General features: G+C 40.2%; 6 protein-coding genes and 1 long non-coding RNA gene across 19 annotated transcripts in view; 4 read left to right on the forward strand and 3 right to left on the reverse strand.

The window, feature by feature from the left end:
- The window catches only part of LOC130136065 (uncharacterized), a 250-nt gene extending 204 nt beyond the window's left edge, over positions 1-46 (reverse strand). The window contains exon 1 of the long non-coding RNA XR_008815132.1: positions 1-46. This exon is cut by the window's left edge and continues 71 nt beyond it. This is a non-coding gene — a long non-coding RNA (uncharacterized LOC130136065).
- LOC115692896 (axial regulator YABBY 5) overlaps positions 1-4,350 on the forward strand; it is a 4,443-nt gene extending 93 nt beyond the window's left edge. The window contains exons 1-8 of one of the 2 annotated variants that reach the window (XM_056306087.1): positions 1-30; positions 124-203; positions 1,198-1,323; positions 2,386-2,497; positions 2,991-3,039; positions 3,194-3,269; positions 3,384-3,452; positions 4,209-4,350. The exon at positions 1-30 is cut by the window's left edge and continues 93 nt beyond it. In XM_056306087.1, the coding sequence (XP_056162062.1) occupies positions 126-203; positions 1,198-1,323; positions 2,386-2,497; positions 2,991-3,039; positions 3,194-3,269; positions 3,384-3,452; positions 4,209-4,256 (558 nt within the window). In that variant the 5' untranslated portion in view covers positions 1-30; positions 124-125 and the 3' untranslated portion in view covers positions 4,257-4,350. Of the gene's footprint in view, positions 204-1,197; positions 1,324-2,385; positions 2,498-2,990; positions 3,040-3,193; positions 3,270-3,383; positions 3,453-4,208 lie in introns of both variants that reach the window. The other variant, XM_030619868.2, reaches the window with a different exon arrangement.
- A 10,619-nt stretch (positions 4,351-14,969) lies between these two features.
- On the reverse strand, positions 14,970-23,529 carry LOC115692912 (nuclear pore complex protein NUP1). Of its 5 annotated transcripts, XM_056306074.1 has the most exons (8): positions 23,134-23,529; positions 21,139-21,200; positions 20,335-20,516; positions 19,543-19,756; positions 17,494-17,799; positions 16,425-16,845; positions 16,153-16,334; positions 14,970-15,706 (listed from the first exon to the last, which is right to left on the reverse strand). In XM_056306074.1, the coding sequence occupies exons 1-8, from the start codon at positions 23,462-23,464 to the stop codon at positions 15,275-15,277; spliced, it is 2,130 nt and encodes a 709-aa protein (XP_056162049.1). In that variant the 5' UTR covers positions 23,465-23,529; the 3' UTR covers positions 14,970-15,274. The 5 variants fall into 5 exon arrangements, with proteins under 5 accessions (XP_056162049.1, XP_030475751.2, XP_030475750.2 ...); XM_030619891.2 differs by having other exon boundaries at positions 16,153-16,845; positions 20,335-20,510; positions 23,152-23,528; XM_030619890.2 differs by having other exon boundaries at positions 16,153-16,845; positions 23,152-23,528.
- A 4,256-nt stretch (positions 23,530-27,785) lies between these two features.
- On the forward strand, positions 27,786-29,486 carry LOC115692898 (equilibrative nucleotide transporter 8). The gene is made up of 2 exons (XM_030619871.2): positions 27,786-28,430; positions 28,676-29,486. The coding sequence occupies exons 1-2, from the start codon at positions 27,929-27,931 to the stop codon at positions 29,368-29,370; spliced, it is 1,197 nt and encodes a 398-aa protein (XP_030475731.1). The 5' UTR covers positions 27,786-27,928; the 3' UTR covers positions 29,371-29,486.
- A 17,040-nt stretch (positions 29,487-46,526) lies between these two features.
- LOC130136063 (peptidyl-tRNA hydrolase, mitochondrial-like) lies at positions 46,527-51,965 on the forward strand. 3 transcript variants are annotated; one of them, XM_056306086.1, is made up of 9 exons: positions 46,527-46,659; positions 46,791-46,875; positions 46,963-47,030; positions 48,045-48,095; positions 48,184-48,257; positions 49,608-49,666; positions 49,749-49,825; positions 50,244-50,385; positions 51,786-51,965. In XM_056306086.1, the coding sequence occupies exons 1-8, from the start codon at positions 46,552-46,554 to the stop codon at positions 50,373-50,375; spliced, it is 654 nt and encodes a 217-aa protein (XP_056162061.1). In that variant the 5' UTR covers positions 46,527-46,551; the 3' UTR covers positions 50,376-50,385; positions 51,786-51,965. The 3 variants fall into 3 exon arrangements, with proteins under 3 accessions (XP_056162061.1, XP_056162060.1, XP_056162059.1); XM_056306085.1 differs by lacking the exon at positions 51,786-51,965 and adding an exon at positions 50,462-50,688; XM_056306084.1 differs by lacking the exon at positions 51,786-51,965 and having other exon boundaries at positions 50,244-50,688.
- A 4,361-nt stretch (positions 51,966-56,326) lies between these two features.
- On the forward strand, positions 56,327-62,495 carry LOC130134334 (CBL-interacting serine/threonine-protein kinase 24-like). Of its 6 annotated transcripts, none has more exons than XM_056306076.1 (15): positions 56,327-56,652; positions 57,110-57,344; positions 57,546-57,608; positions 57,746-57,817; positions 58,130-58,237; positions 58,328-58,402; positions 58,480-58,539; positions 58,976-59,101; positions 59,693-59,782; positions 60,029-60,151; positions 60,324-60,443; positions 61,202-61,318; positions 61,703-61,759; positions 61,850-61,924; positions 62,097-62,495. In XM_056306076.1, the coding sequence occupies exons 1-15, from the start codon at positions 56,357-56,359 to the stop codon at positions 62,196-62,198; spliced, it is 1,719 nt and encodes a 572-aa protein (XP_056162051.1). In that variant the 5' UTR covers positions 56,327-56,356; the 3' UTR covers positions 62,199-62,495. The 6 variants fall into 6 exon arrangements, with proteins under 6 accessions (XP_056162051.1, XP_056162052.1, XP_056162053.1 ...); XM_056306077.1 differs by having other exon boundaries at positions 58,486-58,539; XM_056306078.1 differs by having other exon boundaries at positions 56,327-56,634.
- A 1,265-nt stretch (positions 62,496-63,760) lies between these two features.
- LOC130136060 (EIN3-binding F-box protein 1-like) lies at positions 63,761-66,964 on the reverse strand. Its single transcript, XM_056306075.1, has 2 exons — positions 66,726-66,964; positions 63,761-66,173 (listed from the first exon to the last, which is right to left on the reverse strand). The coding sequence occupies exons 1-2, from the start codon at positions 66,748-66,750 to the stop codon at positions 64,225-64,227; spliced, it is 1,974 nt and encodes a 657-aa protein (XP_056162050.1). The 5' UTR covers positions 66,751-66,964; the 3' UTR covers positions 63,761-64,224.
- Between the last annotated feature and the right edge of the window lie 2,931 nt (positions 66,965-69,895).

Genomic DNA, 69,895 nt, shown 5'->3' on the forward strand with positions numbered 1-69,895 from the left:
GTTGTGATACATCTCAACACCTCTCAGAAAGCAAGTCCTAACTCATCTTTCTTCTTCTTCTTCCTCTTCTTCTTCTTCTTCTTGTGCAATTGAGGAGCTTTCTTAACATTTTTGTGAGTGTAGAAATGGCAAGCTGCGTAGATATCGCATCCACTGAACAGCTCTGCTACATCCCTTGCAACTTTTGCAATATTGTGCTTGCGGTATTATCATCATCTCATCTCATCTCTCTCTGGGCTTATTGGTGGGGTTTCTGCTTTTTCACTTCTTTTTAAGTCTCACCCGAGCTCTGATTCATCCATTGCTTTGCAGTTTTTATTGCTTCTGTGTGTGTATGCAATGAGTCTAAGCACTAGCAGCTGGAAAAGGAAAAAGAAGCACAAGTTATTAGGTCCTGCAAAAATATTGAAGGGGAAAGAAAAAGGAAAAAAACATTGCACCTGTGTTATTTTATTTTGTCTATTTTTTAGATGAAAACCCCATCGATTTCGTCTTTGAGTCTTCCTTGTTTTTTGGTGCAGTCACGTCTCCATCGTCCGACTGTACCTTTCTTTTCTCAGTCAAATGGAAGTCATTTCTTAAGGTCCTATAGAGAGGGAGGGCTTGTTGGCTTGAGCTGTGTGTTGCTCCTGCAGTTAAACGGTTTTATTTTTAACGAAAAAAAAGATTTATGTGCGAAAATATTCAAGCGCACAGTGACAAACTGACGAAGACAACTCCTCCAACATCTTAATTTCTTAGCTCTGTGACTTGTCTTTCCTTTGCCAACACAGATCTGATGCACTCTTATTGAAGGCAGCTTCACACAGTTTGTTTTAGTATATGTTTTAGGTCACCGGAGGAAATTAAAAAAACAAAGGCTATTTCTCAAATCTTCCATCTACTTATTCCATGCCCATCAAAGCACCCTTTTCAAACAAAGCACCAAGCACCATGACCTAATTTTTTTAGGGTTTTCTCTGAACTGAACTCACCAAAACCAAATCGAGAAGAGAAGGGTTTCGGTCCACCTAGCCCCCTTTTATTGTCATTAAAAAAAGAAAAAACAGTATCTAATCAAACAGATCGCAACCAAAAAATAGTTATTCGTTTCCTGATCTGGGTTTTCTTCCTTAGTTCTTCTCTTTTTGGCAGTGATTAAGTTTCACTAGATAACATAGGTATTGATTGATCTTGTGATTTGCGGATATTATACAGGTGAGTGTTCCATGCAGTAGCATGCTCGACATAGTGACCATCCGGTGCGGCCACTGCTCTAATCTTTGGTCTGTCAACATGGCTGCTGCTGCTTTACAGTCATTCACCAATTGGCAAGATTTTCAGGTGTGCTGACAATAACTTCTCCTCCTCCTTTTTTTTTGGGTTGCTTTAGAGAAAAAAAAAGAACATTTCTAATATGGTGTGTCCAAATTTATGACGATGTAAGGTTTTCAATTCTTTATGGTCTCCGAAATGCGACTATAGCAGCCGTCATAGGACCAAAGCCTATGTGTTTTTTTGCTTTTGTGTAGGAGAGCTGGATTTTGCGGCTGAAGTTGTTATTTTGAGTCAGTTTCTGTCCACTCTCTTCAAGGCAAAAGCATCATTTTTCCCTTCCCTAGGGTTATTTTTAGCTACTGTTTCTCTTTAATATTTTGAATCTTGATTTGATTGAGGATGGATTTGAGTCAAAAGAATCGGTTCTTTCCCATGAGATCTGCGTCCTCTGTTGTGGAAACAAGTCTCAAGAAATGGAGTTTTTTCCTTCTTTTTTTGTGTTTTTTAAGATCCCAAAGAAAGAGAGAGGGCTTGGCCTTGGTTTGAAAGGACTGTCAATCTGGGCTTTATGTGCAATTATTATAATTATTATTGTTTTCTTTCCTCTCAATGTTAGCCACCATTCTATGACTGATCCAGTCACTTCAATGCCGGTTTTTTCTCTCTCCCCTAGCTCCATCCCAGAAAACATCACTTCACCTCTCTCTCTCTCTCTCTCTCTCTCTCTCTCTCTCTCTCTAAAAAGACATTGCCCACATGAAAAATGTATAAAGTATTGTCAACGCCATCCTATATGTGCTAACCTAAGACCTCTTCTTTTTGCCCCCACTTCTTTTTTCTCATTTTTCCTCAATTAGTACATATTAAGGTACCTTTTTTCTTTAGGGAAACGCCTTTTTACTTCCTCACTTGCATAACTCTATAGTGTGAAAATAATTACCCTTCTTCACCGGAGGAGTTCTTAAAGGACTCGTTAAGCTCAACTTCCAAGTTAACAATATTGCTGAAGAAATTTGTGGAAAAGAGATGTAATAGCTAAAGCAATGAGCTTTTTTTCTTTGATCTTGCACTACTAATCACAGCTAACTTATGCAATCTCTCTTCTCTCTGGAAATTTTTCTCATATAGGCTCCTAGGCAGGATTACAAGATTGACATGGGTTCATCTTCAAAAGGCAATAACAAGATCACAATGCGAGCACCATCGGCGAATGTCACCGAGCAAAGGGTTGTTAATCGACGTGAGTCTGGAATCTTTCTCCTTAGACAACCTAAACTTGGTGCTTTTCTACCAAAATTACAGACATTTCATAAAATCTCTGGATGCGAGCAATGAGGAAAAACCTGCATACTTATACAGTGTTTCTCATGAAACTTCTACTTTGAGAAATGACATTTTCATATTTCCATTTATAATGTATTTACGTTCTTTCGACCATAAGAGAAAAATTCAATTTACATAAAAAAGAAGAAGAAGAAAATGACCTCCTCTGATTATAAAACAACTACTTCGCATGTTGTGAATAATTTGTTAATAAATTTCGTTATGTGCTTGATAAATGATATAATGAAGTTATTTTTCAAAAAAAAAGAAAGATATAAAAAGTTTTGACTGGATAAAATTACAATATATATATATATATATATATATATATATATATATATATATTTATTTATTTATTTATATTTATAATGTGTGATAACTCATGAGTTGTAGCTTTCTTGGATTTGCAGCTCCCGAGAAGAGGCAGCGTGTACCTTCAGCCTATAACCAGTTCATAAAGTAATGAAACAGAAATCGCTGCACAGCATGCGCTTAAAACAATGTCCTTTTTTTTATTTTTCTTTTTCCATGATAAAAGAAGAAAGAAAGCTCTCAGCAATTATTGACATATTTGGTTATTGTCCTCTGGTCAAAATCATGGTGATGTTTTTAGAGAGGAGATTCAGAGGATCAAGGCAAGTAATCCGGACATTAGTCACAGGGAAGCATTCAGTACTGCTGCCAAAAACGTGAGTTGATTCTGATAGATTGAGTAATTCTATTTAATTTTTGTTGGGTGAAATGCTAATGCCCATATCTTTTCATTTAATTTGTTTCCTAATGATTTTTGCTATCTATACTAGTGGGCACACTTTCCCCATATTCATTTCGGGCTGATGTTAGACAACAACAATCAGGCCAAAATGGATAACGTAAGTTCCTCTCTATCATACACGAATTACTCAGTTCTTTCTACTAGCTGGCTTCACAATACATATTCAGACGTTCTTGCATTTTTTTGAAAGTTTTTGGTAGAAACTCCGTAAACAGACTGTTTCTTAGATTCTGTTTCAGTAGTATGCTGTTCAATATGATATCTATAGAGCATTATCTGCAATAGTCTGTGCCCCTCCTAAGTGCCTGTAATCTAAAAGGAGATGTTCCTTGAGCTTTGGTGCAGAAACCTTTCTGAACTTGTTTGACGTTTAATTGTTTCATTGTTGCCGCTAATTTAGTCTGGTCATAAAAATAATGTACGAAATTATTGCCTAGAATATAGATTCTAAATAGACTCGACAAATGATACCTCAAGAAACATGTGATGCCTGCGTTAGAACCCCGCAGATAGAATGCACGGACCATGTATGTTTCCAGAACTGTATTGGCTGAGCTTACACCAAACTAGTTTCAATGTATCAAACTGCATATTGTGACAGTCCAATTCATTCGAGCATGTATTTCGCCTGAAATGGCCCGTGATTGGTGCGAGTACTTTGAGGTTGCTTAACATTTAATCTTGCAATGGATATTATCATCTTGTCCATGTTAGTAACTACTAATCATCACGGTATGAATATGTGTAAAGTTTTTATTAGGAGACTTGATCATTCTATGTCCTTAATCGGCCCAATTTCTTCTCTGCAATCTCATTCATTCCTCATTTTCTTTATTTTTCAACTTCCATGCAGCATTCCGATAAGCATTTGATGTCAAGGTCGGCACTGCTAAACAAGTGAACCTGTGCTTGATTGCTCAAAGCTACCTCGTATTTCATTTGAAGATGCGAAGACTCTCTATGAAACCTTTGCTTATTATTATTATTATGTAAGAAAGGAAGGGATTATATTCCCTGACTGCAATCCTCTCAAATGCCCTTTTCTATCTTTCATGTTTATTTCACGACTGGAAGTAAAATTCAATTTCACCTCAGAAATTTGTTAGCTAAATCTTTCTCTTTTATAGTGAATGTGATTGTATGAGTGAAAAATAAGTACATTTAAGGGTTTTTTTTTACGTGAAAGAATTTTTCGCGAATTAGTTTTGACTTTCACAAGTTTGGTTTGTTGAAAATATCAAACAATGCAAAACCATTGGCGGTCAAAGAAAATGTACTTACTTAAAGTTAGGAATATCAATTCCATAACCTAAAAAGAGGATAAATTTGCCTGAAAAATGATTTCCCAAAAAGCATTTTCCTTTGTCATGAAGTTTCCCCCAAAACAAACACGCCCTAATATACGGGTTCTCTTTAGCATTACATAATTTACATTGAATGAACCCAAAAGTATTTTTTTTCTTGCAAGTATTTCTTCATGTGGGAAGAATACATTGGAAGTTCTCAATCTTTTGTACGACGCTTATAAGTTTATTGCTGTAACTTTTAATTGTTCATTTGGATACTATAACTTTCAAATTTCATTCATTTAAGTCACTCCAGTGACTTAGATCGCCTAAAATGCTAGCATGGCATTTTTTAACGATAAAGTTGTTTTTACCTAGCTTTTTGAACGTTAGCTTTTGGCAAGGAATGAATACATTTTGAAAAGCTAAGAAAATTGGATGAGCATCGTACAAAAAAATTTGAAACTTCTAATGTACTTGTCCCTAAATCCTCAGAACTGTTTAACGAAAAAGTTGTGCCAAAGTTCCCTTTTAACCAAGTTATACACCTCCTTGGCTCAAGATGATAAAAAAAGATAGATATATCACTGTATAAAATGGAAGTGATCATCAAAATGACTTTTTTTCAACTGATCGATCATAGCACAACATGCAGTTTACTTGGGCATGATTTCCAAATTAAATTGCAATCCCAAAAAGTTTAAATTGTTAAATAGAATCATTATCTAATATATTTAAATGTGCAAACCCTTGCTAACACGTTTACTGGCATGGACATTGTATTTGATAGAAGCAACTTGAAAACGAAGAGCCTGTTTGTTGCAATTTATCAGCTACTTTTGACTTTTGCTTATGACTTTCTCTCCAAATTTTGAACAAAAATATCTATGTAATTTTTAAAAATTATGAAAATATTTTTATAGTTGACAATATTTGAATATATTGAAAGGCTTTAAGTGTGTTGGATTATAAACAAATCAAAGTGTGAGTTCCGTAAAATTTTCCAAAAAGTCAAAAGTTAAATGCAGAAATCAACCAAGGTGGTATATTATTAACCGGGTAAAAGAGTTGAATTCATCCTCAATCATTTTACAGTTAGGCTCAGTTTGTTTCGCGAAAAATGAATGATTTGAAAAATATTTCCTAAAAATAATTGTTTATATCACTTGAAATAATTAGTCAATTAAAAAAGCTTTCCTTATCAACAATAATTTATGTCTAAAAATTTTCGTGAGCGATGGAAGTATTTTCCGTTCATTCATATGATACAAACGATCATTTTTTGAATTTTCCAAATCATTCATTTTTTTCTAAACAAATCGCACACTTCAGTGTAAAAGATTAAAACTAGATGAAATGAATAGCATTTGTCATTTTGGCAATTTGATCTCCAACAACGGAATGGACATCATATTTGATAACTCTGAATTTCTAGGTAAACTAGTACACTCGTATGAGTAAGTGAAAAAAAAAATAGATGTGTAAATAAAGAAAGTTATGAATCGTTTATGTTGAAGATTCACCTTCTCTCTTCTCCAATTAATCCTAGATGTTTTTAGGGGAAGTAAGCCACTAATCTCTAAAACATTATAAGGGGGGTTACTAATCTCTAGAGCGATCTAGGGTGAGTGAAACACCCTCTTGTAAAGTTATAAATAAACAAGTGCTCTCATTTGTGTATATGGAAGACGTTCTCCCAACCGATATTGCCTCAAAGAGAAGAGTGTGTTCCCAATCTTTCTCAAAAATGGTATCAGAGCTTTTGCTGTGCGCACCCAACAAGCGGTATCAGAGCTTCCGTTAAGCGCCCCCAACATATGTTTGGATGGGGGAAATAGCAATGTAAAAGAAGAGGCATGGTTAATTGAAAAGGAAAAACAAATTGACTGACTGTTTTTTTGTTATTGGGATGAAAATGAGGGGAACATAATGAAATAAAGAGAAAAGAAGGAAAAGCCACTTAAACCATGACAAACTCTCAAGTCTCTCCAAATTTGCCCCCATTTTGGAGGACCTTGATATTAACATTGACTTTGTTCTCCTTCTTCCACTCAAATCAAAGATTGTTTTCTAAGCTCTTTCCTAGAATCTCTTCTCTTCCCTCCAAATCTCCCCGTTAAAACTGGCAATAGGTTGAAAGGATATCAACGAAATCTTTGCGAAAGATATATGGAATTACACATTAATCACTTACATTATTTATTTATTTGCAAGTATTTAACAAGATTGAAGTGTGTCAACACTGTGACACATACATAGTTTTTAGTGTGGTAGCCAACTACATTCGTTGATCAGATAATATTCCCATTCCAAGACTTCCAATAACAGAATTTTTAAAGCTCATCTTTCAATTACATGTGACACTGGCTTGATCTAAAAGTAATCAGATTGGCTACATAGATTATTAGGTAAATATCACAATACATAAATGAAACATGACCATTTCCATCATCTCATTATACGGAGAGAGACTCTTAGGTACATCGAGAGCACGTCATCCATTCACCCAATGCATCATTAACTTTCGGTTTTTGTAGGCCCATGTGGGATACACACGATCCAAGAACAGGGAGGTAAATCGAAACAATGGAACTTTCCTCCAGATTGGCTACAAGAAAAAAAGGTTCGCGTTTTCCTCTGGCCACAATTGGTGGGTTATAACCATTAATATCACCTACATTTATCTTTAGCTAATTTTGCGTGCCCACCGATATACATTAGAAGACATTATAGCTCGGAAAAAGATATGGATCTTTTTTCTGTATAGTATCAATGAATGTAAGATAAGGCTGCATTTAGGTAATAATTAAGTATAGGGAAAATTACCAATTCAGTCATCAACCTATTGCATTTGTGCCAATTCAGTCCTCAACCTTTCAATTTGGCCAATTCAGTCCTAAACCTTTTGCAAACCAGCCAATTCAGTCCTTTTGGCCGGCCGGCGCTGACGTGGCCGCGGGCCGGCGCCACGTGGCAATATTTTAATATTTTTTTTTTATTATTTTCGATTTTTTTTTCTTTTCCGTCTCCCCCCTGGCCTGTTCGGCCAGGGGGGAGGCTCGCCGGCGAGGGCCCAGCTCCGGCGAGGCGAGCTGGGCCCTCACCGCCGCCGCTGGGCGAGGGCGGAGCTCGCCCAGCCAAGGCGAGCTCCGCCTCGCCGGAGCTGGGCGAGCTCGCCCAGCGAGCTGGCGAGGACCATGGCGAGCTCCGCCTCGCTAGATCTGGGCGAGGGCGGAGCTCGCCCATCCATGGCGAGCTGGGCCCTCGCCGCTCGCCCGGCTCCGACGAGGCGGAGCTCGCCCGGCCCAGGCGAGCTCCGCCCCTCGCCCGGCGACGGCGAGGCCCGGCTACGCCTCGCCGGAGCTGGGCCCTCGCCGGCGAGCCTCCCCCCTGGCCGGACAGGCCAGGGGGGAGAAGGAAAAGAAAAAAAAAGAAAAAAGAAAAAAATTATAAAATAATAATAAAAAATATTAAAATATTGCCACGTGGACGCCGGTCGACCAAAAGGACTGAATTGGCTAGTTTGCAAAAGGTTTAGGACTGAATTGGCCAAATTAAAAGGTTGAGGACTGAATTGGCACAAATGCAATAGGTTGAAGACTGAATTGCAAAAGATATGGATCTTTTTTCTGTATAGTATCAATGAATGTAAGATAAGGCTGCATTTAGGTAATAATTAAGTATATTGCCATCAATCAGAAGTATGGTTCAAGGAACCTTCGAGGAAAACATCACCAAAAGAAAAAGTACTTCGTTGTGATAGTTAAAACTTTGTTTGTTATATATAATGCAAGATTAGGTTGATTTGATGATATGAATGTCCTGTTTATTGTCTCTCTATGGTTTAGTATGGATTTTGAGTTAATTTTGCATGGAATAGAAGTTATTGTCTAAAATTTAATCAAAGCGATAACAATTAACTTTGGATTTCGATGTACGTTTTCATTACAAACCGACTAAGTTTGATTTTGACAGAAAAATAGGTCAAACCGAACTGAATCAAACCATGATGACCCTAATAGAACCCAACAATTACTTCCATTAGTTTCAGTAGCATTGGTGAATTACGTATACCACATCCAAAAGAACTTATCGATGAGGTTCAAACACGATTCTTTTTTCTCAAATAACACAGGTATCTAACTTTTAGCTCGACTCATTCTTACGGACGATCTTAAACGGAACCATCCACATGCATTAGGTAAGGTTCCACTTACAAGGTTCGAAGTGGGGGAATTATTACGTATCAACGCAGCTTTTGTTGCGCATATTATTGGCATGTGCACATGTGTGAGTACAGAAAACAAATTGAGAGAATCCTGGCCGCTTCTCAAAAGTGAAATGTAACACATGATTCTCCATATAATGAAACTGAATAAGGTTCGCAGCAAGGCTTATTCGGCTGGAGGAGTTGTCGTAGTAGGCTTATTCTCCTTCTCATGTCGTTAACACATGGAGTCGTAGGTTCTTCTTCCTTTATTCTCGCTGTCTACAAGGATTCTTGAAAAATTTGTTCACTACATATTGAATAGCGTGTACATGGATTCTGGTAAAATTACTAAGGCATGAGAAAATTAAATGATGTGAGAAAAGGGCCATGAGGTTTGTTATGCTTTTTTCTCCTCAAAGATCTCAATTGAACTTTTATTCTATCTATTTAATATATAAAAGACTTTTAAAATGGTATTTGAGGACAGAAGAGAGGTTCATCCCTTGAAAAGATAAGGATTCTAGATAGTTATCTCGAATTTGAATTTTGAAATAATTCATGGGTCTGATTCATGGTGATTACAGAGTTATGGAAATCACCCATATGGAAACTGAACTAAATACAAATATAAGTGATGTTCGTGTTTGTAAACCTAGAAGACTAGTTGAAGGATCTCCCACTAAAGATGGAGGAAAATATGGCCCAATACTAAATAAAGGGAATTGCTCGATTTAATTATCTATATTGCATACTGGGTGTGTGGTGGGCAGTCCTAACGGGTGAACACAATGACAAGGAGTTCAAAGATACCAACTCATGTGCCATCTGAAGAAAACATTGTCTTCCTTGACATAGCATACTGTTTGAGCACGCAAGCATGCAACATAAGCATCAAGATGCACACAATACAGGTCAAGTTTCATAAATCAAGAAAAAAGGGAAAGCTGCATATCTAAGAAAACCTAAAAGTTGCTTCTCCCTATCCATAAAAAAATTATGTCTTTTTTTTTGCTAAAAAAAAACTATGTTATTTTTATTTCTTTTCGGAATCATCTCTCTCTAACACAAACCTAGATATGTACGTACATGACTCAGCCCGTTTCACATGGGCCAAATTTTTAAAAGGAGTATCCAAGTAACCACACAAGTTGATGATCATTTGAAGTTGGATCTTACTTATGAATTTTTTCGCAGGCCATCTCCATTCAATGGAATATTGTAGGACGTCACAAACTTCCCAACTTAAAGAACTAACATGCTCATCAAGTAATACTCTCCTTAATCGATGAGTGATCTGGTATGTTCCTACCTCCTCCACCATCTTAGAAGCCTTTGAAAAATCGCAATTTATCCGAGCCATGTTGCCTCGGTGAGCACTTTTTGATCTCGTTAGACTAGGTATGGGCCTAATTCGTCCATGAACTACACATCTACTTATGGAGTCCGGCTCCAATATCATCTATATCGATCCGACTTGTTCCATATGGACCAGAGACCCCAAAAAGAATAATCAAGTAATCAAACAAAGTGGCGATCATTTAAGGGCAAGTCTTAATTATGAATCACTCAACATAGACTCTCCTGTGGGACTTTGGGGTGTTACTATTATTGTTTGTGATTTGAATTCCTCAATGATGGTCCTATTTTAACCTAATCCAATAAATTTTGTGGCATCCTCTTATTGAGAAATTTTCATGAGGCTGTAGCATCGACCATTATAACTTTTTTTTTCTAGAGCTTTCATATAACTCTTCAACTTTGATATTTCAGAATGTGTGGAAAATATCCAATTTATTCAGGGGCTTGAGGTTTTGAGAGTTTTATTTATTTATTGCAATACTCCAAATTCTGAGCTCTATCCAGAGGCCATTGGCCAGGCCATATCAATTTCTTGTATCGCTTCTACTCTCTCAATTTCATTTCTGCTTCATTATCGCCTTATGCTTAACAATTAGACACTCCTAAAAAATCGAGGCAAAGTTATCTATGCCCCCTATACTTCAATAATTATTATATCGGATATGACATGGCTCCTAAACCATTTTTTGTGGGGGAAAATCATCTAATAATATTATCGAAAATATAAAATACCCGATACTAATTAATGGGACTAGGGTTTATGGTGAGTAAACCATTCTTAAATCACGATAGGGAAGTCATGGATAGCGACACCATCACGTTCTTCTCACGAATAATGCCTTATACTTAAGAGATGCTATTCCTTTTTTCTGTTCTTATTTCTTTTCCCTTTTTCTTGCTTCTTTTGTTGTTTATGAAAGTAGATGTCTAGAAAAAGGGATCTAAGTGCCCGAGCATAGGCTGCAAATGGCAGGCTTCTGATATTTTTTGATAAAGTGATTGGACCACATATCTGGCATCCAATCTCAGTGTCCAAAGATCCTCCTGAAAAGCAATAGCTAGGGAGAAAAGCTTTCTGGTATAGCTTCGTTCAAACTTGGCCTTATGCTGTTCTTGACTAATAATTGCAATTAGGGTTCACATTTCACTGCTCATCCACTTTGTTCTCAAGAGAGAAGTGGCTCAGCTTAATGTGAATCTCAAGCAACATGGAACCCAAGAAAACGCCGCAACCTTTCTTCATTCAAACAGCTCTTCAGTAAGCAAAGCTACCAAAAGGCTAGCGCAAAACGGGGAACATTGGTCACTAAAATCACTTTTTCAACGGATGAATTCGACTCTTCGAGTTGTTATGTTAAAGTTGTATCGATCGCTATGAGGTTTAGAGCTTGATTACTTACATTTCACTTTAAGGTTAGGAATTCTTATGAGAAACCAGGTTTGTCCAGCATAGGTACTTTCTATTATTGCAAAGTTTCAGATTCAGTTCAATGGCTTTCGCTGCATGTCAGGTTCATGCTTTTAAAGCTCAAAGCCGCATCCAATTTTCTCACTAAGCGACTGTAATATCTAGTTCACATATCAAATTAAAAACCTGATGTAATTCGAGTCATTGAGTCTCGAGTGAATCACGAGCTAATTGGTCCAGTCAGAAACGTATTTGCCCGAAAGAGGCAAAGCTAAGGACATCAATAGTTAATTTGGCAAAGTAAATCGTGGAAAGATATGAAGAACTAAGTCTCACAGAGCCTGTCAAGCGGAAAGAACAAACTTTGAACTTTGGTATAGTACTTGTAAGATATTCTCTGTTAGCCTTCTTTTGTATGGCCATTTTGTCGACACTACAAAAAACTAAGAGAAACTTTCAATTATCAGATCGTAGATGATATAATAAAGGATATACACCAGTCTTGCCGCGTAGGTTAAGCGGTTGGACTTGAGGATTTTAGTATAATTCGAGTACATCAAGTAATACTCGATTTTTCCCCATATTTATCCGGTGAAAGAAGTTTCAAATGATCTCATTCTCTATGCTAGATTCCATAGAAAGACACAAATAAAAGCACAATTGTGAATTATAAAGCACAAAACATGTCCCTCCTATCAATTATTGCTGAAAATTTACTAATGCTGGAGATATACAATGTTTATCAAGATTGTCTTGTCATGTCATAATGGGCCATATATTATTCGTAGTTCTGTGTGAAATATTTATGACTCAATTGCAACGATAGATGGTGGGTAACGACAGTTCCATTTTGTTCCAGAAAACTTATTATCTCTGGCTAATACCTCTTAGGAAGGTCTTATAAAACTTCCAATTCATGTTGGCCCTTTACCAAAATTGTATAAGCTGTCACTTATTGACTTTTTGGTCCTAAAAACCTCAAAATCGGCGAGCCAAATAAGACTAATTGTGGAGAGAGAAAATATCACTGAGATTGAGGGCATTTCAAGCCACCAAAATGCCTTAAAAAAGAGAGTCCACCCCTGAGTAGATCTTGTATTAATTTATTGCTTGGCTTTATCGACTTGATATTAGTAGCTACTGAAATATTCTTCTTTATTTCCCATTTTTTTCGTAATAATAAACACAATTTTTGAAATTGAGAATACTTAATAAAGTGGTTTGATACTTACAAAAAAAAAATAAAGTGGTTTGATGATACTACATCATCATGCCATATGATTCAAGTTATGAAAGTTACATGAAATTACCATATATGGGAGGCAGGAAAAAAAATATTGAGTTTTCCTAATTTTTATGAAGCAGAAATAATGCATTTTCCTGTTAATGTATTTGGCAGTAAACTCACAAACTCGTACCTCAAAGCAAGTAAACCTTGACCACTTTGTGGACCAGCCTTACATAAACAGAAAACAAAAGCAAAAGGAATGGAGAAAGAAAGAAAAACCCTCTCTCACTTGAAGGGTTTTTATGATCTCTCAAAGGACCAATCCATCGTCTTAAAAATGTTGTATTCAAGTTCATTTTACTGCACTTCCTACATAAAATGTTGTTCTGCACAAACACTTTAAAAAATTTCAATGAACGGCTGAGAAAATCAAAATGTTGCAAGGTTAGTTCCCAACAAACCAGAATATGGGTGATGATATATGCAGGTGTTTGTGGATGTGTGTGTACAGCTTTTAAGTGGGAGATAGAGAAAAAGGGTGGGGTGGGGTTAGCAGGGGAGGAAGAAGGTGGGAGAGAATAAAAACAATTGGGGCACCTCGGGATCAGCAAAGTGGGATAATATTGCAGATTACAAGCTGGCATATGCTGCTTTTATCAGAATTCAGAAGGCACCCTGAACATGTTTTTATCCTCCTCCTTTTTCTTTGAAAGAAAAGAAGAAGCTATATATCATTTAACAAAAATAATAAATAAATAGAATAGACATTTTGTTAACGAGTGGTTACAAGTAATTATTAACCATACCCCATTCATAAAATATTACATTTTCAACGCACCGGTTACATGTAATACATGACAAACATTGAATTGATAATAATAAATTTTCCTTAAGAGTTCAATTTTAATTGTAATGTAGTGGATCTATGGGCCTATAGCCTTAAGGATGAGACATTTTCAGATTTACCGGTACATATAAGCACAATGCATCCCGATCTTTAATCATGTGAGTCTCATGTGAGAATTATCAATTTTAAAGGTTTATATGCACTGAACACACACACCGCACATGGATCAACTAAAAAAAATTTAGGTTGGAAGGGCTGCTCTCTCTCTCTCTCTCTGCATTGCACTGACACCTATTTCTGACACTTAGAATCTGAAACGTCAAGCTCAATGTCTGATCACGCATTCAATTTCAATTCTGATGTCTTCTCTCTCTCTCCCTCTCTGACTTCTCCCCCTTCTCTCACGCACTTGCTTGCTCTTTGGAATCTTATATGCTTTGATCCTAGTGTTCCCACACGAGGACACACAGTACCATTTTAATTGGGACCCATCACACGAAAACTTGCTTCTGACTGATTTGCAAATTTCTGGTGCGGGACCCAATTGCTCTCTCTCTCACCACATGGGATTGGGTTTTCTAGCAGAGGCGCAAGGGGATAAGTTCTTCCTCCCTCTTCCGTGAGTCATTTGGATGGGAACATGTGACTCCCATTTGGCACCATGTTCCGTGAACGACAGCATGTTCGTTGTTCCCGAGTGGTCAGAATCCACGCCACGTGTCGCTCCCGGAATGCTCCTGAACCTCCTCATGCACAGGCAAGTGGAAACTCTTCCTATTATTTTCAAGGAGATATGATACACGTCGATTGGATCCTGCAAAAAGTACTGACTGATTCCTCAATGTAAAAGTCAGATTTTACATTGCTCTAGACCTCGGGCGGGCAAAATTTGTTCAAGTATCTCATAACGCAACCTACGAGTTGACTCTCCACTCTATATGAGTAACATGGGGAACCGGAGTTGCGAACCCAGGAAATCGACCTTGTAATTAAAAACCTTCATGAGACAACTTTCCTAGAAATATCCTTTCACATACATGAGAGCCACGATGCTAGATAACAGCGATTGATAACAACCGGACCAATCCGAGTACTTCACATGTAACTTCCAGGCTACTAGTGTCAATACCCACTAACACCATGGGGCACTGAATGAACACAAACCGTCATGAGACGACTTTCGTAGAACATAGCCAAAAAAATCGATTCGCTTCGCATACTTCCAGAGATGAAATGGAGAGGGTGAAAAAGAGCTTCCACATTTTCCCAAAAGGTGTGCCTGAAATCGGAATGCTTAGAATGATATTCAAAACCACAGACAGTCTGATTAATAATATCTACAGTTCCCCGTGAAAATGCCATATTTGCTTCAATCGAGCATCGATGCCCCACAAGACTAACATTTACTATACATCAAGGCCGATCCCGTGGCTCTGAAATGCACCCGCGTGGCCTGTTCAATCAAAGTCCTATGACTCCAAACTAAGTAGAAAATAGATTCAAATGACCGGGTAAACTCTATCTTTGAAAAGGAGAATAATAAAGAAATTTCATGAAAGTAACCCAAATATATGTCTACACTTAACAGCAAATGCTATCATTTCCTATTGAACTAAAAGAAATCCTCTTCTTATCAGATCCGAACGTAAATTTTAGATCTGAGGCATCACTGGGAATTGAGGCATTGCTTGTTGAAGGGAAAGAAAAGACCAGGGCAGGTGAAGAGCTCCTCAGACCAAATGTGTAAGAGGGAATGGCGGAATCCTCTTGTGGCTGATGCAGACTATTGACAAAAGATGGAGGCGTGATGGACGGTGTTGGTGGCTCAGGAAACATCCCACGTGAAGCAGAAATGGGAAACGTAAACCCGGAGTTATCAGAAGAAACCGTAGCCCGTACTTGAGGCTTATCGATGGAAATAGATGGAAGAAGTGCTTTAGACCCCGAAGCCGGTTTCTTTGGTATCATGTGTCCACGAGAGTCAGCAAAACTTGGAAGTTCCTTGGAGACATCCTGCGTATGACCCAATCAGAAAGACATCTATATGAGAATCTTTCAGTATATATCTGTAAATACAAGCCGGTGTTCATATACTGGGTGGAATCTACTTCTACATCACGAAATGACTGAAAGAGGACATCTAATCTCCTAACATCTGTATAGTTTTAAAGAAGCTATTAGATACGAAATTTTCCTACTATCAATTTCCCCATTGTAAGAAATAGCTAATCGCTTAAGAAATTCACCAAATATTATACTATAGGCAATCAGTTCTAAATCAGTGCGAGCATCTACTGTTAAACAACTCATGTCTTAACTGCCGCTAAAGGTTTTTGACCCCAAAAAAAAAAAAAACTGCCGCTAAAGGTCTAAATTGCTGATAAAAGTTGGAAGGAAACCCATTCGCACATAACTTAATTGTCTCTGTGGTAGAAAAGCATTGCCAAATTGGGCTGTACCTTATCTGTACTCTTGAAGACAAACTTGTCAGCCACACCAGAATCTAGTGAAGCAGTGTTATTAACTCCAGGAATCGGGATACCATTGCAAATATCTTCATCAGAACCGGAAAAGCGTCCTTTTGCAGCATTAGCAGTTTTGTTAACATTCTCTTCTGCTGGAACTCTAAAAAATGAAGTTCCTGTACCTCCATTTGGAAGAGCAGCATTCATCTGGTTAGTCTTGTCTGCTTTGCCATATTTAACAGAAGCAGACAGATACGATAAATTACCACTACTCGACATCGAATGAGCAACATCAGAAGACTCAGATTTTTTCCTCAAAGAGGCTTCCTTCAACTCCACAGCCTTATCCTTGGGACTTGGAAGGCTTCTATCAAGATGCTCCAGTATCTTTCTAGCCATCTGACTAGAATGTGTGGGAACGGTTGGGACACCTACCTCAAAATTCAGTGACTTGTTTTCTAATGATTGAGATTTTGAACTGCTACTTGTTCCTCCAGCCTCCATATTCTTGTTGAAGGCAGGCAAAGAAGGCATGCGAAAGTTAATTGTTTCTCTCTGGGAAGAACCAACTAAAGAAGGAAAACTACTAAATTTTTGGGCACTTCCAGTGACGAACTTTTGCCTTGAACTACGAATGGGTCCTATGGATCCATGGTCACCATGCAATTCATCCTCTCTGAATCTAACCTGCGTTCATTCCAACAAATTTAATACAATCAATTTCAGTTCACCAGAATCATAAAATGTAATCAGAGAGGACAGAAAAAACTTTTCGACTTAAGTTTCACTTTATAAGCATGGAAAAACACAACTTTAGTAACCACAAGAGTCGAAGCTTATTATGACTGAGAACAAACAAATCCAAAAACAAAGATCCATATTCATCATTACTGCTGTCGGAGACATTCAACTGGGTTCCACATTCTTGATGAATTTTCATTGCCACAATAATTGATCCAATTGCTTCCAGAAACAAGCACGCACTTGCACCATGCTTAGCCAGAAAAAGTACTCACCCAGACCCAGCTTCAGTTTGCTTTAATGACAGATTAGAGTGCAAAAGAGACAGTGAAACAGTAAATAGGCATTGGTTTTCTACTTCATTTCTCCTATCTGTCCGTTAAGTTTAACACCATTTCGATAAAAGATAGAGGTAATTAACCAGAACTAGCTCAGTTGCAGCTGCCTCTGGTGACTTTATTTCTCCCATTTGTCATTGGAGCACAAATGGGATTACTCTATTTGCTTCACAAGCAGATGAGCATGTCCACATTGATGGCATTTATGTTACAGATAAAATCGAAACTGAAGATTCACGGAACATGTTTCACATACCTTAGACTTGGACATAGAATGTACAGGTCTCGAATATGGGGTTCTGTGGAAAGTCGGAGTCCCATGGCTACCTCTTTGAGTCTGTGGGGTCAAATACCGATCTTGTACTACTGAACCAGGCCAGCATACAGATGACTTGGGTAGAGGTGATGGACTAAAAGGTTTATGTAAATAGCCATCTCCATGAAGCAATGCTTTCGGATCTTCTGGCAGGTTACTTTTAAGAATAGAGCCAACTTCTGATGTTCGACTTCCCATGTATGCTCTAGCAATGTCAACAGGTGAAGCACCGATTTCGTCACGTAACTGCAGAGTTCTCAGAGCACCATAAACACTGTCAGAACAAAAATTACCAACTCTATACATTCGGTGCAAACCAGCAGAAGATAACTATACCTAGACTGAAGTGGAACTCTTAACGCCTGAAGAAAATTTCTTCTCGTCTAAGATGGACTCCCCATATATATACAGAGGCAAAACAATTAAATAAATGGAATTTCATTGCTAAGACCATATTAAAATTCATGAGCTAGCACCAATGGCTTCCACTTTGATCTAAGAAAATCACTCCATGCATAAGATACAGTACTACTTGAGTAGATTTATTGAAAAAGATATAGATACATAGGTATTTTAAAACAGACGAAAAAACAGCAGAAAAATTTCAGTAACTTATAAACTTGAGAGATGGCATCATGGCACATTTAATAGGATGTATATGTTAGAATACCAAAGAGACAATCTAATGCTCTTAAATAGACAAGACGGCACCAGAAAATGCCTAAATGTTATGAACATGAAGAAGCAATCCACGCTATTTTTGTGAAATGTCCCGACATGCAGAGGGAGAATATCAAACATGTTACACCATTTAAATAATTAATCACGCATTGATTTAATAGCTTAAACTTTTAGAATACATGAGATCCTAAATCCAAATCCTTCCACGACCCTCATTTGCCTCCCCATATATATTTCCAAGCTTTAGTCTTAGATCAAAGTCACACCTACGTGTGAGGGGCAGTATCAAACCATTTAGGGGTTGTCTCAATTAAATTTTACATTTTGTTTTTTGCTTAATCTATATCTTGCGCCTCAACTTAAACTTTCATGACACTCAAGTGTTGTTATGTAAATTTACATTAACTTTTTAATAATTTTTTTGAACTTTGAATAATATTTTTCAAATTTTGGCAGGAAAGAAAAAAAAATCTTTCATTTTTGTTTAAATGCAACAAAACATACCCTTAAATATTAAATCGCACCTTCATCTAATACTTAACCTTTTAGAATAGTTGATTGTGGTCCCACAAAATTTTACAAAACAGCTAGTACTAGAAAGAAGCAAAAGGTCATCATCAACACCAACAAAGACTCGCTAATGCTATATGCCAAGGCTCAGTCGAATACCCTTCTAATATTTCCAAGACAAGCATAGCAGAGGTGCAGGAAGAGCATTTCTTCACTATACGCTTCATCAAACACACTTCAAAAGCACATAAGGGAAATTCCATTATACTTCATGAACAATTTGAGGCAAAGTTGGGGCAAGGAACACAAAAATCACATGCATCCATTTAAAATCTCGTCTCAATGAGCTATTTGCCATGTAAAAATAAGATTTATCTTCAGCTTTTCCAATATTAAACTACCTTCAACTTTCTCAGTAAAAATAATTTCAAGCTGCTGGAAACACACAAATACAATATAATTAGATGTAGGCCACAAACCTCAAAAGAAGGCATCTTGATAGTTGCCAAACCATCAAGTGACCAAGCATCAGTTACCAACTATCGATGCCAACCAAACTTATTAGTCATGATGGCCAAAATATGAATTACAGCAATCCTATAACTTTCTCTTTAACTCGGGGGATCTGTAGGTCCTTCTCATATTCTGAGAATCCTCAACTCACATCTAAAACAACAATGATATTCTAAACAAGTTGCTTCGATTCATTGGTATTATGCCTGTGTACTCTAGGACAAACATTCGCAGGAGAAAAGATGTTCTGACAGAGAAACGTATTGAAGAATCGACTCCACTTACATTTGAATGATGAAGGGGCGTTGAAACTTCCCATAGAGCTCTGTTCAAAACTCCCTGCTCCCCCCCATTTGTTTTGCTTGGAATGTGAGGCACAGTTGCATGGACCTCAACTTCACCCATGGCATTCATTTCAGAGTTGTTCTCCCTTTCCTTCATCTTTGGTAGATCAACAGTCTTCGATTTTAAAATCTCGGTCAGACGACTAATTTCATCCCTGCATGATGATAAAACCATCAAGGCATGGAATATAGAAGACATCCCTGAATAGCATTATGAACAAATATTGTTGGTTCGATTGCAAAGTCCCTATCAAATATACATTGTCAACCAGAATTACTTTGCAAGATTAATGAGCCATTAAGGAGTCAAGGACAAAGGAATTTCTAATAAACGGGTTGAAATTTTGCCAACATTTAAGTTGTTCCAAGTGCACTTAACAAGCTATTTGAAATGAAAAATTTACCTGAAGAAAAAAAAAAAACTCTCCGCAAAAGGTACACAATGCAGAACAAACTACAGAAACAAGGTTCAGCCTAGTGGTGCTTTCCCCTCACCAACACCTAAGAGGTCATTGTTTTTATCTTTACCTTTCCCCTCCCTCACAAAAGAACTTAAAGGTAAGACAACAGAAGTTATCAAAAGATAAATTTTCACAAAAAATTATCACAAATGACTTTTCAAAAAGAGAAATACATGCTTGGACTCAAAAAGATAAAGCACCTCACAGGTCAACGTGCACTGGGACAACATAGTACCAAGTACATTTAATCTTTAGAGAAAAGGTTGACTTACCTGGAGAACATTTTTCCTCTGATCAGTTGCTCAATTTCAGAAAGGGCACTATCTTTTGGGAGGTCTGTTACTTTGTTGTGTGTTGTTTTGAATTCTTTGTACCCATCAAAAACAGTTCTTTTTGGTACATCAGATGCAACAGCATTTCCTACTTCTGCTGATCTTGATAACCCCAGCTGCATCTAATAAGAACATCATCAAAGTTATATTAAAAAGAAAGACAAAAGAAGCCAATGGTAGAAAACTATGAGATTAAAAAAAAAAACCTATGTCTCGCATCAGAAAGACCTATACCATGTCATTTGATGGAGATAAGAACATGTGCTACTTTTGGGACAAGATATTTAATCCAAACACCCGAACTTGAAAGCCGCGTGCATATAGAGCCACACGAGCAAGGGTGTCACATGTAGGAAAGAATCATCCTTGAAAAACATGACAGCCAAGCATGCATCTTTACCCACGAAAAGATAGGCAATGGCACGCCACATAAGTTATTTGGCAGAATCACTTGAATTTTGGCAAAAGAAAACAGGAACAAAAATGACAAGAAAATGAAGAAGATAGGGACAAAGTTGCAATACTTGGAGAAGAATACGTGGCGCCGTCAGTCACTCTTTTAGTTCAGTAACTTCAAGATTATAAAACTATTTGAGAATGAACCCAGTCGACCAGAACGACAAAGACTTCATGCAATATCCCAGAAAATGCAAGATCCAGAAATCATGAAAGAATTTGCAAGAATTTTAACCAGAATACAATCTGGAGAGCCTCAACATGAACAAGAGCTATTCAGTAACTTACATCTGAATTGCCTTCGTGGTTACTCCCTCTAACATCTTGATCGATCTCTCTCTTCGACTTATCTATAACAGAGCATCACACTGATTGAAAATATGAGCATGGCATAGCATACAGAAATAGAAATTTAAGCATGTCTGACTATGAAAGTTACAAACGGTCACACTACAAGATATAACCAGAAGATGTGCACTAAAATGAAGAGAGGATTATATGGTCCACATGCAAATCACAAGCAGTAGCCATCCACTATAACTTCCCAGAAGAGACCAACACACTCATTTATCTCAAAGAAACAGATACACATAAAAAAAAAACAAGAACTGAATATATGCAAAGTAAACAGACAAAATTATCTTGAGCAGAAAATGCACTCCAAAACTGCCCAGAAAGGGAGTATATACATTGGACAAGCAGAGAATCAATTATCTCGAGCTAGGGGCAGGGGGCAGCTTAGAAACTTATTTCAAGTTGCCCAAATAAAAATAAAGAATTTATCTTTTAAAGTCGCAAAGGAAAAAATCTACATGACTCTAAATGTCAGCATTTATATGCTTTTAAAAGTTGGGGTTGTTTGATATTAAACAAAAATCGAATTTCAAATGTTTAAAGTAAAATTCACCTCAAACGCATACTTCACGATAAACTTCCTCAACAGAGATCATTAAGCTAGCAATATGAAGCAAATTTCCTTTCTAAAAAAGAAAATCAATGCAAGATGGTGGCAGACAAGATCAGCCATACAAAAACAAGCATTCATGACAGTAGGAATGCACAAACACCGCATGAAATTTTTCCTGTTGTGCAATTGATCCCTAATTATATTATTCATTCAGACACTATCCTTTTTGTTCAATTGTAATCCTTGAAGACTTCTCATAGTCATAAACGACTTTTGTATGTCAGAAGCACATCCCCTGAATCAGAAACTGCTCCACAAACAGATTCTAATAATGCAGCGAATATTAAAACACCAAGCTACAGAAACATATTATCTTTCATTATCAGATATTTCTGACAAGGAAAATAACATTAAAAAAAAAATACACATAATGGAGTCTAGATTTGCAGAGTGGGTTGTCCGACCAAATTTGGTTCTCACAATTCCCACTCTATTTTATTTGGTCCTTGCACACTGAAATTAATAATTTCCTTATTAGATTGGGATGAAAATCCGAGATTTCATCAAGTTAAATGGAATATTGTGACACAAACAGTTGCTAATGGGGTTGGGGGTAAAGCATTGGTTCTGGTAAATAGAGCTTTCCTTCGAAAATGGTTGTGCAGATTTAATGTGGAGAAAACTAGCCTTTGGAGGAGGGTAATGGTCGCGAAACTTGGTTTGGAAGATACAGAGTGGATAGCTAAATCTAGTGAAGGAGCACATAAAATCGGGCTTTGAAAGCACATTAGGCAATGCCGAGATGTTTTCACAAGAAGAGTTTCTATATCTAGTGGGGGATGATAGAAACACTATTTTGTGGGGTCACATATGGTGTGGAGACACCACTTTCAAAGATTTATTCATGGATGTGTATGCATAACATCAGTAAGAAACACATTTTAGCAAATTTCAATGCTTTTTTCTCTCTAACCATCTCTCTCTCTCTCCGTATCTCGTTTCATCAACACTTATTACTCTCCTTCCCTCCTAGATTCGTCATTTTCCCTTCCTTATCTGTTCCTAATACTCTGGTAAAAGATTTCAATCAATCTGGAACGAATAATTACTTCAATCCCCGAAAACAGCATAAACAAAGAGAAGGAAAGGAAACTACTTCACGTCAACAAGGAATGAACAACGCGCTTCCATTGCGGACTCAACCAGAAAGTCCCGGAAACCTCTCTTAAACAGAGCAGAAACAAGCAAGAAACCCTAATCACGAGAATTAATCGAGAAAGGGTAAAACTTTAACCCCCAATTCATCTGATCATCCATACCGACCAACCAAATCACTCAAGAACAACTAGAGGCAGCGAAGATTAGAGAAGCGCAACCGAGAGAGATCAACAGACCGTCGTCCTCGTCCTCGTCCTCGTCATCGTCAGAGAGAGGAGGCAGCGAAACAGGGGAAGGCGGCCTCGAGAAGAGCGAGGGCAGCATGCGGGTGGCGCCGCCGGAGATCAGGCGGTACGCCGGATCCACCAGCTTCGACAGCCAGCCGCCGCCGCCGCCGCCGCCGGCCTGGGGTCGGTTTGAATTAGGGCGGGCGTAGGGCGTGGCCCGCGGATTGCGGTTCGGAGGCCTCCTCACCTTCCCGCCGGCGCCTCTGCCGGGCTCCGGCTGCTGCGACGCCGCCGCCGCCGCCGCATCTCCGTCGTTCTGCATCGCCGGCGAACTTCTCTCGAGTGAAGTGTCGTAGAGAAAGAGAGAGAGAGAGAAAAAAGCGGGTTTACTTTGGGTAGTCAGCGGCTAATTATTTTGGCGTTTTGAAAAATTGCACGTTTGCGATCCACCCCCAATTATTAGGTCATCAGTGGGATTAATTACGTCATCAGTGCTTAAAAAAAAGAGTTTCATAAGCCGCCACGTGTGATTTTAACGATATCCTATTCATTATGGTGCTAAAATTTAACCGGCGGAATTGCTAATTCGATTGATATCTTCCAAAAAATTTAGGTATATATTATTGCCAAATTAAGGAAAACCTAATGCGAAAATATATTAACATTAAAGAAATCTACATAATTTTACATGTTTAGAACGTCTTCAAACTCGTTAGTCAGAATAAGAAATATTTATCAATTTTCCTAAGGTTCATCAATGTATAATCAAAATATGAAAATAATACGCGATCTTTAGTTTTATTGACAAGAAAGCTTTTCAACCGTAGTCTCTCTCCGAGAAAAATGGATCTATACTATAACATAGGAGATTCATAATCACAACCACACATAATTTTCAGAACACTAAAGTAATTTGGTGTGTCGAAGATTGGTGCCTAAAAATTGAAATTCACAATCTCTAAAATTCTATCCTCATTCCAAGGCAAACCATCAATTTGAGGGAAAATACAAGGAATAGGCGGAGATTAATAGTATTCATCGATCCAAAGATACTAGTAAAGACTTAGCTTCCTTATATATAGAGAAATATGTCACGACCATGAGTGGGAAAGGTTACAACTGCATTGTGGCCAACTGCGCCGGTACGTCTCGCGAATGACCACAACGAGAATGCATAGCAGAAGCAGAAGAAAATGACCCGAAGAAGCATACCACACGATCTTACTATCAAGGACTTGCAAAAGACAACCAGTGTTATGGCTATTATGATTCGCAAACGACGACCCGCGAATGACCACTTGTCATGGCTAAGACCGAGGTGGCTACAACTTGCGAATGGATTTAGAGTTAGGGGTTTCAAAAGGAGAGAGAAGTACAAAGGGACGTGCGAAAAGAGAGAAAGAGTAAACGGAGTGTATGTACCGTGCAGAGCGAAAGAATAATGAAAAGGACAGTTGAAGTCTGCTTCGCACTTTTCGATGCAATCGGACGTGGGTCCTAATCGTGTGCTATACAAGGCCGATCTAAGTGACTTTGTGTAAAGTAGGTCTCACTTGACATTGCATCTTAAATGAAAAATAAAATGAGTTGACCTAGGTCTTTTCATGTAGCAACCGATGAAGGGATTTACGAAAATCACATGTCGCACTCAAGGGGTACCCAATATTTCTCGGCCAAGGGACCTTCCCTTTTCCCCTTCTCTCTCTTTTTTTCTTCGTCTCTCTCTCTTTCCCTCGCTCTTTTGTCCCCTCTTCCTTCGTCCTTTTTAATGAAGTTAGTCTAAGCGATAACGTAATTCTTTTATACGGAAAAATTTTGAAATTCGAGAACTTAGATCTTCATGATTTTTTATAATAAGAGAGAAGAAGACATAACTTTTTCCTTAACGATTCCCTTTGAAAATAATTGTTGCAAAAACAGAAGAAGAGAAGAAATTCGATTTCTCTCTCTTAACCCACTTCTCTCTTAACGTATTTTATCTGATGGAGGATAGAATACAACCATTCCTTTTCCATAGGTGAAGAGAGGAGCAGACTCTATTTATACAGGCTATCATTAGATGCTTTCCATCAAAACACATTTCATTGCACCTCTTCGGAGGAATTGTAACTTCATAATAGAATTGCGCATTTTCATCTTTTTCATAGCCAATATGTTTTAGCACTTAATTTTATTAAAGCATTAGTTAATAACATCATGTGGGCCACAGTTATTCTTACAATGAGATATGGATCCCAATTGTGTACTTTGCAGGGCCCGATTCAAACAACTTTGTGTAAAGTGGGTCTCACTTGACATTACATCTCAAATAAAACTTTATGTAGAATGGATCCATCCGGCATTGCATCTTAAATGAAAAATGAAAATGAGTTAGCCTAGATCTATATGCGCAGCAACCAACGACTGGATCTACGAAAATCCCACGCCGCACTCAAGGAATACCCAATATTTCTCGGCCAAGGTACCTTCCCTTTGCCCACCTCTCTCCTCTTTCTTCCCCTATCTCTCTCTCCCTCACTCACTCTGTTTTTCCCCTCTGTTTTGGTCTCTGTCGCGGTCTGTTCTCAGACCATGCTAGGCGGAATCTAAATCCCACATTGTAACCGAAGCTGGTCATCGGGAGTGGTACATTAACCCTTTGCCCGGGACATCCACCAAAAAGATTCAAAGTACTAATAATAGCGTTACACTAATAATAGCGTTACAGCAATCATCGTCAACTTCCCTAGAAAGGAACAGACCATATGACAAATGATGGTCTGGTGGAATTTCGAAACCAGAACCAACTTCTGAACGATGTTCATGATACCAATCAGTTGATTTGATGCAAAATGAAGACCCCATGAAAAAAAAAGCAGGGCTCGATATATGCCCTCTTGATGCTTTTTTTGTGGTGGGGGGGCTGCTCTTGAAACGCCTAAGCCTAGGGGGCATCATAAGCACATTTCTTGTCAAGTTTGCCATCAAATGTCAAAGCGTTGCTGTACCCATCACACTCCCTCCTGTCTATGTTGCCTCATTAGCTATAGAATATTCCGTTCAGCGGGGCCAAACTTTTTCCTATTCCTCCGGCTGTGATAACCATTCATACGGCTGCCTTGAACAAGAGTCTTATCAGTAGTAAACCAGCTATGCTTGTGCAGCAAACCAAATGAAGCAGGAGACTGCATGATCTTGTTGTTTCTCGTTGGTGCAGTAACAATGCCACCGTCCGCATCAGATTAGGATTAGATGCCGAAACATGGCATCGTGCAGATTGAATTCCGGGCACATTTTTTTTTTCCATATTTAGCTCATGAATTCCTGTTTGTTGGGCACTAGACATACCTGTTATTGTGTAGATCCCATCTTTAACGGGGAAGACCGAAATTTGAACTGGAATTGGGAAGAAAGAAAGAAAGGTGGTGATTGAATGACAGGTGTCAAACAGGGGATGGTGGACATGGAGCTTCCTTTTCCCAGCCGAGATTCCCATGTCAATTATAAACGGAACAAATTAGTGGGTTAGGCTCGTTCGGACGGCAATGTAATAGACAAAATCAATAACGATGCGAACAACATGTTGGGTCTGGTGCTCTCTAAAGTGAATTGAATATGTTTAATGGTTTCTTGAAAGATGATTGGCCTGTTTTCATAAAATGACTTCGGATGATATGGTCCCTCAATGGATAGATATCTGAGGGGTACAGAATCAAAGTTGCTCATGCAAGTGAATGGGGGCTAATCTAATCAACTGAGGCAACCTCTAAGGCACGCCTTAGCCCCTCATTTGACAAGAACCTTCTTTTTGTATCTTCTCCCTCTTTAAATCTCTCTTCAAGATGGTGACCCACTTGCGTCTTTCCCTGAGCAAGCTCAGGGACCACAGCAAGCTCAGGAGAAGTGATAGTTATTTGCCCTTTTCTGTTACCTTGTGCAGTAGGAGAAAGTGACCGCAACCTTTTATACAAAGAAAAAACAAATATTGAAAGTCGATTGTGCCAAATGCCAAAAATGAGCGAGGGATCATGTAAAGATGACACTTGTATAATTGAGATTTTTTTAGAAGGTATCTGGGCACATGGAGCAGGTGTTCCTTTGTTATCGTCAAATTCCTGCCCGAAAAAAGCAGAGTATCTGCACAACCTCACGAGGCATACTAGTAACATGACATTCGCCAATTCGAAGAGTCGTTGTGAAAGCAATCTTCTCTAGGAATATTGAGCCGCAAACGTGAAAAAGACTTTTACTTTGCAGTCAGTATGTGCAATGAAGTTGATGATTTTTTTGTGGTTTCGACGGCTCAGAAACACATGATTGGTGATGCCAATGATGAAACTCAAAAAGAAAGAGATGAGTTTAAACTTTAAATTCTTGCGGAGGTCAATTATTCTGACAATCATACCAGTGTCTAGCAGGACAACCGGGACTCAGAGAGTACTTCTAATGCTGCCCATCCATTGGTGACCCCACAATGAGAACACACAACTCTTGTACATGCCCCAGCTTGCACTTATTCCAAATGCTAACCCATCAATCAAATCCTTGGCTCAAAAAACGCAGAGACACAAGCTGTCAAATAGGGCATTGTTGGCTCTTACTCTAATTCCTCCCTCTGATTGTGGCTTTCAATTGCAAGTATCACAATCCCAACATCTTGTCAAGACACGGCTTTTCCTTTTTCCTCTAATGCCCCTCCAATCAATGATCACTTTAAAATGTGCCAAGACTCCCTTATTTGTGTGTGCTCAAATTCCACTTCAAATTTCTAAAACTGTTGAGGGAGAGTTCAAGTTCAAGAAAAGACATGGAGAGCTTGAAGGGTCCTGGAGATGATCTTCAGCCACTAGACACCTACAAGCTTGCTTATATCATCCATTTCTTGTTAGGTGCTGGGAATTTGCTACCCTGGAATGCATTTATCACTGCCGTGGACTACTTCGGTTATCTCTATCCCACCGAGCACATCGAGAAGGTCTTCTCAGTCGCATACATGAGCTCATCGGTGCTGGTTTTGGTCATCGTGGTGGGCTTGGGCGGATGGAGCAGGAAGTTGAGCCTCAGGATGAGGATGAATGTGGGGTTTTCGTTGTTTATTCTATCCCTGATGGTGGCTCCAATCATGGATTGGACTTCAGGTGGTGGCAGTGGGGCGAAAAGAGGAGGAAAAGTGGCATATGGTGTCATGGTTTCATCAGTGGTCATGTGCGGATTGGCCGATGGGTTGATAGGAGGAAGCTTGATTGGATCCGCTGGGAAATTGCCAAAACAGTACATGCAGGCTGTGTTCGCCGGAACTGCTTCCTCAGGTCAGTTTCTGTGGCTTCTTGATTTTGCTCCTTAATCATTAGCAGAACTACTGTTTTTCCAGAGATCCTGGGCCATTTCTACTAGCATTCAATGATTCCATGATTCAATCACTAGGATGGGCATTGCCCTAACATGATTCATAGGTACAAACCATCAACGAAAAATTGATAAATCATCAAAAGAAGTTTTGAACATGCAAGAGAATGTCGACTTCACCTGAACATGCATTTGTTGGTGTCGACAGGAGTTCTGGTTTCAATCCTGAGGATCATCACAAAAGCATCTCTTCCACAGAATCCGCAAGGTCTCCGGACCAGCTCTCACTTCTATTTCATAGTGAGCACCTTCATTCTGCTCCTGTGCCTCGTCTGCTCCAACCTGCTGTACAAGTTGCCAGTTGTTCGCCAACATTACATGTTTCATCAGGACAATCTCCAATGCCCAGGGCTGAAGCTCTGGGTTGTAGCCAAGAAAATCCGGCTCCCTGCTCTCGCCATGGTCATGATATATCTAGTGACGCTGTCCATTTTTCCCGGATTCATCGCAGAGGACTTGAAATCCGAGGTTCTCCAGGATTGGTATCCTGTTTTGCTGATCACGATATACAATGTTGCCGATTTAGCCGGGAAGTCCCTGACTGCGATCTACGTCATGAAGAGCCTGAAGAAAGCCACATGGGGTTGTGTCTCCAGGCTCCTATTCTATGCCCTCTTCTATGTTTTTCTCCACGGACCCGACTGGTTGAAAACCGAAGCTCCGATGGCCACATTGACGTTCATGCTCGGGTCAACAAATGGTTACCTGACGAGCGTCCTAATGATTCTGACACCGAAGTCGGTGCCGGCTTCAGAGGCAGAGTTTGCCGCAATCATGATGGTTGTGTTTCTGGGAATTGGGTTGGTCAGCGGCTCAATCATTGGCTGGTTTTGGATCGTTTAGGTTTTAGCTGAGAGAAATGGTCAAATCGAATGTTCTCTGCACCGAGAATTAGTTCGAGTCCTAGAATGTAAGGTCAATGGATGTAGAAAAATGCAGGAATAAACTCTTATTCATCCCCCAGAGGATATGATTGGGTGTCTCTCTGTTGGCAAATACAGGTGACATCAAACATCAGCGCACAAACTCAATATTTATATGGCATCAAACAGTAGGTCGAGCCACATGTTTACAAACTACTAGTGCCAATAGCAACTACCAAAACAAGCTAGTTCGTATAATACTGTGGATTCACTTGGGACTAGTACCAGAACAAGTAGAAGAGAAGACAACTCGAATAGAATATCGATTACACCGATAGAAAACCGACAAAACATTACAGACTTAGATCGTGAGCACTAGATCAAACTGCATCTCCTAAGCAGCTTCTAGAGCTTACGATATCACGGGCTCAAATTCAGCGAAAGATTGCAATGAATCAGCAACGTTCAGCTGACAGTAGTCTAGTCACACAGTCTATGCTCAAGGAAATATATGGAGTGAGATGTGAAGTAACTCCGATGGCAGCAAACTCTCCAGCTAGTGGGGAGGGGGGGTTTCAAATCCTTCAGAGGCCATGAGCATGTCAATAGCTTGATGCTCTCATAGAAGTCACGACAGTTATATCACTGTCGCGACCTAAAAAAAAAATCGGGTTTTCCGATCTTAGGCTAATGGATTACTAGATCAATTAAATTAACTAACCTAGCTCGAGTTCTTCCAAACTCTACCAAATCGCAACTTACGTACAATTGTAAGCATGCAAATATTTTCAATGGGAGTCGCCACTAATCATTTAAGGTAGGTTGATTAGAAACCTAAATAAAATAGCGGGAGTACTATTTTATTTCTGCGAACCAGAAATTATGAATTCGGGGACTTGGTTACGCTAGATTCCCTAACGCCCTTTAGGTACCAATTTCAAGAAAAATACTTAATTTGACAATTTTGATAAATCCTGACTTAGAGTTCAAAGGTGCAGAAATTTTCTTTTTTTGATTTTTTTTATTTATTTAAAGGAAAGCTAACCTATATGTAATGGCGTGCAAAAATTGACATGCGATTAATGCAACCTAACATGCAAACTATATGTCATGCGACGACGTGACCTATTTCTAATGACGGGCATAATATTTTTTTTTTGTATTTTTTTAATGAAATTCGGAATTAAAAATGTCAATTATCTAAACATGCAATTTCAAACTAAAGAAATTAACCTATTCTAGAGTAATATTTTTAGTATTTTTTTTATCGAAATTCGAAATTAAAATCCAGTAAAAAAAATATAACCGCTAAATCTTTCGAATTAAGTTTCGATCCGAAGCCTGACAGATCGATCCTAAAATTCGAAATACCCGCTATGGAAATAACTCTATCTAAAGCCTGATAGATAAATTTATTTCCACGTGTGCGGTTGCGGATTAGGAAATTTTCCTAATCGATCGCATCTTGAAAAAATTTAGATATCTTAAATATCTTGGATATATTCAAAAGATTTTGAAAATTCTAAATTCTATCCAAATTTGAAAAGTAATAGATATCCAAGATTTCAAAAAAAGAAAATAAAAACCTAATTGGAATAATGCTTATTATCCAAATATGCAAAATTAGATATCAATAAGCACAAATTAAGCAACCAAATATTCGAATCAAATCGGGATATGATAATTACCTGATTTGCAGATTTCTTTCCTAATTTGAATCTGCAGCGGATCGGCGGTGCGTCAGGAGCGGCGGCGCGACTTCGGGAACAGTGGCGGCTAGCGACGGTGACATGATGGGAACGGTGGCACGGTGGGCGTCTCTGGGTAGCGGCCAACAAGCGGGGACGGGCGGCTTTCCGGCGGTGGCTCGCAATTCTCGACCTTGGCTAGCTTGCGACAGTTCGAAGTGTGGAAGTTCTCGACCACTCAGTCTAGCCGCCCTTTGGCCGTGACTTGCAGCGAAGACAAGATGTAAATATCTTCTGAGTGTGTCGCTCTTTTGTTTTAAGCTCTCACCATACCATACCATACGAATAGCTTGAATCTGGGCATCTCTGCTCCAAGCTTGACTTTTGCTTTAACTAAGCCAATAAACAATCCAATTGTCACTGCCTGCTATTTCCTCAATCGTGGCTAAGTGGTGTGTCAGATCATGGTCTCCTGTGGTAGCGTCGCTTACGGGTTGGAAGCTATAGATGATGCTGGACTGAGGGTTGGAGATTTCGCCTGGACTGTCGCTGGGACTCCGATTGTGCGGCTGTGCTAGTCGTTGGGAAAGAAATCAGCCGTGGCGGTGTATTATGGAGCATCAACAACGATGGTCGACAAATAACGGCAGCGTCATCGTGGGGGTTAGATTCAGTAGCTTCGTCGTCGCGTCAGAGTATTCCAGTCTCAGGGGCAGCAAGTCGTGCGAAGCTTCGCAGGCAGCGGCGTTGGGCGCAGCGATGGTTTGGCGGTGTCGCGAAACAGCAGCAGCAGCTATCTGTGCGGTGCGGTCGCGAGGCGGCGCGACTGTGAGGCGAGCGCATGCGTGACCGACTCTCTCTTTCTCCTTGCTCTCGTATGTCTCTCTAAAAATCCGATCTGAAAATATATGAGAGCCCCCCTCCCCAGATTATGAGACATAAACATATATTTATAGTGTAAACCTACGTCAATTAGCTAGGCTTTCTAGTCCTAATGGGCTTAGGTTTAGGCTTTAATTTAATTCTAAGTGGGCTGAATTAATTTGGGTTTTTCTTTAATTAAGCATAATGGGCTAATTTAAGCTCAAATTAAGACAACCAAGCCCTTTTGCGTGTGATTTTCGGCCCATGCTTTCCGAGTGAGCCGAGTCTCGTTCGGTGCCCGAGCTCGATTTACGTGATGAATTTTTAGCTCGCTTACCACCGCCGATCCGATGCGAAATGCAATTAATCTATATGAACCTAAACTTTATGCTATGCGATTTGTGATATTTTTGTTCAGGGGTTAAAATTTAATCCGTAATTTTCTATGCAATTAACCACTAAATGATGCGCCGAAATTTAGGTGTCAACAGCTGCCCCTCTTTGAGTGGAGGCTCGCAGAGGTTTCGCTCAAAGACTGAGACCTAAATTTAAACTTATGCAAAATGATGAATTTTTTTTTTTTTATGCAATGATGCATGATATGCAAACAATAAAGAACATATACTAAGGCTTCTCACTTAGTGTAGAGCGGTGAAAAAGCCTTACATACGGATCGCACAAAAAGCGTCCAAGTGAGGGAAAGCTTTATAATGCTTTGACTTCCCTCGATCTCCAAACTTCTGGTTCACTGGAAGTAAGGTTCTCGAGGTACTGAATTGCCTATCTGTTACCTGTAGTTTCCTACAGATGCGAAATAGCGCATGATATAAAGAAAGAATGGGATGTGTTGCCCATACCACTGGGCAATCACAAAAAGGATCATGTCACTTCTTCCATTGGATGAACATGAAATGGGGTGTGCTGCGTACTCCACTTAGCAACACCAAATGAGAAATTATGCTGCCTGTACTACTGGGCAAACATGAAATGAGGTGTGCCGCGTATTCCACTTAGCAACACCAAATGAGATATTATGCTGCCTGTCCTACTGGGCGAACATAAAATGGGATGTGCCGCGTACTCCACTTGGCAACACCAAATGATATGTCACCTGTTCCACTTGGCGAACATATGAAAGAGATCATGTCTCACATTCTGGGAAAAGAGAAACAATGAAGAATAATTAGTAGACGTACCTGATTTCTTCTTGTGTTATAAAAATGGCAAAGCCAATTGCATTGCACCTGTTTTTACCCGAGAAAAGGCTAAAACAATACATGCGCAGGGCGGAGAAAACATAATTCATGAATCTCGCTTGCATTACCAAGCTTTCTTGGGGAATTTATCAATAAGAACAACCATTTCGTCCTTTTGACAATTTGATCACATTAAATGAGAGACCCTTAATCAGAAAGGACTTTCTACTCACTTTCAATGAAAGGCTTTTGACCCGACCTTTGATACGGGTATAAGAATCACTCAAACTCTCTTCATCGTGCTTGACAAGGGTTCGGATATTCTCAAAATCAGTATGACTTGACCAATCTGAGAGGTCTTTATAAGAACTAAACGTGGATTTGGTCAATGGCTTAGCAAAAGGGACTCTTCGAGTCGAGGCTATTGAAAGAATTGATATCACCAGCTGCTCCGGGTTTACAAGTCAGGAATGCTGCAAAAATGAGATACAAAAATCTTGCTCGCACTTCTTCGAGCAACATTTATAAGCATTTGAAACTCTACGTTAACTCAAGTACCATATTCCGAAGAGACTTCGGTAAGGGTTGTAACGTAGATTCATGTAGGCTTGAAATGAATGGCCTATTTCCATCAAAGGGAGGGTATTATGAACATGGAAATTGGTCATCATCCAATCATGCTACTGGTACCATTGATCTATCTCTAGCGATTGCTCCACAAATGAACTTTCAAATGGTCTTTTCCTTGAAGAATGATCTTGCATATCGACTCAGTTCTCGCCAAAGCCTTTCTTTCTTTCATTTTTTTTTTTGAGAGAGAGAGATTTTCTTTTCGAGAGATTTTTCTCCCTCTTTTTTAAGAGAGCTTTTTCCGAGAGAGAGAACTTCGATTTAATGGAGTCCTTTTGCGTCCTTTCTGATGAATTTTCTTTTGAGCTCCCATTTGCCTCAAGTCACCTTGAACTTGCTTCGAAATGATTTCATTTGTTTATCACGAGAATGATGATCTATCGGGTTGAAATGAATTCACCACTCAAATTGGGTATGCAAAGGGTATACTGTGTAAGGATATAGAAAAATATGCTCTTCGTCATATCTAAGGCACTCGAGCTAACACAGAATTTGCATGTAGTAAATATACTTGAAGATTAATGCAAGTGAAAGCAAGAAAATTCTAACCATTTTGAACTTTCTAAGAAATTGCCCCAGTATGGGATTGTTCCTGACAGGGGTGACAAATGAAACTCCGTTCAAAGGGTTAAGCAAATGATAACCTGTAGTGTTTAGATAGAGGGAATGAATGCCTCTCATCATTTTGGTCGTCATACTTTTCGTGAGATATTCCTTTACCTTATCAGCATGGAATTTTCACTCAACTCGCACTAGGGATTATTATTCAGGACGTGTATGGAAATGACTTGCCTTTCGTCATCTTGAAGTCTCTCATGCAATATGATCGCTTCATTAGGACAGAAACAGATTGCCAGATCAAAAGCTTTCCTCCAACAAAGCTTAGTAACATAGCAAGAAAATCAATTGATTCATGAAATTCAATTTGAGACTTGATAGAAACAAAGTCAGAATGAGTACAAATCAAGTGTAATACTTCTTCACAGAATCAGAATTAACTGGACTGGAAAAAATACGATCATCCATCTCGGCCAAAATCAAAGCCCCTCCTGGAAGGACTTTCTTCACAATGTACGGGCCGCCATAATTTGGGGCGAATTTTCCTCCTGCAAGAGGAACTATCGGCAATAACTTCCGCAGGACAAGGTCGCCTACCCGAAAATGTCGAGGCTTGACTTTCTTATTGAAAGATTTAGCAACTCGTCGTTGGTAGCACTGGCCATGACATAGAGCTCTAAGTCTTATCTCATCAATCATGTTCAACTGGTCCAATCTCTGCTGGATCCAATCTGCTTCTGACAATTGTACCTGTGAAAGAATACGCAACGAAGAAATTTCAACCTCAACAGGTAGAACTGCTTCCATACCGTACACAAGAGAATATGAAGTTGCCCCTGTAGATGTCCGGATAGAAGTCCAATATGCCATAAGTGCAAAAGGTAATCTCTCATGCCAATCACGATAGTTCTCAGCTGTTTTAGCCAAAATTGATCTAGGATTCTCCGTGTCGCCAAGATTGATCACTACGGTTTCTTCAACAGTCAGAAGCTTAGATTTCTCATGGATTTCCAAGTTCCGTCGTATCTCTTCATCATTCGGATTAGAATCATCTGAGTCATTGGATTGGCTTGCATCACATATATGAGGGTTCATGATTCCCGTCCCTTCGCATACCTCGAGATTAATCCTGAAACATGAAAGAAAGGGATAAAAAAGACAAGACAGGGCTTAACTACATGCAATTTTTGAAAATTGTTCTTTGCTTTTTTTTTTTTGAAATTCATTTTGCTTTCGAAGACCTCGAAACGAGAATTCTTGATAAGCCCAACCCTCAGTTCTTACCGTAGATGACAAATTTTTCAATCGTTGGTTATCGTCATCGGGTTGGTTTGGGACACTTCAACAAGATTCAAAATGCTAAAAAACGCTGTAATTTTATTGATACTGAACCAATGAATTACATCTTATTGGATTGAAAAACCTAAGTGCAACATGAATAGGAATGACAATCGAAAAAAACAATAAAGATTCCCACGCAAGGGAGATATGAAAACTAGAAATGATTACTCTTGAGGGCTATCGCCCATCCCTTCAAGTGGTCCTTCAGTGATTGCACAAATGGAGGTCTCAGCAACCAACCGGTGAGGTAAGGTATACCATCATCAAAGTCCAACACCCTCGACTCCGGCTTCTTGAAAATACAGGGTGACCGGTCATCCTCAGAATCGTCAGACAAACTGACTAGAATCGCTTTACCGTGCTTCTTAGGTGAGTCAGTTAGGGTTTGTGGCGACTCAGAAAAGATAAGCCCAAGATCATCCTCAGTCGGGCTCAGATTTAAATGTTTGTATCCTCCCACAACTCCAGCCGAGTGAAAGGTGTCGTTGATGGAAGGTGGTAAGGGACTTTGACCTGCTCCTGTTCGGCTTCTGCAACAATCGTTGCTTTGTTCGCGGCTTCCCTGCCTATGATATCCCAAACCAGCTTTGTGGGATTGTCCATTTGTCTCGATCGGGGCATGAATGCCTTGGCCTTCTTTCCCAAGACCCTGACCTGGCTTAAAACCATTACCGACCATGACCTTAGCCACCATGAGAGCTGCTTTAGAAACTTCAGGAACGGGCAACGGCATATCAGAGGAAGCTTGAACAACTTGAACTATCTCAAATGAATGATAGCTATCCTCCTCAACATGATCGGATTCTATGTATGGGATCGATGTTGCATTGAAGATTCGGTGATCTTCCTCTCCATAAATTGTAACCAACTTTGCTTCGGCCACAAACTTGATCTTCTGATGCAAACTGGAGGGTACTGCGCCTACATTGTGAATCCATGGCCGTCCCAGCAAGAAATTGAAAGCAGAAGGGATATCCAGCACTAGAAAAAGAATATCAAACACTAAAGGTCCGATCTGCAGCTTTAAGTTAATATGGCCTATGACATCTTTCTTTACTCCATCAAAGGCTCGTACAGAAGTCTTGGCTGCTTGCATGGTAGATGGAGGAATGCCCAGCCTTTTCAAAGTAGCCAACGGGCATAAATTCAGAGCCGACCCGTTATCAACAAGCACCCTAGCCATGTGAGTCTCCTTGTACTTCACTGATATGTGAAGCGCCTTATTATGACCACGTCCTTCAACTGGGATTTCCTCATCAGAAAATGCTACTTGATCTTTAAGGAGGATCGTCCCGACAAACCCTTCTAGCTTATCTTCTTCAATAGTCTCGGGCACATGAATCTCACCCAACACCTTCATTAGAGCACTCCGATGCTTATCTGATGTCTGGAGAAGTTCCAACAACGAGACTTGTGCAGGTAACTTTCTCAGCTGATCAACCACGTTATATTCACTAGCCTTAATCACAGCTAGGAATTCCTTCGCTTCTTTCTCAGCCACTGGCTTGGCCGGTTGCTTATCAGGATAAGTTCGCCCTGACCTCGTTATCAGATCAACGTCGTACGACCATGGAACCATCTTGTCACTCTCATAAGCATAGGGCTGAAGTGATGCCAGGATCAATACTTCCGGAGTGTCGGGTATAATGATCCCGAGGTCATCGTCAGAGGCGTCCTCGAGAGCGGGCATGTCAGGATGCAACTTTTCTTGTTTATCGGTCATCCTTGCGAGTTCTTCATTCCAATCAATGATGACTTGGGATGTAGCGGCGACTACCCCGAATTCATCTGCTGTCCCAATCATCCCCCCTCTCACCAATTCATCCACTTTCTTTCTTATGTCACCGAGTGACACCACTTCACCGGTCGAAACATAACCAGCTCGGATAAAGCATTGAACATATTTTCAAGAGGGACCCTGAAGCCTCGAACCTGCTTGACTCCCGGGCCAAGGACAACATTTGTATTGCTCGAATGATCAAGGAGTGGATTGTTCTGCATATTGGGCTTACCGGCTGGCTGTAGTGCAAACGCTCCAGTCTCGAGTAGATCCTGTACTCGATGTTTGAGCACTTGGCAATCATCTATTGAATGCCCAACCTCACCTCTATGGTAATCGCATTTTTTCGACGGATCATACTTTGCATAGCCGGCAGCGTTAGATCTTTGTGGCTCCGAATTCAGCAAGTTCTTCTTCCTTAGCACCGCCAGTACCTGAGATAACGTCCCGGGAAGTGGAGTAAACTGGCAGGATTTACGCTGTTGGCGTGGGTCTTGCTGGCCTTGCCGTCCATAAGAGGTCGTCTGCTGGGTGCTAAATTGTAGCTTAGGGACCTGAGCTGGCGTCTTCTGTACATAGGTCATGTTGACTTCAGGGACATGCTCTTTGTCCTTTTTACTAGTAAATCTCTTGCTTGATGAACCTGACTCACTGTACCATCCTTTCTTAAGCCCGGTCTCAATCTCCTCACCCATGGCTATCGTGGCCAAAAGATTGGGCGGCGTTACTAACATTCGTGAACGAACCGGCCTGCGGTAGAGTGGACACGAACAACTTCATTAAGTCACGTTCTGAGGGTTTAGGCATGATCTGCCCTGCCATGTTCCTCCAACGAGTGGCATACTCCTTCAGAGTCTCGCCCTTTTTCTGCTCAGCTCTCTCCAGGTCTTCCCTTGTAATAGTGACGTCGAGATTGAACTTGAAGTGCTTGACGAAAAGGTTTGCCACCTCTTCCCACGAGTCTTTCCGGTTGATCTGGTGGTTGGTATACCACCTCATTGTAGCATCCTTCAAGCTTGCTTGGAAGGTTTGGATCATTAGGGGTCCGTTAGACACATATCTATTCATGAGCCCCTGGTACATATCGATGTGCTGAATTGGGTTCGAGGTGCCATCGTACTTCTCAAAAGCTGGCATCTTGAATTTATCGGGCACTTGGACTCGGATAAAAATGGACAAATCAACAAGCGGAACACTTTGAGTTCCCTCCACTTCACGTAACCTCTGGTCGAGCTTGGCCAACAACTTGGCATTCTCATCGTTGGAGGGTGAATGAGGAACAGGGACCGACGGAGAAGCACTAGTGTCGATCAAAATGGCATCATCCAGTTGAAAGGTTGTATTAGTGTTTACTATAGGAGATTTGTCAAGGCGGAGGCCTTGACGGGTTGGAGGTGGAATCTCCGATTGGGAGGCAACATTGATCTACTGCTGCTTGGCCATGAGATCACTCATAATTTTGGACATGGCAGCCGTGATCTGCTCATTGATTGTATTTATGTGTTCTTTCAGCTTTTTGTCGATCATGGCTGCAATCTCGGCTTGATTGGCCATCCTTTTTTTGGTCACCGATCGAGTATTATGAGGATGAGGGGGATCCGTGGCAAATTACCTGCAAAAAGCAACGGTGGAATAAATACGACAAGTAAGAATAACGAGTCGGTCCATGACATCCTCTAGACCCTCAAGATGAAATTTCTTTCGAACGACCGATTCGTCCAAAATCCCGAAATTCCAAATTGCTTTATTCAATAAAACCTGAACCGATTCCAAAATTTACAAATTATAGCTCAACGTTTTTCATTGAATTGCTTAAAATGGAAAATGTCTCAAAAGAATTCTTAAAAAAAATCGTTCAGCAACATTTATTACCAAAAAACATCAATAGCATGAAGTACAAATGTAAGCTAACATTCCATCCTAAAAAGAAAGAAAAACTCCCTAAACCAAACTAGAAATCAGATAGTTTTCCTCTTTTTAGAGGCTACGTGATCTATAGACGAATGGGCCTTCAAGGCGCGCCGTAATCGTGCATTCTCTTCAAAAGAGCATCCGCCTTATCCCGGGCCTTCGTCGCCTTTTCTTCGCTGATTTTGATTTGAGTATGAAGGGTATGCCGTGATCTTGTCACGACCGGGATCTTCGGGAGTATCTCAAACAGGATGGTATGATGCCTGAATATACCGGGCCGTGGCAAAGTGACTTCTCATCCTTCCGGTGGGCTCATCCGCGGGCCAAATCAGCTTCTGAGTCGAACAATTCTGCTAAGCCTCAGAATGACGCCTAAGCTCGACTCTGTAGGACTCGTCCTTCTCGAACTGGACTTGAAATTCATTGGGCCTGAGTGGAGGTGGGACATCCTGCAGAACTCGGAATTGACGTGTAACTCGAAGGGGCTGATAGCAGGTTGCCCCATAAATGCCCATCAAAGGTACGGGCTTCTGATCGCCATGGTATAATCGAGCCTCAACCTCCTGAAACCATACAGCTTACCAAAGGAAAATCTTAGAGCTTGGATCCTTGAACAGATGGACCCATTGTGTATAGTGCAAGCTCTTAGTTTGATCTTGTATTTGTTTGAACCTTAAAATAGGGTTATCAGTCATGTCCATTTCAAATACAGTCATATTTTCCCCAAATCGAGAAAGGTGTGAGAAAAGCCAGATTTGTAAAAGCTCAATCGGGGCTCGAAAAGCTCTATCTTTTCCTTTCTTGAATCGTGTCAGAGACATGAAAGTTTCTGCCAGAATTGTGTTTATAAAACTAACTCCACCACATATTTGTTTTACCGTCCTATCTATCACCGGATCAATAGCATTTTGACGGAATGGAAAAACGATGAGTCCAAAAAAAACTAAGATAAAAATTTTAGATCTCATGAGGACGGAGTTATTTTCGAAACATTCAATAAGAAAAGATAATGGGCATGCTTGACAATTACTCTTTAGTACTTTTTCAATTTCCTTTTTAGTCAAATTCAAAAATTCAGCAAGCACTACCACAGGATCTACCTTAATGGGTGGTTCGACTATATCCAACTCAATCAATTTCCCAATGGCAATACTGTATTCTTCCAGAGTCGGTGTGAGCTCAAACTTACCTCCCAACACAAATGTGGTTGTCTCGGGGCACCAAAAATGAGCGAGTGCTTGCATAATCCCGCTCTGAACATCTATATCTAGGATTGGCAGCATGAATCCAATACGCTTGAGAACGTCTTGCTGACCATCTGGCTTCAACTGGCTCCATAACTTCTTGAGCTCTAGCTTCGGAGTAGGCACGAAACGGATATCGAGGCGACCCATTCTTATAGACCACGTGCCAAAAGACTCAACCTAAACCATGGACCGACTCAAAATAAGATACAGAAAACCAAAGATAAAGCTTGAGAAATTACCGTCTTTGGGGAAAAAATGTCAATCACAGAGACATGCACATGAATCGTGAGTTTAAATCTTAATCTATCTATCCTAATGGCTTTTGCAAAGTGAAATGATGAATGGAACGACACGTCGCAGCCTCGCGTACAATCATCATGACTAGTCGTGGCCTCGCATACCGTAGTCATGACTAGTCGGGTCCAATCACTTCGGCTTGGTTTGGTCAACAAGGGTAACCTCCATGCATTGTAGCCTCACGTGCATGAGGACTACCCTTGAGCCATTTTTTGAAAAAATTTTCGGGATCCAAATGGGATAACCTTTAGCGAAGTCTTACCGCCAAGATTAAAGAACCATCCAAATACCATCTTAAAACTATGGGTGTGACCCAGGTCCGATCACAGGTTGTGTGTGGTGTAGTGCAAATACTGTAAATCATGCACAATAATTATATGCAAACACCACTTTAATAGTGCAAACATTAAATCACAATTCCACTCCACCAAGCCTGCAAAACAAAGGGTTAGCCAATCACTACTCCCCTTATAACTCTCATCCTGCAAAACCATTTAACACCTAAGAATGAGAATCCGATCAAATTTTGTCAAATCGAGTGATTTTTCCATAAAAAATTTTGGCCTAAGTCCTCCTTAAATTTTTTTTTTAAAAAAAAAAATTTAAGTTAATCTCCCCAGCGGAGTCGCCAAGCTGTCGCGATCTAAAAAAAAAATCGGGTTTTCTGATCTTAGGCTAATGGATTACTAGATCAATTAAATTAACTAACCTAGCTCGAGTTCTCCCAAACTCTACCAAATCGCAACTTAGGTCCAATTGTGAGCATGCAAATATTTTCAATGGGAGTCGCCACTAATCATTTAAGGTAGGTTGATTAGAAACCTAAATAAAATAGCGGGAGTACTATTTTATTTCTGCGAACGAGAAATTATGGATTCGGAGACTTGGTTACGCTAGATTCCCTAACGCCCTTTCGGTACCAATTTCAAGAAAAATACTTAATTTGACAATTTTGATAAATCCTGACTTAGAGTTCAAAGGTGCAGAAATTTTCTTTTTTTGATTTTTTTTATTTATTTAAAGGAAAGCTAACCTATATGTAATGGCATGCAAAAAATTGACATGCGATTAATGCAACCTAACATGCAAACTATATGTCATGCGACGACGTGACCTATTTCTAATGACGGGCATATTATTTTTTTTGTATTTTTTTAATGAAATTCGGAATTAAAAATGCCAATTATCTAAACATGCAATTTCAAACTAAAGAAATTAACCTATTCTAGAGTAATATTTTTAGTATTTTTTTATCGAAATTCGAAATTAAAATCCAGTAAAAAAAATATAACCGCTAAATCTTTCGAATTAAGTTTCGATCCGAAGCCTGACAGATCGATCCTAAAATTCGAAATACCCGCTATGGAAATAACTCTATCTAAAGCCTGATAGATAAATTTATTTCCACGTGTGCGGTTGCGGATTAGGAAATTTTCCTAATCGATCACATCTTGAAAAAATTTAGATATCTTAAATATCTTGGATATATTCAAAAGATTTTGAAAATTCTAAATTCTATCCAAATTTGAAAAGTAATAGATATCCAAGATTTCAAAAAAATGAAATAAAAACCTAATTGGAATAATGCTTATTATCCAAATATGCAAAATTAGATATCAATAAGCACAAATTAGACAACCAAATATTCGAATCAAATCGGGATATGATAATTACCTGATTTGCAGATTTCTTTCCTAATTTGAATCTGCAGCGGATCGGCGGTGCGTCGGGAGCGGCGGCGCGACTTCGGGAACAGTGGCGGCTAGCGACGGTGACACGACGGGAACGGCGGCGCGGCGGGCGTCTCCGGGTAGCGGCCAATAGGCGGGGACGGGCGGCTTTCCGGCAGTGGCTCGCAATTCTCGACCTTGGCTAGCTTGCGACAGTTCGAAGTGTGGAAGTTCTCGGCCACTCAGTCTGGCCGCCCTTCGGTCGTGACTTGCAACGAAGACAAGATGCAAATATCTTCTGAGTGTGTCGCTCTTTTGTTTCAAGCTCTCACCATACGAATAGCTTGAATCTGGGCATCTCTGCTCCAAGCTTGACTTTTGCTTTGACTAAGCCAATAAACAATCCAATTGTCACTGCTTGCTATTTCCTCAATCGTGGCTAAGTGGTGTGTCAGATCATGGTCTCCTGTGGTAGCGTCGCTCACGGGTTGGAAGCTATAGATGATGCTGGACTGAGGGTTGGAGATTTCGCCTGGACTGTCGCTGGGACTCCGATTGTGCGGCTGTGCTGGTCGTTGGGAAAGAAATCAGCCGCGGCGGTGTATTATGGAGCATCAACAACGATGGTCGACAAATAACGGCAACGGCGTCATCGTGGGGGGTCGATTCGCAGTTTGGGCCGTCGTCGCGTCGTAGTATTCCGGTCTAAGGGGCAAGCGGGTCGTGCGAAGCTTCGCAGGCAGCGGCGTTGGGCGCAGCGATGGTATGGCGGCGTCGCGAAACAGCAGCAGCAGCTATCTGTGCGGTGCGGTCGCGAGGCGGCGCGACTGTGAGGCGAGCGCATGCGCGACCGACTCTCTCTTTCTCCTTGCTCTAGTATGTCTCTCTAAAAATCCGTTCTGAAAAATTATGAGAGCCCCCTCCCCAGATTATGAGACATAAACATATATTTATAGTGTAAACCTAGGTCAATTAGCCGGGCTTTCTAGTCCTAATGGGGTTAGGTTTAGGCTTTAATTTAATTCTAAGTGGGCTGAATTAATTTGGGCTTTTCTTTAATTAAGCATAATGGGCTAATTTAAGCTCAAATTAAGACAACCAAGCCCTTTTGCGTGTGATTTTCGGCCCATGCTTTCCGAGTGAGCTGAGTCTCGTTCGGTGCCCGAGCTCGATTTATGTGATGAATTTTAAGCTCGCTTACCACCGCCGATCCGATGCGAAATGCAGTTAATCTATATGAACCTAAACTTTATGCTATGCGATTTGTAATATTTTTATTCAGGGGTTAAAATTTAATCCCTAATTTTCTATGCAATTAACCACTAAATGATGCGCCGAAATTTAGGTGTCAACAATCACCCAATTTGCTTTTTTCTTCTTTTTTTCTATTTTGGTTTGGTGAGCACTTTTAATGATGACTTTTTTTTTCAAAATTTGGAATCCTAAAGGAGGCTTTTTTAAGCCTAAAAAAACTATTAAAATTGACATATGGATAGATTGTTTGTGCTAAAAGCCAAAGTGGGTCGACCCCATTTGGAGAAAAACAAGAACCATTTACTATTTTTCTTATGGCTTTTCCTCTATAATTTAATAGAGCCTTAAATTTCAATTTTTTTTAAAATAAAAGATATATAAGTTGACTGGTCAAAATTAGAACACCTTTATTGAAGGATATCAAGTGCTTTAGGGTCGCAATATTTGGAGAAAATTTACAACTGAATAATTAATCATTCTAAACAAATAAGAAATTAGAGTTTCATTCAAATTCCCCACCCGCCTTTTTTATAAATAATAAAAAAAAAGGCGGTCCATGTAGTGTGCTGGGAGCACGGAGCCCTTGAGTTGTATACTGTCGAGTCGAGAAAGTATTCAGTAGTTCGTAACCACCACGTCATCAGCCTACGTTGCTCCACTTGAAATATGACAAGTGTTTTCTGGCCCAGAATAAAAAAATTAAAATCGAAAACCATTATTCTCTCTCCTCCGTGCATTTGCGGAAAGGACTTAGCCAAGCAACCTCGCATTCATTGCCCGATCTCTCTCTCCCTCTCTCTCTATCTCCTCCTTGTAACAATTGAATTCACTTGAATGGCTTTCCTTTCACACGTTTGAGCTCTCTTTTACAAGAGGCTTCCGTCCTCCTCCTCCTTCGCGTTTGTCCCCGTTGCCCTTCCGGCTCTGGCTCTGACTCCCAGAAACCGCCAACTAGCTCGGGTGCGTTGCCAGCAATTTTGAAGCGGAAGAGGCTGCGAGGCTGGTTATGCCGGTGGCGGGGCTGAGTTTGAGGGTTCTGGCAAAAAGGCTTCCAAATTTGTTACATAGAGGGAGATAGAGATCAAGGTTGCTCGTCTCGGTCCTTTCCGTAGGTGCACGAGAGGGGAGAGAAAAGATGGCTTTCAATCTTAATTTTTTTTTATTCCATACCAGAAGGACACATGTCATATTTTGGGTGGAGCTGCATAGGCTCGGTCACGCCACGTAAGCTAATGACGCGATAGTTACCAATCACTAAATATTTGAATATTTTCTTAATTAAGTCATTTCGTTTTTATCGTAATTCAATAAACGATTAAAAAAACACCGCATTATAAAATATCGCAAATTACAAATTATGTTACCCGAAAAAAAAAAAAAAGACATTCCCCAATAGTCAATATTGGAATGTAACGAAAAATAATAATTAATTGGGAAAAAACCACAAAAAACCCCAAACTTTGCCATTCACGTGACACATTTTCTAACTTTTATTGACACAAAAACCCGACTTTGCTTTTGTGACACATTTACCCTAATGTATTTAGTCAATGGGCATTTTCGTCTTTTTGCTTTTTCTTTTTTTTTTTTTTTCCTTTCCGCAGGGCGCCCATCGCCGGATCCGGCGAGGGGGCCCTCGCGGCTGCCGAGCGAGGCGGCCTCGCCCGACTCAGCGAGGGTGGCCCTCGCCGGCGTCGGCGAGGTTCGCCCTCGCCGGCGGTCGGCGAGGCTCCCCTCGCCGGGCGAGCGAGGCGGCCCTCGCCCGATCCGGCGAGGTCGACCCTCGCCGGCGTAGGGCGGCCCTCGCCAAATCGGGCGAGGGCGACCCTCGCGCGTCGAGCGAGGGTCGCCCTCGCCCGATCCGGCGAGGGCCGCCTCGCCGGCACGGCGAGGGCCGCCCTCGCTCGCCCGGCGAGGGCGAACCTCGCCGACGCCGGCGAGGGCCGCCCTCGCTCGCCCAAGCGAGGGCGAATCTCGACGCCGGCGAGGGCCCCCTCACGGATCCGGCGATAGGCGCCCTCACGGAAGGCAAAAAAAAAAAAAAAAAAAAAAGCAAAAAGACGAAAATGGCCATGACTAAATACATTGGGGTAAATGTGTCACAAAAAGCAAAATTCGGGGTTTTTGGTGTCACAAAAAAAAGTTCGGGGTAAATGTGTCACATATGGCAAAGTTTGGGGTTTTTGGTGGTTTTTTCCCTAATTAATTTATGATCGGTGACAGCATCGATGTGGTGCCTTAATAATGCCTGTAGCCAAAGTACATAGATCAAAATCAAATTTTTAAGGTAAAGATTCGTCCGGGCACGGTGGACGCGCCGTCGAAACGAAAGATTGAAGGTGGTTTCAATCTCATTTTTGGCATTGCCTCTTTCGTTCGGGTACAGTCTTGATTCTAATCTTGTTCCATCTTCTTGCCCATATGCAACCCATTCATCTCTGCAGTTCAAGTGTTTGCGATAATGCCCAAGTGAAACTGCTGGTTCCGGAGACTCGTGTCGCGATCGGCAGCTGCTTCTTGGGTGTCTTTTTTTAGGTGGGGTGATTTGATTTTTGACGATGATGCTTCCCTGATGTCGTGGGAAATTTACGGTTCTGTGTGGGTCTGACTCTGATCAGTACAGAGTTGGCTACTTGGAGGGCTGTCGCAACCTGCTGTCTGCTTCTTTTACCATCAAACTCCAGCTCAAAGCTGAGAAAGAAGGGAAGTAAAGAGACATCTTCGTATGCATAGCGTGATTGCTAGACGTTGGTTTTGCACTGGGGCTCCACGGCCTTGGCTCTTCGTCGGCTTGGGCAATCCCGGAGATAAGTACAGAGGAACCAGGCACAATGTACATAGCTGAACCCAGTCACTGTGCACTACAATATGTTTTCTTTCATTTTCTGTTTTTTTATGTTGATTTTTTCCTGGAATCCCTAGTTCCAGAACCGTTAGTTCTGTGTTTGGGTTTTGATCAAGCAGGTAGGGTTCGAAATGATCGATGCTTTTGCCGAATCGCAAGGGATTCCGATGAGCACGGTCCACTGCAAAGCTATGTTCGGGCAAGGCAGGTGCCCGGTGATCATCTTTTTGGCTCTGTTCTGTGAGGATTGTATGGCTTGCGTTTAATTTGGTGGATGGAATATTGATGCAGGTTTTGTTGATGATGTCCCTGTGTTCCTCGCAAAGCCTCAGACTTACATGAATCTGAGCGGCGAATCGGTAAGCCGGTCTTGATGGTTTTTTTCCCTACTTGGAATCCTTATTAAGCTGAATTGCGAACTGATTTTCCTGCTCTTTGTAAGATGGACCGGCTTAAGTGAGAGATGGTTAAGTCATGGGAGAATACCGGGGTTCTAAAAGTTGTAGAAGTAGAATCAAACAGAATGAAATCCCTTACATGAAGTATTCTGTTTTGTATGGGGATTGCGTAAATTTTAGTGAGGACTTGTACATCATAAATGATGGTCGAAATGAAGATTATGTTGACACTAAGAACAAATGGTATCATGGGGAGTTTGCATTCCTCTTGAGGTTTTCAAATTCTGTTGATTGATGTTACTTTGTGCTGATGAATGGACTTGTTAGCTGTCCAACTTCAATGCCTGCTGGTCATTGTATTACAAGTCGGTCGGAAAATCGAAGTGTTGGTTTTCTAAGTCACTTCACATGGAGAAATAAAAGAGGGAAGTTTAAAGAACTAATGTTGTTATTAGTGGGACTTTTATTGATGGTAAAACTTTTTCAAAAATGTTTCTGAGTAAGTTTATCTTTGCTCAAATCTTGGCCATGTGGACGAAATCTATCCAGGGTCATTTTATTCCTTGTCATTTGAGCAGATAGATTATCTCTTTTTTTTATAAGGCTTCTGGATTCTATCTTTCATGGTTTTCTACTGTTTACTTGTACAACATAGCAAAAATCTTGGTCTCTGAAGTGTATCAGTTAGTAGGCTCTGAATAACCATTGCATTTCATGCCAAAGTCTTCGAGATCTGTTTTTTCTGTTGAAAAAAACTTATGACATGCTTTGATGAAATCATGCATGAATGATAAAAGTTAAATTTGGCTCCTAGTACAATTTTATGTTAGACATTTTTACCATTGAAGCTTTCTGGAGGTGCATGATATGGAAGGTTGAATGTTTATAATGGCATTATTGGATGGCAATTGTGGCAAGTAGTGCTCATCCAGACCCAGTAGTAATGCAGCATGTGTTTGCTTCGTTTCATTGCAGGCAGGACCTCTAGCTGCTTATTATAAGCTGCCTCTTAATCGGGTGCTTGTGGTAATTTGCTCTTCCATATCGATGTTTTGTCTATTGACTTACATTGAATGAGTTTCTTTCTGTGTAACAATTGGTCATCTTTATTCAGTTTCATGATGACATGGACTTGCCATGTGGGGTGCTTCGGCTTCAACTTAAAGGTGGTCATGGAAGTCACAATGGGTAAGGACTAGAGATTACATTAGATAGCCATCTTTAGTTGCTGTTCAGTACGTCTTTGTTGTGCTAAATACATTGGATAGCCTGCAGAGCACACCTTTCGTGCATGCTTACAGCTAGTTTTTCATGTTCAAGTTATGACAGTGTCATGAGACCTTGAATTATACTGTCGTTCTGTCATTAGTGTAGCTTCTCTTGACTGACCAACTATTCTCTAGATTCCTGGAGGATGAATACTGTGCAACTTAGCACTCTCAAACGACAGTGTTCTTATACCGGGGGTTTTTTTGGGAATAAAAACTAAATATGGGACGTGGTGGCTACAGAGAGGGATATCTTAACCCACATGTACAGAATGGTTGTCTATTACTCAGTAGTTGCTGGGAACTTCTAAGGTATGTACAAGAGTTTCTAGAATGGAATGACTTGTGCAGAAGCATTACACCCAGGTTCTAGGGATATATTGGAAACATTCATAGTTGGACTAAAGTAGATTGGGCATGAGAGAAGAAATATACATATCTAGTTGGTTTGGATGCCAAGCATAGAGTGCTAGTTTGACTTGGAGGCTCCAGGAGATGGGGGCAAGCAACAAGCAACATACTATCGGAAACTCTTTATTGCAAATTTTGCCTACTCACATGAATGGACACACGGGTGTATCAACGAGAGGGCCAAGTATGGGATCTTTCCACTTAGCATTCTTGGTGAAGCAAAATGGATAGACGGTTGGTTAGGTTCCCTCACATCATAAGGCCACTGGCACTGACATATTATCTAAGTGTCATAAGGAAATGAGTCAACATCACGCTTGCAAATGGCAAAAAGAAACAAAAAACACTCAAGCCCACAAGAAAAGGTCAGTGTGTATGGTGGCCTTTTCCATACGAGCCCAACTTTGATCCCAACAAGTCAAAAGTATCTCTAAAACATCCTTAAATTGGGAATGACCCGAGATCCTGCGACCAATACCGACTCAATGCTGCATGCAACGCACGTGAGAATCTCCCTATCACAAGTTCTTTGCTAATAAATCGGATAAACAGTCATGAACTAAATAAATGTAGGATAAATTTAAAAAAAAAGGCATGTTCGCGAAGCCTGGTTTACACCTCTACAATGTAGAAATGAATAAAATCTAATGAGACATAAATTGGTTTCCTGGTGTTCTGGAAAGTTTCGGTTGTCTTGTTGGTGCAATTTCGACTGCCTCATATGACCTGCAATTCTGAAGGACTAAAACCAACTGCTTTGACTTGTGAGGTTACTAATGGGATTCCTAGTAGCTTCATGCACTTCTGGTTACTGAAGCACTGCTCTGTCTCTCTCCCTCTCTCTCTCTCTCTGCATTAGGCTGAAGAGCGTAATATATCATTTTCGTGGGAACAGAGAATTTGCTCGGCTGAGAATTGGTAAGTTTCTGGCACTGTTTAGTTTACCCACCTCTTTCATGAAGTAAATCATTTACGTCTCTGTGCACGTGGATGTGTGTAGGTATTGGCAGGCCTCCTGGGCAGATGGATCCCAAAGCATTCTTGCTTCAAAAATTCAATAGGACAGCGAGGGAGCGGGTAAGCATTTAATTGCTTACTAGTCATATCCTAAGCATCCTAATCCATTTTAAAGAACATTAGGTACAGGACAAAAGAAAACATGATCCAGCTATGAAACATGTTAGATAAACAAAAGCATTGCTATCCAGTGATATTAAATGATAATAATTGATGCTTCTCTTACTGTGAAGTTTTGACAGGTTTTGATAATGCTTCCATATGTTCCTTTTCTTATACAAATCTATTTTTCAGTAGTATGTATAATCCTACCTTATTTCCATAATAGTCCATGACAATGCCCCCGATTTCAAAACTATATCAAACAAATAATAGGCGCATTAATCTTTCTTTAGGTTGTGTTGCCATATCTTCAACCAACATGCAACATTACTCAGTGATATTGATGATATGATCTCCTATGGCTTTGACAAACTAGATTGACGTCGCTTTGCAAGAGGGAGTTGATACTCTGAAGCTTGTCCTGTCCAAAGGCTTGACAGAGAGTGCGAGATGCTTCAACAGGGAACAAAAGTACAAGCATATAAGATTGCAAAACCTGCCTACATAAAAAAAAATAGGTATCTACTGTAGCTTAGACGAAATTTCTTTTTTAAACTTTTCTCTTGGTCTGGCTTCTATATCTTTCTTCAACAGTGTGTGAGTGGCTCATGTCTGCTTTTGGCTGATATCATGGGGAGCATATTCATTTTCCGAAGAAGAATGTGAAAATGCTGTATTGCCATCCTTTCCATAATGTTTGATACTGACACAAGACATGCTTAGCTGACTAGCAGCTTAAAGATGAAGTTGCTTGAGTAAGTATACATGGATGACTATCATTTGTAAGAATTATTTTACTGATTAAGCCTAGTTAGTCTTTCAAGCTTTGGTGCTTAATAGAGAAAACTATGGGAGCCTTCAGATAGAATAATTTCATTCTCCTTGTCGACTCTACTTCTCGTCATCCAAAGCGAGAGAAATTGGTAATTTACGGTAGGTTTAGCAGAGAGACTTTCAGGAAAGGCAATGTAATGCTTCTTAAGCTACTGTTGTTTGGAGTGGTTTTTCACCTTTCCTAATGATTCCCAGAGTAGATTGATAGTGCATCATTGAGAATGACACAAAATTGGATCGGACACGTGAGATATGATCCCTAATTAAAACGAACTCAATTATAATAAGACTAGCATGATGCAATATGCTGATGCTATTCCCATATTGTGCCAAGTTGGCTGTCTTTAGTCTGCTTTTCTGGATCGGATAACAAAGGACGGGATAAAGAGGAATCTATTGAATCACATATATCTTATCTCTAGTTTGGAAGATCCCCACGAATAGAATCGGATATTCTCAATCGGTAACTTTGAAAAAAGAGCGTTCCTACACCTCCTCCTAAGACAGCCGGATTGGTCTAAATGTGGGAGTGGATGGCGGGGTTATAATTACATCGAAGATCTGGACTAACACCAACACTTGGGTCGATACGATTTCGGCTCAAGTTCTCGGGACGTCAATCAGTGTCAACTAGCTCATTGGATATTCTGCTAACAAGTGTATCAGTCATCTCCTTGTGGTTTACTTGGTCTTGTTTCTTCATGGAATAATAGATTATGAAGCATTGTAGAGATTCTGACGTTTGCCGTGATTTCAAATCTAGATGATAAAGTGATTCAACTTAGTCCTAGGTTACTATAGCCTGCTTTTAACCTATTTGATTGATGATCTTGATTGATTGGTTTAAGGATGATTGGTAGTTTTTCCATGTATACTCAAGTGGCCAATGATTCAGAACTCAGTGCTGGCCAGGCAACCAAGTGGAATTGGAATCTGATCTCAAGGTCCACTCATCGTGGTACCGCCGAACACAAGTGTCTCTTGGGTCACGATTGCATGCTTGTGGAGTGTACAGTTCAAAGTAATTGTCACTAAGGATGATTCTTTTTAGTATTATAAACTTTGAGTTGATATCTTTTGGCAGACTATTACGAGAGATGGCCAAATAAATTAGCTATTTCAACCAAGTCTTTACGCGTTTCGTGAGGTTAATTTTCTTCGTGTCAAAAGAACTTTTCCATTATCGATAGATGTAATAAAAAATTCATGAACCTTTCGTATGGATCTAAAAATAATTGGGCATTATGATCGATTTCAAAGGCTACCAATGTTCTCCACTAATCAAAACCACGGTCTATTTGGCCTCTTGTCAAGTGCCAAAATAGATGCATTTCTTAATCATAACGAAAATTACCCAACAAGTAATAAACTATTTTATAGATTTCAATTTGGTCTCGAACTTTTCAATTTGACTAATGTAGTTATGAACATTTTTCATCCGGCACTTTAGGTTGAAAATAGCCGACGTGGCGGTCTAGTCAGTGTAGTAGCACGATTGATGATGGACATTGAAGAAATTAATCGAAACGACATCTTTTTGTAATTTTTTAAAAAGAATTCTGAATTTTATTTTTTTAAGTTTTCTTTTCCTTCTTTTGTCCATACCATTGTTCATTATGTCTTCATCTCTTTCCACTTCATCACCAAAAAGACATTACGTTCATATGCCGCCCCACGCCAATGGTGGGGGTGGCATAAAAAGACGATGAACAGTGAGGAAAGGAAAAAAAATCAGAATAGTAAAAAGTTTGAAAGAGAAAGAAGAAGGAGACCATGTACAATAAAAAAAGAAAAAAAAAAGGAAGTAAAACAATTTATAAAATTTCTCAAAACGATGTTTTTTTTAGTGAAGTTGTACATGTTAAGGTAGGACGGCCGGCCCTAACTAGACTACTACATTAGTGATTTTCGGTTTAAATTGATCAAATGGATTACATAGAATTCAAAAGATTTAGGATTACATTGGTCAAATTGAAAAATTTAGCATTGAATTGATATCCCTACAATAAATTTATGATTTTTTGGATAAGCTTCCCTAATTGTGTATTGCCAGAAAGCTATAACTTTTTCTCCTTTATAATTACTGTTCCTTTTGTTTTAAGCAATAAGACCACGTAAGTGTGTAAGTATGACTATCTACGCAATTTGGACATCGATTCTCGATTAGACGGCTTGCTTAAACCGCTCTAAGCAAAATCATGGCATCATTAATTTGCTAATTCGGCCAAATATTTGGATAGGGAAATTGTCGGGATCGGCCAAAATATTCGCATGTTTTTCCATAGGAGCCGAGAAATCGAGGCACTAGACTCTTGGCGACACAGCCAACGGAAGAAAAAAACTGCCTCGATTCGATGAGATTTAGTCGGATGCTTTATAAGTCCGTTCTGGCAATGAACCTCATCAATGTTTGCATAGTTGCGTGCAACATACGCTTGAAATTATGCTATATTTACTTTATTGTATGTAAATTCCATCATTGCTTTGAATTCATCATCTGGTAGGGGTAAGCAAAAGGAACCGTCCAGATTAAGAATCGCCTGCACAGGACCAGCCGGTTCTGGGTGGTTCCTAAGGGCACTAGTCCGATTTCCAGTTCTCAGTTTCATGATTTTGGTTCAGTTCCCAGTTCCGAGTGTGGAACCACCCACTCAGATCGGGCTGATTTTTTTTCAATTTGTTAATTTTTTTATTTCTTAAAAATCTGTATAAAAACCCTAATCTATCTCCCATTTCACAAAAGAAAGCCCTTCAAGACTAGAGCAACTATGTTTATTTAGGGAAACTGCCACAAAAAATCCCAAATTATGTCACTTGTGACAAAATTTATCCTGAAATTTTTTTTGTGACACGAAAAATCCCAAACTATGCCACTTGTAACACATTTACCCCACAATACTTTGGCCTACGGGCATTTTCGTCTTTTTCCTTTTTCTGTTTTTTTTTTTCCTTTCTTCTCTCTTCCCTTCACCGGCCATGGCGTAGGAAAGCCGATGAGGGCGGCCCTCGCCGGCGTCGGGCAAGAGTCGCCATCGCCTGGGCGGGCGAGGGTTACCCTCGCTTGGCCCTCGCCCGCCCAGGCGAGAGCGGCTCTCGTTTGACGCTGATGAGGGCAGCCCTCACCTGGCCCTCACCCGCCCAAGCGAGGGTGACTCTCGCCCAACCCCAACGCCGGCGAGGGCCGCCCTCGCCGACTTCCCTCCTCCATGGCCGACGGAGGGAAGAGAGAAGAAAGGAAAAAAAATGAAAAAAAAAATAGAAAAAGGAAAAAGACGAAAATGCCCTTGGGCCTAAGTATTATGGGGTAGATATGTCACAAGTGGCATAGTTTGGGATTTTTCGTGTCACAAAAAAAAGTTTAGGGTAAATTTGTCACAAGTGGCATAGTTTGGAATTTTTGGTGATATTTTCTTGTTTATTTATACACTTGAGTAAAATGATAATAACAAATCAAGACACAACAGTAGTTGCTCACTCCAACCAAATTTGACCGCAAATTGGAATAATCTTTGCATGTAGAAACGCATTGATTATTAAGAACATCCTCAATTTCATCTTGAATATTAATGATAATTAAAAACAAACTGAATAGGCTACCGACTCTATTGGCCCATCTAGGAACCGGACCGCACCGGTCGGTCTAGTCCTATTCCTGGTTCTCACTGGTTTGGTATAGTTCTTGATTTCCGAAATTGAAAACCGATTCTTCCGTTCCGATTCCTGATTCTTAGTCGGGAACCGAACCGCTCAGAACCCGATCACCCTTATCATCTACCTACCCAAAAAGGGTAACTTCGGATCCTTCTCTTGAGCGCTTTCAAATCGTCCCATCTGAAGATCTTTTTGACCCTTCTCGGTACCATCAATCTCCCAACACGACATGTCCTCCGACACTCCCATCGTTGCAAAAAGAAAAGAGCCAAATGATCAGACCTTAAGGTACGAGCACTAGAGTCCATACCCAAAAGATAAATTAGGAAATGACATACAAGCAATGATTGAGGCCACGGATTATACTAATTAATGAGATAAACTCTAGAGGCTTCTCCAACGCAAAAGTACCTGCAAATTGATTTGAGTCGAGACAAGAAGAGAGTGGCTATTTCAAAGATCCCATGATGGTTTGGCAGGATCGTCTTGAATCACAATCACACAGCTTTCTAATCCTTTAAACAAATGCGGGTTGACAATTGGTTTGTATTGCTTTCCGCTATCAGCTTCCATGCCTGACCACACGATTTTGTAGTCCGAAATGTTTGGAAATTGATTGGATCGATCCAAATCCCACAAGTCGCGATGACCCAACTAGTCTTGTCGCTAGGGATTTACTAAAATGCACCATAAATCGCATTTTTTTATATGATTAAAATGAAGAAGAGACATCGACGATAGCATAAGTAACTTCATCAACATAAATTCACGTATGGAATGTGAATTGAGCCAAGCGCTTGCATATTCTGGCATATGGTTTCGATATCAGCGTGTCAAATTTCTTTTGGCAAAATGAAGGAAAAAAAATAAAAAGGCAAAGTGACTTTATGTGTTATGTAGTCGTTGACATAAAAAAAATGACCAACTTTTCTTTGTTATTGAATAATAACAGATATAGTCGATGAGAACAGAGTTTGGTGAAAATAATAGTCAATAAATTGAATAATCGACAATTTGGAGGAATTCAACAACTCGTCGGTAAAATGATAAGACATCATAGGTTATGGACAAAAACCTTCGCCAGTCGACGAGGTCATCGGCACCGTTATGTAACTGCCAAGTAGTGGATTAATCGTTGCCAGAAATAGGAGATTGTGGATATAGCTTAACTTTTTGTAACCGCAAATAAGATTAGGATATTATGTGTTTGTTCAAATCCAATAGCCGCTCGTAGGTAACCATCCATCGCGGATTATAAACACCAACATTGCATTCTTTTAAAATTCCCAATCACCTGTAAAATTCGAAACTCATCTTTACTTTCCCGCAATCTATCTTTTCTGCAATTCACACCGCGGACAACGGACGGTTTCCTAGTGTTTGCACTTTGAATTCCATATCGCTCACTTTTCCATTCTCTTTCCCACCCAAAAGCAACGAATGACCCTCCATAAACCCCCTTATCAATTCGTACGAATCCATCCACATTATACAAGGCCTTTCATCGCCATCTCCGTGAAACGGCATCTAATACAATCTTCCGGGTCACCGGTTCACGCCGTGACACGTTCACGAAAATGTGTGCGTGGTGCGAACTATACGTACGTGAAATGGCCCAATGGACACACGCATCTCTTTTTGTCTCCAAAGGACCAATCGCGCGAAAAGGCCACGAGGGCCTTTCCCTCCACACACGCACAAAAAGTTTCCCACTTCGAAAAAAAGCAGCACCCTTGCATCACACGATCTCTTTTGGTCCAGCTTTATTATTAGGTCGCAGGACAAACATCATTAGTATATCCGATGGCACACGCGTGAGACGTCGCCTCCTCAACAAGCTTTCGAACGTGGCCCCACGTGACGTACATGGCGAGTTCTTTCTTCGTTTGTGGTCGGAAATGCATGGCAAAGTTCGAGCGCGCATAATTTCTCCTCGTGATCATGATTGATTGACGTGATCAAAATTAAGGTAATTGTTGTTTTGTTTTTAATGTTGAAATCGCGATGTTAATGAGCCGGTCGCTGCTTGCCGGGGGTCGTGCGCCATGTGCTTTTTTATGTTCCTCCCTCCCTTCCTCTTCGTTGCATGCACACCACGAGATTGGTCCACCGTTCTTGAGCTGTCGAAACCTCGCTCGATTCAACTCTCTCTCTCTCTCTGAGCCTCGCTCGCCGGAGCTTGCGCGCGTTCCGATACGTGGGGGGCGATTCTGCTTGGTGGGTCGAAGTGGGAATCCGTTGAATTTCGCGGGGGAGAATCTTGGTCGGGCGCTGCGCCCCAGGTTCTTGATCCTTCGTGGGTGCTTTTCCTTCGCGTGTTCTTTGTTGTCGTGCGGCTCTTCTTGTTGCTGCTTCGCGTGGATGTTTGATGCTTGCGTGTCTGAATGAGAGCGGGTTCTGTGGAGGGTCGAGCGCGAAATTGGCTGGCGCGTGATCTGGGTGGAGTACCGAGTGTTCCTGCTCCAGGACGGAGAATTAAGTTCTTTGTTGTCAGATTATAGGGTCGGTGCTGTTTGTGGATATAATTGAAGCTTGTTAGGCATTGTCATTGTGTCAATTTAGTTCTGGGTCGGCTAGATAAGCTAATCGCCGTATGTTTCGATTGCTTTCTTTTCGCTGGACATTCTGAGGTCAGGAGTTCAGATTTCAGATTGCGTGATTTAGTTGGAAAATGCTGTGATCGATGCTCAGATCAGTTTTATTTTCTGGGTTTTACTAGGTATCTGATAGAGCTGCTTCGGCGGATCTTTCATACAGATTTCCAGCTTTTCTGGACAATAAATTGGAGGAAGGCAGTGGGTTTGTGTGGACGGAGTTGAAAGAGCATGCCAAAATGGTGACAAGAAAGGTGGGGAAGTATCAGGTTGGGAGGACAGTAGGTGAAGGTACTTTTGCCAAGGTCAAATTTGCACAGAACACGGAGAATGGAGAGCCTGTGGCCATGAAAATCTTGGCTAAAAGCACCATTCTTAAGCACAGAATGGTTGATCAGGTGCTCAGCTTAAGCTTGTCATGATGTAGTTCAAACTTCAAAGAGGGTAGAAGTTTTTTAAGAATCAAGATTGTGATAGGTCCAGGTTAAATCTTTTGTTGTGCTTAAACCATTATCCTAGGGCCATAATTCATTTTGGCTTTGGCTTCACTTCGAACTATAAATGACCTTCACTTTTTCCTCCCTTGACATTGTTTTCAGATCAAAAGAGAGATATCCATAATGAAGATTGTCAGACATCCGTACATAGTCAGATTGCATGAGGTATGATGTATCATCTTTGTTTCCTTGAAGTTCAAAAATTGAAATCGACGATTACCTTTCTTTAGTCACAGTGTTAGTTCAGTGTGGCCACTGCCCGTAACTAATTTCATTTTCCCCTCATATCTTCTGGATTCCAGGTTTTGGCAAGCCCGTCCAAGATATACATTATTCTTGAGTTTGTTTCTGGAGGAGAATTATATGATAAAATTGTAAGTATTTCGGACGTGAGGCCAAAAATTGTTTGTCCTCATTCTGCTTGGCCTTTTGTGAAAGAACTAGTTTTATTTATTTAATAGGTTCTATCAAGAGCTGGTGCAGTGAAATGATCTTTTGGCTAGGAAGATTAAGCTGGGAGTGAGTAAATCCCCATAAATCATTAGACAATTTCTTAGGTTTCTAATCAATGTTCTTTCACCCTCGGCTTTGCCTAATCTCTCAACCACTAGGAGGATTTGCTGGATCAATTACGGTTATGTTTTATTGAGAAGTTCCTTTCTATTAATTTGATTTTAACTTATCAGGTTCACCAGGGAAGGCTTCCTGAAAATGAATCTAGACGGTTTTTTCAGCAGTTAATAGATGCAGTTGCACATTGTCATAGGAAGGGCGTCTATCATAGGGACCTGAAGGTGCTTAGCTTCGCAACTCTGCAGCAATATTGCTGCTTTCTGAGCCAAATCTCTTCCTAATTTTTTTCTTCCTCCTCTCTCTTGACACAGCCTGAAAATCTTCTTCTTGATAGTCATGGAAACTTAAAAGTCTCTGACTTTGGATTGAGTGCATTGCCCCTTCAGGTAAGCACGATGGTATGTGCACTTTTATGTGCAAGAGTTAGTTGACCTGTGAGATTGATTTTCTTTGATTTTTGTAGGAGCAGGGTGATGGACTTCTTCATACAACTTGTGGAACCCCAAATTATGTTGCTCCTGAGGTACAGCTGACAACTGACATTGCGTTTGATGTTCCTCGTGCTTTTCTGTAATCTTGAACATTTCGCATGTAGATGATTACAGTCCATTGTGAATAGAAACCATTAAATGCGCTAGAAAATGGAGAACCTCAATTACTTTTTATGGGATTACCTGTATATCTTGAATATGTATGACAGTTGGATTGAATGAAGGGGTCTCGAGTTTCTCTCCTTTTCAATCTGTTCACTGCCAAGACAAATGTTGAAATTGCATGTGTGCTTCTCATTTGGCAACCATGATAGTGGAAAACTCTGAACTTCCTCCTCCACAGCGAGAATAGGATTCCTGCAATTTTTTTGGGTCATGGGATAAAGCATCTGTCAGAAGGCACAAACTTGTTCATTTCCTTTAAATTTCAAATATTTGCATCTTAGCCCACTAAAATATCTGTTTCAGGTTCTCGGTCAGCGGGGTTATGATGGTTCAGCAGCTGATATATGGTCATGTGGCGTCATTCTTTATGTTTTAATGGCTGGATATCTTCCATTTGATGAGACAGATCTTCCAACACTATACAAGAAGGTTCTTTTTTTACTTTTTATTGCAAGCTTGTTCTTCTAGTTCCATGTGGCTTTTGAAATTCATTTCCTTTTCTTCTTAATTATCAATGAATGAGGGAAATTAATGGATGATTCCTTGAAGCAATGCCCATACTGTGCAAAAGTAATTACCTGTTCAGTGTTTAATCTCTGGATCAGATGTTGGTGCACAGTATTGAGATAATTTACGTGTAAGATTTTTGTTGGAATGTTGCACCTGCTGGTTGTGGATGATTCTTTAGGTTTCTCAAAATCCTTCATGATTTTTCTAGTTTTTCTTGCTTGTATCTATGTTTTCATTAACTTTCTACCCAATGGAATGTTGCCCGGGGAGTTGTGAATGACCCTTGTCTTTTCGCACACATATTGTCAAGGCTCGTTTTTCACATGTGCATGTGTGTTTGTTGGTATCCTATGTATTAATTGATGCAGTTTTCTGTCTTCTTCGTCTTGCATACTAGGAGAAAATGTGATTTCGCAGCTCTCTTTCTTTTCTAACCTTTTTGTTGATGTTGGTTCATGAATTTAGAACAGGAATATACTTGGAAGTTTCTAATCTCCTGCTTATGTGTAGATAACTGCTGCAGAATTTGTATGTCCGATTTGGTTTTCTCTGGGGGCGACGTCATTGATCAAAAGAATACTTGATCCCAATCCCAGAACTGTAAGTAGTTACTTTATCACATCAAAGTCGGGTGCTTTAGGTAGTGAAAGTGGTAATCACCATACACCCTGCTTTAGATAAACCGACAGAACTTTTACCAGAAATATACAGGTTACGACATCGCAATTGACTGCAAAAATTGCTAGACAAAAAAATAAGCTAAGAGGATCTCAATTTCCTGAGCTCATCTTGGCTGTCTGAATAATGATGTTTTCAAGCTTGACATATCACTAATTTTCTTGACAGCGCATTGGTATTGAAGGAATTAGAAAGCATTCATGGTTCCGAAAAAATTACTTGCCAGTAAGACATAAGGAAGATGAAGAAGTTAATTTAGATGATGTCCGTGCTGTCTTTGATGACATTAAGGTTTGTGCAACATTCCTGAATAACTCAGATATCCAGCATTTTTAGGTTCATTTGTTGTTTTATGCAGTGTTGTAAACATAGCAACTTTTTGGAGGAATTGCAGTCCGTTGGCTTTTCCAGTACCTTTGATATTTTTGTTTTTGGTTTGTTGATTATTGCTGGTAATTTGCAGGAGCAATATGTAGATGAGCAGTCAGAATCCAAAGATGGTGGTCCTTTGATAATGAATGCGTTTGAGATGATCGCATTATCTCAGGGATTAAATCTATCATCACTATTTGACCGGCAGCAGGTTGAATTTTGTTTTCCCAGCGGTTATTTTCTATCCTAATAAATATTTCTAGAGTGAAGTTGCTTGGCACTTTCACTGGTGATATTCCATGAGTTCTAGCCTCTAGGCCCTTATAAAATCTCTGATATCATAGTTTCATGATTTTCTGCTGGTATGAAAAACATAAATCAGATTGCTCGAATACTGTTTGTAGGCGGCTTTGTTCTTTGCAACACCTGTGATTATAAATCATCTGGATCTGCATAGTCCTTAAATTCAAGGTTAATTATAGTACGGAAACCAAAATTTTCTTCTCATTGTGTAGATTATCTCTCTGTTTGCTTACTTTATTGGCAGAATCAGCAATTAGAAGGAAACTAAAGAAAACCAATGTGTAACTAGAGATCTAGATTGATCAAAATTGTGTGGTGAATAAGAACCTTGACTGTTATTGTTCAGTGCTAAATCTGTGAATTTTTTAGCATTGACTAAAAATTGCAGTATAATGATCAGGAAGGCAGACAAGATGCTGTTGATTGATTGTCAGAACTTCTCTCTAAGTTAAATATTTCTTGCATTTTAGTTGCGCAGTTGGTAACATCTTGACTTTAAATCCCTATTTAACTGACTTATAACTCCTACGCATGCTGATCCATGAGGTTCATTCATGGTTAGCAATAAATCCGGATAGGCTGCACACGAAGAACTCTCTCTCTCTCTCTCTCTCTCTCTCTCTCTCTCTCTCTCTCTCTCTCTCACATCACCATTCATTTGTGTAGGATTACATAAAGAGACAAACTCGTTTTGTCTCCCGGAAACCCCCAAAAGTGATCATCTCATCTATTGAAGCAGTGGCAGAGTCAATGGCTCTCAAGGTCCATACACGTAATTTTAAGGTATCAGTGTAATTTGTTTTGATTCATCCAAAATGGTTTACTGTCCTTTCGGTGCTTGAAGAATGAATTTAAATTTGACCTCACACTGGATTATGAAGTATCAAATATCTATAAAACTTTCTAAAATGAGTTCATGCTTTTGTAGCAAAAGCGTTTTCCAGAACATCCCTTTTCATATACTATATTGGATAACTGTGAACTAGACGGTGAACATTAATCTGATGAAATGTTCTATAGTTGGACAGGCTCGACTTCTCTGTATTAAGGATATGAGTTGTTTGTTTAAGAAAATTGACTTAAGTCTTGTCTTGAGCGAAGCATGTGCTGTGAAAATGTCTATTCAGTGTTATCCAGTCTCATTCAAGTGATATGTTTTCTTCACAGACGAGAGTTGAAGGATTGTCTGCAAATAAAGCTGGCCAGTTTGCAGCTGTCATCGAGGTAAATTTTGAGATCGATGTATGCATTTCTTCATTTGAAATATCTAAGGTATGGAGGCATCATCCGTTTGAGATCCTTTATCATTTGTAGGTTTATGAAGTGGCACCATCCCTCTTCATGGTAGATGTTAGGAAGGCCGCTGGAGATACTCTCGAATATCATAAGGTGAACTTTAGAAAATTAAAAAACTTGTTATCCAAAATCTATCCCAGTCAACCTTCCTTAATAGCTTAAAAGACCTCCTCAAAGTTTCTCGAGTTCCTAATCTTGAAAGTCATTTTAGTAGCTTCTCTTTCAGCACCGAGCATGAACTAAATTCTTTCGTCTCACTCTACAGTTCTACAAGAGTTTCTGTGCAAAACTTCAGCATATCATATGGAAGCCGACAGAGGGTAACACCAAGCCTGGTCTGCTTAGAACGACGAGTTGCAGATCCTAGTTTCTTGATGTAATGTAAATCAATTAAGCAGACAGCGTAGAGGTGCAACCAACTTGCAAGTCGAGGCAACAGCTTGCCGGAGCAGGCCTTATACTGTATATATAATTGATTTTTGATGATCTATATGGTGACAAAATCATTACGCTGCGCATAATGCTTGTTTCTTGACCTGAGAATCATCATCTACAGTCTTATGGTCGTAGGCCTTGGGATTCTGATTTCAGATGAAGCTATGTCAAACGAGCAATCCAAGACTATCTCAAGTCGCAAGATACATAGAGACTTTTTTCTACTCAATGGTGCGAGCGTATTTCTCTTTTTGTACGGATTCAATTTTCCTGGTATGGCCTAGAATTAGCTCACAAGTTCGAATTATTGCAGGTCTGTCATCATACGTCAAGTCTAGAACATCTTCGCTAGAAAGACCTTGAATGCCGTTGGCATTCTGTTCTCTTCGGAGGCAGAATTTTGAATGGTTCGCTTAGCTAATTTTGTAGGCTTTGCTGCATTATGTCATTCGATATGAGTCTTCAAATTCTTCAGGAAAACACTTCAGGATACTGTTATTCCACTTGCGGTTTAAAATAGTTTACGTGCTCTACATGTGGGAAGTGTTCTAATCTTCACCAGCATTTGCTTGTGTGCACTGTCCAGCTGCATCCTCCATTTAGAGTTTAAAAGGTGGTAACTCACTATCGCAGTCAAGGTAACGCGAGCAAAAAGAGGCAAACGAAGCTGATTGGTGAAAATAATACGGACTCACTGAAGCTAAATGGTGAGCCGTGACGAGAGTCGGCTCTATTCTAACCCTTTTCCTCAATACCACTAATAGAATCTCTGTCTCGATAAGATATGTATCTAATAAGTTGGCATATTTTGAAATGATCCACAATGTCACATTTGCGTGGGGTCGATATGTCGTAGGGATGGATTCTTCCATCCATTGTAGGAGCTGGTGTAAGGGCAACATGGACAATCCTGATTTGGTTTAGGACACTTTGCAAGATAGAGATCAAGTGGTGTTCGGCTAGGTTCGACGGCAGGACAAGGGGGATGAGGGATTAGACTGTCGAATAACGGGTGTCTCAACTTTGAACCCCCTGGAGTTTGAACTAATGTAAGTGCGTTGCAGCATTAGGGTTCTGTTTGTGGGGCTCGGATTAAAATGCAAGACCCTAAAGACTGGTTTTACTGCACCTTGTCCAGCACCAGGGCTCTTTTTGTTGCTACTTAGTATTTGCCAATGAAATGTATCGGTTTTAGAGAGATTCCAAAGCCAAACTTAACTTGAATTGCACGAGCAGTGATGACTGTCTTTGCTTGGAGATACTCTCCAAGTACAGATGACAGCAACGACACAAGCCCATCACAGATTATCTAAGGCGTCTCAGTCATTGGACAAAGCGAAGAACCATGAGATTAATCCCATTTTTCTCGATTAATGACGGAGTAATATTAGCACGTTAAATCCAGCGAATCCATCAGGCACTTCACAAAGAAGGCAGGGAAGGACAAAGAATGAGAAAATAAGAACGGAGATGACCGGTTTTTCACCAAGATCAGACTCAAAAAGAAAAATTATATAAGACAAATGAATACACGAAATGCTCGACATAGCTAAAACATTGGATAAGAGCAACCAGCAGTACATGAACAGACCTTACATTGTCAAGCACAAGATATCCACAAGCAGGAAACATAATCTCAGGAACTTGATGACTGACTTCTCCAGGAACAATGGCCACTAAAGAGGCGGCCCTCCAAAATCGGAAGGAAAACGATTACAACAAGCCTTCTCAGACCCGAAAGCTTGCAAAAAAGAGGGTATAGGTGGTGTACTAGTTTGCCAAAAATTCCCTGGAAAACAACCAAGCCACTGATTGTCCATCCCGACAAGACTAAACGGCCTAAAAAACCTACTCTTAAACTTGCTGCTGCCCATCACAATCCTAAAGCTATTACCTTATTCTTTCTCACATCACTACCGGGCCAACCGGTCGATGACCATTTTGATTCATTTTCTTGACTAGGAGAGGATATCACATCTCCACAAGCTCTCTGCTAGCAGTTCAACCATGCTACTGCTGATGGAACGGCAGTGCTGCAAATTCAGGCCAATTAAACTCCCAGCCAACTTCTTCAAGAAAGGCACGCTCTTACTTGAGACCATTGAACAACCAGCCAAAGAAAGTACTTGTAGATTGAGGTGTCCAGCTGAGGAGAGGACTGAGACACCCGAATCAGTAATGCTGCATTTTGACATGTCGAGGTCGTTGAGTAACAAGCAATTATCTGTGATTGCCACCAAGCTTGCATCCGTGACTTTCCTGCAACCATCAAGGTTAAGCAGCTCAAGGGTCCCTCCATGTAGCCGGACCAAGGTGGAAACTGCTTCATCGGTGATGTTTAGACAGTTACTGAGGTTAACTTTCACAAGTCCTGCCTCTGAATTTTCCAGAAGAGGGGAAAGCCCAGCATCTGTTATTCCACAAAGGCCGGTTAAGTCGATGTGCTCCAGATGAGGGCACAACTTTCCCACCATGGCCAAACTAGCACTGCCAAATCCTGGGCAATTTTGGATCGATAATGATCGAAGAGATGTGCAAGACGAGAGCATCAAAGATCCTTGTAGAAGGTCCTTAATTCCCATGCACTTAGCAATAGATAGAGACTTCAGCTTCATTTCACGGTTTGAGATCACACCAATAACTCCTCCCAAGGAGATCCTGTCCAATTCCTCAACTTGTAGATTTTCAAGAGAACTAGCCGCCCTTGCAAAAGTTATCAACCCAGAATCAGATACAAAGTGACACTTACGGAGGCACATCTGCTTCAAGTTTGTGCAACCCTTTCCAATGGCCCCTAGACTCACGTCCGTGATTCCGTGGCAGGAGGCAACTGTCAAGGTTGACACTTTCTTGAGACCCTGAGCATTGCCCATGACCCAAAAGCCCTTCTCACTCGCATTTCTAAGACCGCCAAGGACAAGACTAGTGACAGCCAGGCCAAAATGCCCAATTACTGCAAGAGAGAAGTCTGTTATATTCAATCCCTGAAGCTTTATCTTGCTCAGGACAGAAGAAGCGGAAGATACCAAACTTGCAACTCCATGATCTCCGACTAGAGGGCAGTCTTTAATGGAGATTGATTGCAGCCGAGGGCAACACCTTCCTATAGCTTCTAGGCCCTCATTCCCAATCTTTGGACAAGATTCGATGTTTAAAGAAATCAAATCTCGACAATTTTCTGCTATAGCAATCAGACCCTTGTTGGAAACAAAAGGACAATGGCTAAGATCAAGCTTCTCCAGCAGACAACATTCTTTGGCTATTTCGACTAAACCATCATCCCCAATTGAAGACGGATTCCACAAAGAAAGAGTCCGAAGAGAAGGGCAGCCACGGGCAATTGCGGATATCCCAATGTTTGTGACTCCACGAGTAGACCTGGTCCCCCGGATTGAAAGCTTCCCGAGACCGCCACGACCATTAGTTCCCACTGCTACAGCAGCAAGTCTGACATCCGTCGCTTTCTTCCCCTCCAAGCACCTCGTGAGGTACCCATCTCCCTCAAGTCCTCCACTTGCATCACACGAAACCATTTCAACATCACCAGACGGTGAAGTCTTCATCTCTTTGTCCTCCTTTGCTGAGTTATCGACTTCACCTGATATTTCAGTTCTGCGCATGCTACTCAAAAGGAAAAGCCAGTGCTTGGAGACACAGGCACAGGAGCTCCTTTCTCTACCGCTGGGAAGCCGTCTGAAGATCTCAAAGAGGCATTCATCCGGGAGTTCCTCGATGGAAGATAGATGTTCCCCCTCATACTCGTAAGAGCTGACGGCATAGGGGCCACATACGCGAGCCCGCTTGTGGGGAGGGCAGTATATGTCCATACTGGAACCCATCGAGTACAAACGATCCAAGTCGATAGAACTTGTACATAAAGATCCACCACCGAAGAATTGATCTTCACCTATAAAACCAATTACAAACAAGTCTGATAAGTTAATCTGGTCAAGCGTTCAAACATAAACCCAGTAACACAATCTCCTGATTACACAATCCAACACAGCAATAGCAAAAGCTTTCTACCTCCTTTCAACCACTCAAAAAATTCCAGTTTCATCTTAAGACATGGAGCTACTTCTCAATTGTTAGCTTTAGCAGAAGATCAAATCACAAATTGATCTTTACATCTACCAACAGGAACAGAAAGAGGGTATCGATAAAAAATAAAAAAAAAGAGATCTCATGTAATCAGAAGCAAATATATCTTAAGCTATGAGTCATCAAGTACTGATCTTCAACTTCTACGAAATCCACAAAGCAAAAACTAATACCACACTCCTCATTCTTCACGTGCTTCCAGAAACAGATCGTGCCCAAATTCAACAACCAGATCAGAAACAAAATGAAACCGCGAGAACTCCCAGCATTTCTTCAATCAGAGAACCCAGTGACCAAAACAAACCCAGAAAGATATTCCATTCCACTTTGAGAGCGCACAAAAGGGACAAGCTTTTACCTCCATAATTGACGAGAGCTGGCATGGCCGATCCCCAAAGGAAGAAGCTTCACCGAGTGCAACAAGGACAAGACTCAACACCAGGAGCGAAACAGCAATGCAGGCGAAACCCGGTAGGCCCTCAGCGCATGGATGCATTTACAAGATGCAGCGAGTTCTCAGAGAGCATGGAAGAGCCAAGGAACCCCAACCAGCAGGGCAAAAAAGATACAGAGAGGAAGGAGGAAGCAGAAGAGGAAGGAGAAGGAGAAGGTGGGGAGTGTTGCGTTCGGTCCTGGGCTTGGAATGTGTCACGCGAGGGAGTTATATTGGTGTCATTCTTGTCATTGCAGAGAGAGAAAGAGAGAGAGAGAGAGAGAGAGAGAGAGAGATTACATGCAAGTGCAATGTATCCATCCTCAAAACCGGGCATTCATTCCTAGTCCAACCAACCACCTCAGCCCAAAGGAAAAACAAAAGAGAGAGAAGAGAAAATCCTAGGAGCAACTGGAAATTTCCCTCCCCTTGTCCCAAAAAAGATATTATTTCCCTTTTATCTTTTTTTTTTCTTTTCTTTTCTTTTCTTTTGGTATTTTTTTTTTCTTCGAAAAGATGGGAAGGTCGCGATGAAGTCCTGTACCTATTATGGAATGTCGAATTTGAGTCATAACTACTATCTATAAACTAGGCTAGTCAAAATGCTAATCATGGGTGAGATAGCTCGATTGGCATTTGGTTCGGGATGATAGTTACCGCAATTGGACTCGGTATTCATGACCGCTAAATGAACGAAGGCATTTGGTTCGCGAGGATCGTTGTTTTCCTATTCTGTTGTTGCTTATTATTTTTAAGGTTAGTATCACAAAATATTTCAAGCAGGTATATCAATGTCATATTTGCCGCAACTAATTTTCGTGTCACAACAAATTTCAAATTGGTATACCTATGCTGCATTTAACCCAAATCATTTATCGCGGCACCAAAAATCCCAAAATCACTAAGATTTTAGAATCGAAAATCTGCTAAAATAACCTAATTTGCCCTAAGATTTTGGTGATTTTGGAGAGATAGAGAAAGAGCGTATTCAATCTCAATTCATGTTCTTCAAATCTAGCTCGCTCAAAATGACCTCGTTGACGAGACCTATTTATGTTGAATTTCCAAGTCGGATTAACGTCATGCGCCAATCATCCGAGTTATTTGCACATGTGTTTCGAAGTCAACAATTTAAATGAGAAATTGGCCAAATTTTAACGGATGGTATATTTATCACGAGCGTACCAGATTTAGGTTTTTTGTAACATGAAAATTAGTTTGCATGGCACGAGGGTACCGGTTTGGGTTTTTTGTGATATTAATCATTATTTTTTTCTTTGCTTTTTATCTTTTCAAAAAAATATTTTTAGTCTAGTTTGAGCACGTTCATCTATGACAATGCCAAAGAATCGAGATCAATAAAATGAGAATTTTAAAGTAAATAATAATTCTGTTCGTCTAGATTATATAGGTCCTACGTGATCAAGTTTGAGACATATAGTTGATAATACGGATTTCATTGTAAGTCGTTGTAAATTATATCCCGACCATCAAATTGATCGTCTTTTTTCTCAAGAACAACCCACCAAACCCTTCGAAAGTTAGATTTCTCTTGGGAATCTTGTTAAAGAGTGCTGTCGGGGGGTTTCGTTGAACCAAGCCCGATAAAGAAAAGCCTTCACTTTCAATGCGCCGACTATAAATAATACGAGGAAAACGGCACATTAGAAATGATAATTTTCCTTCATTCGAATGTTCAATACATGGCCCCAGGTATTTGTGAACAAATTTTCTTTCTTCTCTCGATTCTATTAGAATTTAGACTAGGCCGATTGCGAAGAGGGGTGGTCTCTATCAAGTCTCAGTACTCGAATTTACGATTTGGTGGGTACAAAACAAGGGTTTCATTTGTGTGCTCTATGAGCATGCCCTATAGAACAAGAATTCATCATTTCAATAGCCACACTTTACTTTTAGCCTTAGCTTTAGGTTAACCACGCATAAATTTAGGTGAAGCTGGGGGCTAAGAGTTATTCAATTAATTAATTATTCATTTTTTTGCCAAATTTTAACAGAATAAAATAAAACTGTATCTCCATTGATAGCCTTGACAAGTTGATTGAGAATTTTGTAATCTTATAATCTCTAGATGTATAGGCAATTAGCACGCCAGATAGGGACAGAGTAGCACTTGGGATTTGTGAATACAACTGTCTGAAGCAGAGATTCATCCTCATCTCTTTTGTATTCAACTTTTTTCTAATTCAACTCCCCTCTCCAACTTGGAGCTGCTGTACGCATCAAGTGGACTTCTTGGAATGGAAGCAGACCGCAAAGGAATTAAAAATATGTTCATTAATTATTCATATATTCCAAATTGAGGTTACAAGGGATTGGGATTAGGGGAATCGATGGATTACTATTCTTTAATTCCGTTTTTATTGACTAATGCGGATCGATGGATTAGATTAGGAAAAGTGGACGTAAGAGGGTTTGCTTTATTTGGTGACTTGTTCCGAAGACGAGCCTAGCTAGCTAGATTGCTAGTGCTTTTGGTGTAATGTTCATGAAATCGAGACTGGTATTTGACCACTTTTAATGTAGCTCACAATGACTAAGAAGCCTGGTTTAAGCGAATAATCCTGTGGATCAAACAAGCAACGATCCAAAACTCGAGTTGGAATCTTGAAATCGAGGTGAATGTGCATTTGTTTTACTGAAAAACTTGTTTGATAAAGGAAATTTTTTTCCATAAAGATCATTTTCGAGGAAAATGGTTAGTTTCATTGGTTTGGTTGGAAAAGTGATTTCCTTCGTACCAAAATAGGAAGTAATTTTTCTCAATCTAAACTTGTTGTGATTCAGTACATGGATAATGCGTTCCATAAATCGATTAATTTTTTTTTTTGTAAGGTAAGATGTATATTGACTTTTTGACGCACCACTTACAAAGAGGGGATAGTCGAACACAAAAACTTGGTACCCAATGGGACACCAATGGCGTTCCAACGGGTAAAAGGTGTGCGACTATGCATAGCTAAACGCGATCTAAGTGGATAAATCGATTAATTTTCCGTCATCTAAATACTAGAAAGTCGGAAAATGATTTCCCAAAAACCGATTTACTTCGAACAAATCATATTTGGTTGGACTTC

The sequence above is a fragment of the Syzygium oleosum genome, unplaced genomic scaffold (assembly GCF_021117445.2).
Source record: "Syzygium oleosum isolate NSW1041296 unplaced genomic scaffold, Sole_v2.1 Sole_v2.41, whole genome shotgun sequence".
Lineage (NCBI taxonomy): Eukaryota > Viridiplantae > Streptophyta > Magnoliopsida > Myrtales > Myrtaceae > Syzygium > Syzygium oleosum.

Bases quoted from the DNA above. Each gene is read 5' to 3' on its own strand.
- LOC115692912 (XM_056306072.1), bottom strand. From the start codon at position 23,464: ATGCAGAACGACGGAGATGCGGCGGCGGCGGCGGCGTCGCAGCAGCCG. The intron at 20,517-21,138 runs GTAAGTTACTGA...TGTTCTTATTAG, and splicing joins ACCACGAAGGCAATTCAGAT to ATGCAGCTGGGGTTATCAAG. The intron at 16,846-17,493 runs GTATGTGAAACA...GAATGAACGCAG, and splicing joins ATTCTATGTCCAAGTCTAAG to GTTAGATTCAGAGAGGATGA.
- LOC115692898 (XM_030619871.2), top strand. From the start codon at position 27,929: ATGGAGAGCTTGAAGGGTCCTGGAGATGATCTTCAGCCACTAGACACC. The intron at 28,431-28,675 runs GTCAGTTTCTGT...TGGTGTCGACAG, and splicing joins CGCCGGAACTGCTTCCTCAG to GAGTTCTGGTTTCAATCCTG.
- LOC130136060 (XM_056306075.1), bottom strand. From the start codon at position 66,750: ATGCCAGCTCTCGTCAATTATGGAG. The intron at 66,174-66,725 runs GTAAAAGCTTGT...TTGGTTTTATAG, and splicing joins AGCTCTCGTCAATTATGGAG to GTGAAGATCAATTCTTCGGT.
- LOC130136063 (XM_056306086.1), top strand. From the start codon at position 46,552: ATGCATAGCGTGATTGCTAGACGTTGGTTTTGCACTGGGGCTCCACGG. The intron at 47,031-48,044 runs GTAAGCCGGTCT...GTTTCATTGCAG, and splicing joins TGAATCTGAGCGGCGAATCG to GCAGGACCTCTAGCTGCTTA. The intron at 48,096-48,183 runs GTAATTTGCTCT...ATCTTTATTCAG, and splicing joins CTCTTAATCGGGTGCTTGTG to TTTCATGATGACATGGACTT.
- LOC130134334 (XM_056306076.1), top strand. From the start codon at position 56,357: ATGTTAATGAGCCGGTCGCTGCTTGCCGGGGGTCGTGCGCCATGTGCT. The intron at 59,102-59,692 runs GTTCTTTTTTTA...GCTTATGTGTAG, and splicing joins TTCCAACACTATACAAGAAG to ATAACTGCTGCAGAATTTGT. The intron at 61,760-61,849 runs GTAAATTTTGAG...TATCATTTGTAG, and splicing joins AGTTTGCAGCTGTCATCGAG to GTTTATGAAGTGGCACCATC.